Raw genomic sequence first — 72,089 nt, 5'->3', positions numbered from 1 at the left:
TCGAGCAGTTGAGTGACTCCCTCCATTTCCTGTGTCCCAGTCTCGAGCAGTTGAGTGACTGCTTCCTCTTCCTGTGTCCAAGTCTCGAGCAGTTGAGCGACTCCGTCCTGTTCCTGCGTCCCAGTCTCGAGTAGTTGAGTGACTCCCTCCTGTTCCTGTGTCCCAGGCTCGAGCAGTTGAATAACTGCTTCCTGTTCCTGTGTCCCAGTCTCGAGCAGTTGATTGTCTCCCTCCTGTTCCTGTGTCCCAGTCTCGAGCAGTTGAGTGACTGCTTCCTGTTCCTGTGTCCCAGTCTCGAACAGTTGAATGACTCCCACCTGTTCCTGTCTCCCAGTCTCGAGCATTTGAGTGACTCCCTCCTGTTCCGGTGTCCCAGTCTCGAGCAGTTGAATGACTCCCTCCTGTTCCTGTGTCCCAGTCTCGAGCAGTTGATTGACTCCCTCCTGTTCCTGTGTCCCAGTCTCGAGCAGTTGAGTGACTCCCTCCTGTTCCTGTGTCCCAGTCTCGAGCAGTTGATTGACTCCCTCCTGTTCCTGTGTCCCAGTCTCGAGCAGTTGAGTAACTGCTTCCTTTTCCTGTGTCCCAGTCTCGAACAGTTGAATGACTCCCACCTGTTCCTGTCTCCCAGTCTCGACCAGTTGAGTAACTCCCTCCTGTTCCTGTGTCCCAGTCTCGAGCATTTGAGTGACTCCCTCCTGTTCCTGTGTCCCAGTCTCGAGCATTTGAATGACTCACTCCTGTTCCTGTGTCCCAGTCTCGAGCAGTTGAGTGACTCCCTCCATTTCCTGTTTCCCAGTCTCGAGCAGTTGAGTGACTGCTTCCTCTTCCTGTGTCCAAGTCTCGAGCAGTTGAGCGACTCCGTCCTGTTCCTGTGTCCAAGTCTCGAGCAGAGAGTGACTCCCTCCTGTTCCTGCGTCCCAGTCTCGAGTAGTTGAGTGACTCCTTCCTGTTCCTGTGTCCCAGTCTCGAGCAGTTGAGTGACTGCTTCCTGTTCCTGTTCCTGTGTCCCAGTCTCGAGCAGTTGAGTGACAGCTTCCTGTTCCTGTGTCCCAGTCTCGAACAGTTGAATGACTCCCACCTGTTCCTGTCTCCCAGTCTCGAGCATTTGAGTGACTCCCTCCTGTTCCGGTGTCCCAGTCTCGAGCAGTTGAATGACTCCCTCCTGTTCCTGTGTCCCAGTCTCGAGCAGTTGAGTGATTCCCTCCTCTTCCTGTGTCCCAGTCTCGAGCAGTTGAGTGACTGCTTCCTCTTCCTATGTCCCAGTCTCGAGCAGTTGAGTGACTCCCTCCTGTTCTTGTGTCCCAGTCTCGAGCAGTTGAGTGACTGCTTCCTCTTCCTGTGTCCAAGTCTCGAGCTTTTGAGTGACTCCGCCCTGTTCCTGCGTCCCAGTCTCGAGTAGTTGAGTGACTCCCTCCTGTTCCTGTGTCCCAGTCTCGAGCAGTTGAATAACTGCTTCCTGTTCCTGTGTCCCAGTCTCGAGCAGTTGAGTGACTGCTTCCTGTTCCTGTGTCCCAGTATCGAGCAGTTGAGTGACTTCCTCCTGTTCCTGTTACCCAGTGTCGAGCAGTTGAGTGACTGCTTCCTGTTCCTGTGTCCCAGACTCGAGCAGTTGAGTGACTCCCTCCTGTTCCTGTGTCCCAGTGTCGAGCAGTTGAGTGGCTCCTTATTGTTCCTGTGTCCCTGTCTAGAGCAGTTGAGTGACTGCCTGCTGTTCCTGTGTCCCAGTCTCGAGCAGATGAATTACACCCTCCTGTTCCTTTGTCCCAGTCTCGAGCAGTTGAGTGACTGCCTCCTGTTCCTATGTCCCATTCTCGAGCAGTTGAGTGACTCCCTCCTGTTCCTGTGTCCCAGTCTCGAGCAGTTGAGTGACTGCTTCCTCTTCCTGTGTGCCAGTCTCGAGCAGTTGAGTGACTGCCTCCTGTTCCTGTGTCCCAGTCTCGAGCAGTTGAGTGACTGATTCCTGTCCCTGTGTCCCATCTCGAGCGTTTGAGTGACTCCCTCCTGTTCCTGTGTCCCAGTCTCGAACAGTTGAGTGACTGCTTCCTGTCCCTGTGTCCCATCTGGACCAATTGAGTGACACCCTCCTGTCCATGTGTCCCAGTCTTGAGCAACTTAGTGATGCCTCCTTATCCCAAGTTTGTGAAAATCGATGTACTCCTCCTGTTACTGACTAACAGGCTCCAATCTCACTGTTCTCACCTGCTGCTCTTGTGGAATGGAGTTGAGGGACTGAATGGCCTCTTGACATTCCTTACAGCTTCTCTTGACTAAAAGCCTTTCTCCTGTTTCTGTAAAACACCATCAAAATCTGAATGGTGTATTTTTGTATTTGGCTCTCAGTAATTGAGCAAACACACTGACTGACTGAATTCAGAACCTGAATAGCCTCTTCCTGTTCCTGTGTTTTACACTCAAGAGGCAACAGAGTCTTAGTGATGTACAGCACGGAAAAAGACGCTTCGATCCAGTCGTCCATTCTGACCAAATATCCTAAATTAGTCTCGTCCCCCTTGCCAGCACTTGGTCCATATCCCTCTAAACCCTTCCCATGCATGTACCCATTCAAATGCCTTTTAAATGGTGTAACTGGACCTGCCTCCACTACCTCTTTTGGGTGTTCAGTCCATAAACACAGCAGTCTCTCTTTGAAAGTGTTGTGCCTCATTTCCCTTTATATATCTTTCCCCTCTCACATGAAACCTTTGTCCTGTAATTTTTGACTCGCCTATCCTGGGGTAAAGACATTGACTGTTTACCTTATCTATGCCCGTCATGATTTTATAAACCTCTTTAAGGTCACCCCTCAGCCTTAACACGTGAAAATAGCCCCAGCCTATTCAAACTCTCCCTGTAGCTCAAACCCTCCAACACCTGCAACATTCTTTTAAATCTCTTCTGCACCCTTTCAAGTTTGACAACGTCTTTCCGACATCAGGGTGACCAGAATTAAAGGCAGTATTACAAAAGTGGCCAAACCCATGTCCTGGACAGGGGCAACATGTCTTGCAAACACATAGATTCAAAGCACGCACCAGTCAAGGGAAGATCACCCAGTGCCTTCTTCACTACGCTGTCTACCTGTGACAGCACTTTCGAGGAACTGAGAACCTGCACCACAAGGTGACACAGTAGCTCAGTATCTAGCATTGCTACCTCAAAGCACAGCGATCTGGGTTTACCTCCATCCTTGAATGACTGCCTGTATGGAGTTTGCACATTCTCCCTGTGTCTGCGTGCGTTTCTTCTGGGTGCCATGTTTTCCTGCCACAGTACAAAGATATACCGGCAAGTGTAGATTGACCCTGCTAAATTGCCCCAATACCCAGGGATGTGTAGGCGAGGTGGATTAGCCATGGGAAATGCAGGCTCAGAGGGACAGGGTAGGGGTTTCTCCAGTAGGATACTGTTTAGAGGGTCGGTGTGGCCTTGATGGGCCGAATAGCCTGTTTCCTCATGTAGGGATTCTATAATTTAAATTGAGTTCTCTTTGAGTGGCAACTTTCGACAGAACCCTACCTACATATCTTGCCTTGATATGTCTTGCCAAAATGCAACACCTCATATTTATCTAAATATAACTCCATCCCCATCCCTCAGCTCACCTAATCAACTTTCACTTTGTTCGGAGATATCATTTTTCACTGTCGACTACACCACCAAATTTGGAATTATCTACAAGCTTACTGACCATGCTTCATATACTCAAATGCAAATGATTTGTATAACTGACAAAAGGCAGTGGACTCACTGTTGACCTTTGCGGCACACCACTGGTCACAGGTCTCCAAGTTTAATGAACAAATATCCACTGTCACGCCCTGTCTCCAATATTCCAGAAAATGTTGGATCTAAATGGCGAGCTCTCCCTGGATCCCAGGCAGTCTGACCTTGCTAACCAGTCTACCATGTAGAATATTTTGGTTTTCTTACTGATTTCCATAAAGACAACATCCACTGTCCTGTCTTTCTCAATCGTCTTCATCACTTCCTCAAAAAATTCCACCGAGTCAGTGAGACGTGATCTCCAATGTACAAAGCTCTCTTGAGTCCTTGTCTTTCCAAATGCATACATATCCTTTCTCTCAAAAACCCCTCCAACAATTTTTTCACCATTGACGTCAGTCTCACCGATCTATATTTACCTGATTTTTCCTTCCTTTCTTAAATGATGACACTACGTTAGCAGCCCTCCAGTATTTTGGCACCTCCCCTGTGGAAATCAATGATACAAATATATCAGCAAAATGCAGAGAAATCTCTTTCCCAGCTTCCCACAAACGTCTGGGATACAACTGATCAGGTCCCAAGGATTTGTTCACCTTTATGTGTTTTAAAATGTCCAACACGTCCTTGTAATATAGACACTTTTCAAGACATCACTATACATTTCCTCATTTTCTCGCTCTTGTAACTCCCTCCACATTAAATACTGAGGAGAAATACTCGTTTCATATCCCTTCCCATCTCTTGTGTTTCCACATATAGGTAGCCTTACTGGTCTTTAAGGTGCCCTATTCCTCCCTAGTTAATCTTTTGCCATGAAAAGATTTGTAGAATTCCTTCGATACCTCGTTAACCTTATTTCTAAAGCCAACTCGTATTCACATTTTTCTAGCCCGATTTCCCCGGTGACTATACACTTGCTGCCCTAATCATCTGGGGATCCACTTGATTTCAGTTCTATTTAACTGACATATGCCTCCTTTCTTACCTTGCTCAGAGCATCAATATGTCTACCCATCCAGCACTCCCTGCACCCACTATCCTTGCCCCTCTCACTAATGGGAAAACGTTGGCTCTTGACTCTCTGAAACCAAGTTATGATGGCCTTGCATTTTCCAACCATCCCTTTACCTGCAAATCGAGTATTCCAATTAGCCTGTCACAGGGCACAACTAACACTTCCAAAATTAGCCTTGTTCAAAGTTAGAACTTTATTGTTTACATCAGGTCTTTCTTATTCCATAACTAGTTTAAACATAATAGTTATGCATAACAGACTTGAAATGTTAAATAAACACTTCCTGCTCCTTTGTAACAGGCTCGAAAGACTGCATGGGATCCTCCTGTCCCTTTATAACAGCCACAAGACATTAAATGACACAGCAACCCCTGGATTATAAGCAGCCAATAAACTGTACCTGTTGGAGGTCCATCCGTTCTAGTTACAGAAACAATGAACTCCAGGTGCCCTCTCAGTGACACCTCACACAGCTGCAGCGAAATCCTTTTTATTTTGAATGATTTTGTTGGCAAAATGTGCTAATATTCCAGAGGTCCACCTTTTCAAGTAGCAACAGGCTAATATTGGCTTAATGGCCTTCTCTTATCTCTCTGTAAGAGGCCCATAGGGACAGAATTGCTTCAGCCTGTTCCTCAGCAGCAGTCTCAGTGCTCTGTCTCAAGGTTATGAAAGGATTTGAAAACAGGGCATTAAAACCCGGCGTAGCCTCACACTGGTCAATAAGTATCATACTGTAGGTTAAGACATCTAGAAACTTGCCCATCCGATGTTTTCTTTTATGTAGCCGATCTGTTATTTTATAACTACTTTCTTTCATAAACAGAGTGGGACACATATAGACCCATGCAGTGTTCTGTTAATAATCTCGTATGCAAGGAAAAAGAAATAAAAATTGAAAGATTTATGGTCCATCTCTCAGCACCCTCATCCATTCCATTCAAAACCAGTAAATGTTCCCTTTTATAGTGATATGAAAAGTGATATATGGAACTGGTTAACTGATCCTATTTGTTCAGTTACTGTGATTAATGCCTGTCTCGATGGATACTAATTATCCCAATGGAGGGTTTCCATCTTTTAATGATAATTGGGTGCCGTTCAATGTGCTATTCCATAACATGAGCGGGAACCATCACCAACAGCACTGACAGGGATCAGCAGATCCAGAGAGTGGTGGAGGAGAGATCAGAATCTGAGAACATTAGATTAGAATGTACGAACAATGGAACAGAACCTGAGAACATCAGACTGGCATGTTCCAACAATGGAACAGAATCTGAGAACATTACACCGGAATGTGCCAACAATGGATCAGAATCTGAGAACATTAGACTGGAATAGTCCAACAATAGACAGGAGTTTATCCTATTATGTTTGGTGTCTTTCTGCATTTGATTGGTTGTCATTATCATGGCGGATCTATTACGCTCTTCGCATTATACATTTTTTTTATTACCCCTTCCTGGCTATCGTTGGTGTTCCTGGTAAGTGTCATTGTCCTTTTTTTTATCTATAAATTAGTTATGACTGTATTACTGTTCTTTCATATATTCTACACTTCTATCCCCTATTATTGTTCCTGTTGAAACTCTGAATCCAGATATTAACTCTACAGACCACTACTAACTACATCAATGAAAGTATTCAATTACTGCATCCCTCTGCTCTGGCAATGTTACTCATGGGTCTCTGTGTTGACCGACTCAGTTTCAGCAGATAACCGCATTATACAGTATCTTTGTCTTTGTTATTTAAATATTAAGAGCATGGAGGTCACTGTCTACTGTTCTGGTTACAAACTCCACTTCCTTCCAGTGTTTCCATCCCATCCCTGGCAAATGCTTGCAGCTGAAGCAGACGAGTCATAACTGTGGGCGATCCCTTTGACCATGAGCTGATTCCTGACACCATGTCCTGACCATTTCTAACTTGAAATACTCACCACTCCGCGATGTATCTCACTGACTTAGTCCATCTCCTGTTTGAACTTTGAGTTATAAAATATAGTCTTAATGAAGTTAATAATCTGCTGCTGACGCTTCTGGCTTCAAACCTGTTGAAGCAAATCTGATTCGAACACACACCAACCTCCCATCCATCTGTCATTCATGTGCACCCGGATATATATTGCTATTTTTATGGCATTGCCTTTATTTTAACATTTTCAAACACTTTATCTCATCTGTCCATGAAAATTCTCTCATTCTCTCTTTGTCGATTAAATAAAAGCCTGCCAGTTGTTCGTATTTAAAATAGTTTCCTCCATGTGCGTTCCTTCTCAAACATTAAGTTTCACATTCAACCACGCCAATCGGGCACGCGCACACACTCTCCCTCAGTCTCTGATGAACACACACACACACACGCGCAGATAGAGCAAACCTTCCCATTGTAGGCAGTCATCTGATGTGAGTATAGTTAGCATATGATAGTAAAGTTTGCAATGCTCTCCATACTGGGCGGATACTGCAGTTTACTGAGCAACACACTAGCATGGTCTGCACAGCCCTCGATGCTGGACTGTCATCTTGTCCCAGTTTATGTTGTTTGTGGTGTTCTGTCAAGCAGATTCAGAATTTGATTTAACAAACCATTTTAGCTGATCTGACAATGCCTGTAGTCAATGTTCTCATTCTTGTAATTTTAATCTCGAAGATCTCACTTCTCCAGTTAGTCCCACTGCCCTGTCTTTTTCCCCATATTTCCACAACCTCCTCCAAGTTAATTAACTGCCTGTTTCTGTCTTTAATGTGAATCTCTCAGTCCCTCTGTATCTTTCCCTGGCCTCGGGTTTTGGCTCCCCAGTGTATCGAGTGCTGGCATTGTGTAGCTCAGCAACAGTGAAATGGTGTGTGTCAGGCTGTTGTTCACTTCCCGGTATGTCCCATGTGATGGTCCATTGGCAGGTGTGTTTCAGAAGTTATGAGACACATCCTTGTAACTTGGTCTGTACCTATATTTGTCCCTCTCAGGTGACCTTGCGATCGGTAACACAATCAGTAACATTGAGTAAAGGACCAGGCATCTAAATTGTGTGACAATGCTGTCACTTTTTTTAAAAAAAAGGTTATTTTCTTTTTTTTAACAAGAGATCTTAAAGGCCAACTGCCGACTGAAAATGGCTCAAGTAAATAACTTACGAGACTTTTAGGGTTTTTAATAAATAGTAGTAACAATGGCCAGCTCACATAGACCAGGCTTTCTAGTTTTTTCCTTACAGCTGTAAGTCACCAGGTGCTTGCGTCCCAGAAGGGTTGGAAGCTTTAGTAAATTATCCCGAGCTGCTATTCTCTCTCAAGCTTCACTTGATGCTGTTTCCTCCTGGATTGGAGAACTGTATGTCTGAATGCTCCTTTTTACCATGGAGTGTGTTTAGGTGATGTTACTATATTGGAACAGTTCATTTGTAGAAGGTACTGTATCCATTATTTGGTTAAGGTTTCCAATAGTTAAGTTATTCTAAAATCCTCTTCATTTTCTATGGGTTTTCATTAGAGTGCTTAAATATATTGTGTTTTACTTAATGGTGATTGGTTTGACTAGTAGCATCACATCTGGAACATCCACTTCACATCTACCTTTAAAATAAGAAGAGGTTGGCATCCAAGCTATCGTCTTAAAATAGTTTGAGACAGTCAGGTTGGTCTATAGCAAACTGGGGACTTTTGTCTGGTTCGACATCGATAATACCAAATTTGGTTTAGAATTACACTCCCTACAGTCTGCAAACAGGCCATTCGACCCAACAAGTCCACACCGTACCGCCGAGGAGTAACCTCCCCAGACTCATTCCTCGACCCTATTATTACACATTTACCCCTAACCCACACATCCCTGAAAACTGCAAACAATTTAGCATGGCCAATTCACCTGACATGCACACTTTTGGATTGTGGGAGGAAACAAGCGAATCCAGAATAAGCTCATGCAGACACTGGAGATTACGCACCAGGAGGCTATTGGGTTCAAATGTCATATATGGTAGCTGTTAGGGTCTTTTGTTCCAGATGTTGAATTCGGTTAGTTTAAACAGTGTTTTGTGTATAAACATTCTTTCAGTCATTGAGAGTTTTCTAGGAGTGGAAGAAGTGAAGTTGGGAGTTTTACAAAAGGTGATGAAGGCAAAGCTGTAGGAATTGGCAGACAAGCTGGAGTTGGGGTTGTGTTTGTCTGTGAGAAAATGAGAGATAATTACAGCTATAGCTCAGCAATTACACTTGAAGGATCTGTCATCAGACTCTTTGGAAATGGCGAGAATTCAATTTCAAATGAGGCACCTTGAACATGAGAAGGAATTGAAACAGTTTGAATTATGATAAAGCGTGGTAATAAAAGAACAGAAAATGAAGAAGAAAGATTAAAACAAAGAAGAAAAGCAGAGAGATTTAACTTCAAAGGTTAATAATTAGAGAGGAAAGTGGACATAGAAGGCAGTGATGAAGGTAGACTGTAGGCTGGATGAGGAGGTTAGTGAGGATGAGCAACCCTATATTAGCCAAAGGCTTGATGGGGATCTGTTTAAATACATCCAGACATTATCTAAATGTGATGAGAATGATGGGGGAGCCTTTTTAATTTCATTTGAGAAAGTGGCTAGACAAATGCAGTGCCCAGTGAACATGTGGACTTATTTGATTCAAACAAAGCTGATAGGTATTTGCATTCCTATCAGACGTGGTGTCTGAGGAGGAGGAGGACGTAAAGAAAGCCATCTGAAGTGCATATGAGCTTGTGACAGAAGCCAACAGATAGTGTTTCAGGAATCTAAAATAGCATCCGTGGTTAAACGCACATTGAGTTTGAAAGAATCTAACAAATTAATTTTGAAAGGTGGTAAGAGCATTAAAAACGGAGCAAAGTTATGGCACTCTTAGAGAGATTCTTATTTTGGAGAAGTTCAACAATTCACTTCCTGTAGTTGTGAGAACTTGAGTGGAAGAGCAGAGTTACAATGGCAAACTTAGAAATTGTAATGGCTGATGATGATGATGATCGACTTCAGACATCAAAGCTTGGTTTCTGTGAGGGATTGAGAAGAATGTGCGAGACCTTCTTAAAATATATCCCTGTGAGAGTAAGGTTTACTGGCATACGCCAGGAGTAGCAGGTAAAGAGGTTACAGCATTAAGAGGTACAGAAGTATGTAATTCTTTTGTGCTGAGACATGAGGAGCTATGTCATTCAGAGGAAGTATTGGAGAGATAAGAAGTGCTCCATTATGTGTGGTTGGAGTGCCCAGTGGAAACATCAACACATTTATTCCACAATGGGGAAGGAGGCCTTCAGCTTGGCGTTGGCATTACAACATTTCAGCATTTAAATTGCGAATGACAAATCTTTATCAGTGATTGACAATCAGTGACCCCTTAAAGTTTTTTGGAGAAGTTTAGGGAGAAGAATACCAGTCTGTTTAGATTGAGCTTATTATTGCTGCCATTCAATTTGAAATTATACAGGTGATAGGATGAGAAAACCTAAGTTTTGACACGTTGTGGAGACTTGGATGAAGAAAGACAAAGGCACTCTATAGCCGGAGTAAAATGACTGAAATCGAATCGAGTTGGGAACATTTGTATACTCAGTGTCAATGTAATATATATATGCACCTCTTCCTCCGCTACATTGATGACTGCATTGGTGCCACCTCGTGCTCCCGTGAGGAGGTTGAGCAATTCATCAACTTCACCAACACAATCCACCCTGACCTTAAATTTACCTGGACCATCTCTGACACCTCCATCCCCTTCCTGGACCTCTCCATCTCCATTAACGATGACCGAATTGACGCCGACATTTTTTACAAACCCACCGACTCCCACAGCTACCCGGATTACACCTCTTCCCAAAAATGCCATCCGGTATTCCCAATTCCTCTGCCTCTGCCCTATCTGCTCCCAGGAGGACCAGTTCCACCACAGAACACACCAGATGGCCTTCTTCTTTGGAGACCGCAATTTCCGTTCCACGTGGTTAAAGATGCCCTCCAATGCATCTCGTCCAAATCCCGCATCTCTGCCCCCAGACCTCACCCCTCCAACCGTAACAAGGACAGAACGCCCCCGGTGCTCACCTGCCACCCTAGCAACCTTCGCATAAACCAAATTATCCGCCAACATTTCAGCCATCTCCCAACGGACCCCACCACCAGGGATATATTTCCCTCCCCACCCCTTTTCGCCTTCGGCAAAGACCATTCCCTCCGTGACTAACTGGTGATGTCCACGTCCTCCTACAACCCACCCTCCCATCCTGGCACCTTCCACTGCCACTGCAAGAATTGCAAAGCTTGCACCCACACCTCCTCCCTCACCTCCATCCAAGGCCCTAAAGGAGCCTTCGACATGCGGTCTCCTCTACATTGGGGAGTATGGACGTCTCCTAGCAGAGCACGTTAGGGAACATCTCTGGGACGCCCGCACCAATCAACCACACCGCCTGTGACCCAAAATTTCACCTCCCCCCCGCACTCTGCCGAGGACATGGAGGTCCTCGGCCTTCTTCACCGTCGGTCCCTCACCACCAGAAGCCTGGAGGAAGAACACCTCATCTTTCGCCTCAACCACAGGGCATCAATGTGGACTTGAAAAGTTTCCACATTTCCCCTTCCCCCACCTCACCCCAGTTCCAAACTTCCAGTTCAGCACTTTCCCCTGACTTGTCCTGACTGCCTATCTTCTTTTCCACCTATCCACTCCTCCCTCCTTCCGACCTATCACCTTCATCCCCTCCCCCACTCACCTATTGTACTCTATGCTACTTTCTCCCCACCCCCACCCCTCTCTCACTTATCTCTCCACCCTTCAGGCTCTCTGCCTGTATTCCTGATGAAGGGTTTTTGCCCGAAACGTCGACTTTACTGCTCCTCTGATGCTGCCTGAACTGCTGTGCTCTTCCAGCACCACTAATCCAGAATCTGGTTTCCAGCATCTGCAGTCATTGTTTTTACCTATATATGCATTTCCGTCTACAAATAGAGGACGATTAGGAGGTCTAAAATTAATCCATCTTTGTCCATTGATGGATGATTATATTAAAGGAGGAGTTGTGAGTACACTCTCACTGCAAAGAGGTTATTTTCTTTAAGGTTGTTTTTGAAGAGAGGTTATAAAGGCAGAGGTGCAGAACTGCTGTTTCAACACTGTTTAAGTAAATAACTGAGGAGGCCTTTAGGTTTAATTAAATGGTGGTAATAATGGAAGGGCAGTGGCCAGCTCTCACAGACCAGGTTTACTCGTTTGGGTTTTAGCTGCAGCATTCAGAAGCTGTTGGGGATCCCAGAAGGGTTGGGAGTGTCAATACATGATCCCCAGCTGCTTTTCTAGTTGAGATGTCTTGTTGATGTTGATTCCTCCTGGATTGGAAAACTGCATGTAAGAATCTGTATTTGAATATATCTTTGTGTCAAGTGTTGTATACCAAGAAAGTACGGTACCTATTGTTGTGTAAGGGTTCCAACATAAGCTATCCCAAAATGTTCTTTTCTTTGATTGGATTTTAATAGATTATAATATGTTGTGTTTAATGTCGAGTGGTTTGACAACATATCTGGAATGCACACTTCCCATCTATATTCAAAATAAGGAAAGCTTTGGGTCTAAGTGGCCTTCTTAAAATATTTTGCTGGGATCTGGTCTGGTCCACAACACTTGTAGCCGAGGGGTTTTTGATTGACTCCTGTTATTGAAAAGTTGGTGGAGGAGTTGGTTTGCTGGAGGTTGTGCTGTGAGCTGCCTCAGACATTCAGGGAGAGCTGAGGATTTGGTGACCGAACTCGGGATGGAGCATGGGGACAGTAGTTACAACATCTGGGTCTGGAATATGATCAACAAACGGAGCAGAGGCTGCAGAGAGGGGAAGCTCTGAAACCACGGAGTGAGTGTGTCTGGGGAAAGGGATCTGCTGTACCCACACCTGGTTTTCCAGGAACAGCTTCCCAAGCTCCACCTAACCTAGGATCAAAGTGTGAGGGGATCCTGATTGAACAAGGAGCTGGTCACAGAGCGGTGTCACCTCCTTCAACACGACCTGCAGCTTCATACCAGGGGGAGGACGGTGCTGCAAGTGGCTGTTAGGGTCACAGTTTCATTCAGCTTCTATGATTTGGAACTTTCCAGGCAGGACTAGGTGACATATCTATCATTTCCCAGTATCTCAACATCAGTGTTAACCCCATTCAGTGATGGCGGATATATATGGTGGATGAGAAGCATTGTTTCTCCCACAGCAGGGAGCTGCCGGGTGTATCCAGTGGTATAGTGGGATTCCCGATAGTGTACATTGCATCTGCAGAGTACCCATGTCAATGGGGAGAGGTAGAGGAACTGAAGGAGCTCTCTCTCTCTATTAATGTTACAGTGTGTCCATGCACAGTACATCATGTTGGTGAATACCCACTGTCCTGGCAGCAGTCACGGCCTCTTCATTCAGAAGCAGTCAGACATTCCCATCGTCATCGGGTCTCCACGTAGAAAGGAATAAATATATCTTGGATAAGAGACGTCCCCTCGATGCTCGTTTCAAAACATCATCCCTACCACCAATCAACCACGTCAAAGTATTCCAAGTGCACGGAGAGCAATAGGGTCGCAAGCAGTGTCTGGGAGCATACGATCAGGGATGTAGCAAAACCTTCCATGTCTGAACGGATCTGACTGAACCCTCCAGTACACAGTATCATTAAGTCCCGTAATCCCTGTCCATTTCAGTAGCATACTGCCTTCCATTATTCCTGTAAATGAAATGACAGGTTATATCATGTTAAATTCCACCTGCCAAACTATTATCTATTGCCTTTACCTCTCTGAATGTATTTGCAGACTCTCCACCTTCTCTTGATAATTTGATCTCTTGCTTACCACAGCGACATCACCAAACTCAGCATCTGTATATCTGTTCCATCCTCCTGATCATTGATATAGACTAAATAGTTGAGAACCCAGCGCTGGTCACTGTGTGACCTTACTGGTTGCATTCTGTCTAACTGATTGAGACTGATTTATCCTGAGTGCCTGCTTCCTGTATGATCCCCAATCCTCCTCCGTTCCTGGGCAACACAGTCAAAGAGTTGAATAAGAACAAGGAGAATCTGTGAGGAATCCAACCCCTCGATGAGGCTGATGTCAACGTGGCCTCTGTTCCACTTTCCTGCCATCTCTCCAACCTAAAACTCTAGTCTCTTGTTGTAGATTGCGACACATGAAAAAAATCCGCTCCACATCTCCGCATTCAATGACTTTTAGCATTTTACAGACCTCAGTGAGATCTCCTTCCATTCTTATAAACTCGAAAGTAAAGGCCTAAACTGGTCAATTTCTCTTCATAAGACAAACACTTCAAATATGGAATCAATCTAATGAAGCTCTTCTGAATTGCCTCCAATGGAAATACCTCATTCTGCAGGACACCCAAACTGTACTCCAGTTGCAGCCTCACTAATGCCTTGCATAGCTACACCAACACTCCCCACCTTTCTACTCTATCCTTTTATAAGTAAACACTGGCATTATGCTTGCAGTTCTCATTTCTTACAGTACCCGCAAGCAAGTTTTCTGTGATATGCAAGCAGACATCCAGATCCCTCTGCACCTAAGCACTTTGAAGTTTCTCCCCATTTAGATAATAATTTGTCTTTCTATTATACTGACCAACTTGAATAGCCCCATATTTATTCACTTTAATTTTCCTTGTCAAATGTTGCCCATTCTTCCAACCTATCCATATAGTTTTAAATCTCTTGCATCATCATTCCGAAGTAATTTCTTACCAATGTTAGTGTCATCTGAAAATGTGGCATTGCATTTTCTATCCCATCAACCGAGTGCAGTAATACCATCGATCGCAAATGCTTGAGGCATGAGTCCTGAAATCAATGACACCCCACAAATTGCATTTGCCAAAAGAAAATGACACATTTATTCCATCTGACTCAATTTTATTTGTTATCCAATCCTCAACCCAAGCTAATAAATTACTCCTAAACCCATGTTGTCTGATCTTACCACTTACTCTTTGGAGAAGCGACATATCCGATGCCTTCAGGAAGACCAGATATGTTCCATCTCCAGGATTCCCACGATTGTTTGTGACATCTTCAAATTGCTCAAGCAAACAATTCAGACACGGTTTAGCCTTCGTAAAACCATGTTGACTCTGATGGATTGTGGTTTAACGTTGCAAATGTCCTGAACAATGGACTCTAAGAATTTGCCTTAAATTACCATAATTTATTGTTACACTTTAGTCCCTAATGTATACCATTATTATAAGTTCTTCCCTTTCGAAAAGCTTTACGTTTTCTTTGAATCCCTGTTTAATGGGCACAAGACTTTAAGAGATATGCTCCAATTGCTGCGTAAGAGCCATGTGTCACTGAATGGACTCATCATCAAAATCGATGAGCTGACGTCTTTCTGGTGTTCCCATGTTATCGTCTCCAAGGCCAGAATGACCTCCTCCTGTTGATGCTTTAGAGGATTGGGAGATTATGGAATCTTCCCGTTGCTGTGTAACATTTTGAGGGGCTGATGGGTCTTCTCATAACAGGTGGAAATACTGAATGGTCTCCTCATGTATCCCGGAGATGGGACCGAGGGAGTGATTGGTCTTCTCCTGTTCCCATATAACAGACGCGTGTCTAAATTACCTCTTCCTTTCTCATGAAAGAAGTCTCAGATAGTTTCTATCATTATCCAATTCCCTTGCAATAGGCTCGGTGGGTCTGAATGGCCTCCTGTTATCCCAGTGTAACAATCTCCAGTCACTGTGTGACCTCTTCCAGTTCCTATGTTACAGACTGAAGGAGGCTGAATGGACTGCTCCTGTTGCTGTTTAACAGGATACTGGTGCAGCATGGCCTACTGTTATAGGCTAGAGGGGCTGATTGGCCTCCTTCTGTAAATGTATATCAGGCTCCAGGGGCTGAATAGCTTCGTCCTGTTTTGGTGTAACAGGGTCGAAGGCCTGAATATCATCCTGTTGTTCCTGTGTAACAGGCTGGAGAACGGAACGGATTCCTCCACTATCTGTGTAATTCACTTCACTCGTTGACTCCTTCTGTCATCTGTGTTCAAATAAGATCTTCTTTATTTTTTGTAAACTCCAATGGCTACTGAATAAACCTGATCATCCTTTCGTTATACGCCAGCACCTTCATTGCAGGAATCAGTTGAGGGAACCATCTCTGAGCTGCTTCCAATATAACAACACCGTTTCTTCATTGAAGAGGCTAGATCTGTACACACTACTCCAGATGTAATCTCCCTGTGCAGCAGCAGCACTTTCCCAGCCTGTTGTAAGGTTCCCACCCAGGTTAGAGCAGTCTCAGCTCTCTGGAGGAATACAGAGCATTGTCCTTCTCTACTCCACCGCATAACGGGAGATCTGGAGAAATTAAAGTTTGCGAAGATCATAAATGATGTGGCGAGATGATCTCTGCCATTAATCTCCCCAGAGCCCACATCGCTCAGATTCCACAAAATCTAGTAAGGTGAGGATTAAAAAAAACAGCAAGGAGGAGCAAACATTGATGGGAGTTATATATCAAAGTGAAAGCTGCAATACAAATGCTGGACTTGTTATAAAACAGGAAATGAGATATACACATTTGTGGGTACTGCAGTAATGATATATATTTAAATTATATCTAAACTGTGTTAACCCAATTAATGCTAATGCTGGGAAAAATGGATTTCATGACCACGTGTGAGATGGTTTACATGAACATTATGTTGAGCACTGAGCTCGAGATCAGGTGATTTAGGAATTGGTGTTGAGTGATCAGAAGAGCTAATTGAAAATTTTGCCGGAAAGGACATTTTGGGAACAGTGACCACAACGCATTGGTTTTCTTTTATGCTGTTTGAGTACACGACAGTTTTTGTTATATTTGAAATAATAAATCTGAGTCTTGCAAGCCATGAAGGTGTGAGGTGGAAGTGGGGACTACAGATGCTGGAGATCAGAGTCGAAGAGTGTGGTGCTGGAAAAGCACAGTCAGGCAGCATACTAAGAGCAGATAAATCGATATTTTGGGCATAAGCCTTTCATCAGGAATGAAGCTTATGGGCCAAGGGGGCTGAGGGATAAATGAGAAGAGGGTGAGGCAGTGGGGAGGTAGCTGGGATTGCGATAGGTAGATGAAGGTGGGGTTGAAAGTGATAGGTGATAAAGGGAGACAAAACGCCTCATCTACTGCATCCATTAAACCCATGTGGTCTTCTCTACATTGGCGAGGCAGGAGGTCAACTTGTAGATCATTTCAGAGAACATCTCTGGGACAGCCACATTGAACAACTCCATCGCCTTGTAGCTGAGCACTTTAACTCCCCTTCCCAATCTGCCAAGGACATGAGGGTCCTAGACCTGCTCCATCGCCAAATCCGAGCCACCAGAAGCCTGGAGGAAGAAAGCCTCCTCTTCTGCCTTGGGACCATCCAACCACGGAGGATCATAGTGGAAATCCCCATTTTCCCTAATCCCAGTTTATCCCACTCCAAACTTCCAAGTCAGCACCGCCCTTTTGATCGGCGCTATGTGTTCACCTTCCTTCCTATCAATCTGCCCCCCCTCCTCTCCGACTATCACTTTCAACCCCACCCTCACCTACCTATTAGATGAAAGGAGGCAGCTTAGAAAAATGCCAGGTGTTGCAGTAAGCCAGTGGATTCAGAGAAATGTAGGACCCAGCAAAGGATGACCAAGAAACTGAGAAGAAAAGCAAAAAGAGAAAAAGCGTGCAAGCGAAAGAAAAACATAAAGACTGCTAAAAAGCATCTATCAATGTATGAAAAAAATAAAAAAAAATCAAATGTGGTGCAGTTGGTGTGTGTTCAGGATAAGTTATTGCAGAGAACAGAGAAATTGCAGGGAAAAGAAACAGTTTCTTTGGTGTCTACCTTCATGGAAGAATGTCCAGAAATTCTTCCAGAAATACCAAGTGACCATGGGGCTTGTGTAAGTAAAATCTGAGATCATTCTTATCAGTGTTGGGATCTTCTTTGAAAAGAAAGCTGGATTGAGTATTTATAAATCTGACAGACCAGATGTACTTCATACATGTATTTCAGAGGAAGCAGCAATACACATGTTGATTGCATTGCGGACTGAATATTTTAATTAGAATCTGACCATAGGGGAGGTACCAGAGAACTGGAGCACTGCTAATACGATTCCACTTCACAGGAAGGGTGGGAGAAATAGACCAGGGAACTATAGAAGAGCGAGTATTAGATCACTGTTAAGGAAACTACTGGAGAAAATAGGGAAGGAGAAAATCGAACTCCAATCAGAGTCGCAAGGTTTGATCAGGGATAATCATCATGACTTTATCAGAAGGAAATCACATCTAATGGGTTTGATTGAATTAGTTTGAGGAGGTCGATTGTTTAGTTTTGTAGGAAGGTCTTTGACAAATTTCCACCTGGGACACTGACAAATAAAGTAAAATCTCACAATATGAAGGAAAACTTGACAAGTTGCAACGAAAACTATCTTAGTAGCAGGAGACAGAGGGCGGTGGGAGAAGGCTGTTTGTGTGACTGGAGACCAGTGTCCCCTGGTGTACTACAGGGATCAGAGGTGTATCCCTTATTGTTTGTGTTATTCATATATATATATACATATATATATATACATATAAGGAGGGGGCTAGGTGGACAGTGGGGAAGGTGTGATAAGTAAGTGCATGTTTGACATAACGATTGGCTGAGTGGTTAGCAGTGAGGAGGAATGCCTTAGGTTACCAGAAGATGCAGATAGAATGGTCAGATGGTCAGACCAATGGCAGATTGAATGTAACCCTGATAAATATGAGGTGATGCTCGTTGGGAGAAGGAACCAGGCAGGGGAGGACTCAATGAATGGCAGCACACTGGGAACCTCAGAGTGTGGTTCTCCACACATCATTGAATATGACTGGACAGGGTAATGGAATAGTTAAGAATTGGACCTTGGGTGTTGTGTTTCCTAATCAGGGTGTAGATTATAAGAGTAATACAGGGCTTTGGTTCGGCCAAAATGTAGTACTGTATGTAGCTCAGGGAGCCACATTCCAGGAAGGATGTGATTGTACTGGAGAGGGTGCAGAGGTGATTCACCAGGATGTTCCCTGGGATGGAGCATATCAGCTATGGAGAGAGGCTGGATAAGCTCGGGTTGTTTACTTTGGAGCAGAGAAAGCTGAGGAGTCAGTGATTCAGAAGGATAAGATTATAAGCGACACGGACAGGGTGGATAGACAGCAGCTGTTCCTTTTAGTCAGAGGGTCAAGAACAAAGGAGCACACTTTTAAAGTGAAACGTTTGAGTTTCAGAGATGATTTAGCTCGAGGATGTTGTGTTCTGGGATTACTTCTTGGGAGGGAAATAATCTCAGATAACCTCGCAATCATTAAAACGTACCTGGACGAGCACTTGGAAGTTTCATAACATTCCAGGCTATGGGCCTGCTGTAGGGAAATGGGACTAATATAGATGGTGCTGTACTTCTGTTGGCACAGAGTCTATGCTCCTGAGAGTGTATGTTGTGGAAGGTCAATTATTGAGCAGTTTAAGGTGGGAATTGATGAGTTTCTGAAGAGTATATTCACAAGGATTATAAGAGTGAACTGAAATAACTTGATAAATCATGTCAATGTGAAAAATATCAGCAACATGTACAGTTTCCTTACAGTTTTAAACCAGGGAATGGAGAATGGGGAACAGGGAAATGGCAGAGCTATGAAGCCACTACTTCAGTTCTGTCTTCACAGAACTTCCTAACAATACAAGGAAAACCAAGTCTGATGTGGGAAAATGATAGAGTACATGGAACATAGAACATAGTCAGGAAATTGTTTAGGATAAATTATTGGGGTTTAAAGTAATGGTCATAGACAACACTAACATAGATTTATGAAATGGGAGTTATGTTTGAGATACAGAATGGGAGACAAATGAAAGAGAAGCAATGTATGTTAAACATTTTGATTTTTAGAAAAATTTTGGTACAGCTCCAAGCCCAGTTTACAAAATCAAATCTGAGTGAATTGGGGCTAATATATGGACATGTTTCTAGAATGGGACATCTGGCAGGAAGCAATGAATAGAAATAAACAGACTCGTCAAGCAACAGCCTGACATTATCTGTATGGTATGATTCTGTAAGGTGTAAGTCCTTCCACATCTAGTCAAGAAACGTTGGGGTCAATTACACAATTCACTGGAGGAAGAGATTCCACAAATAACCCCCTCCTCCATGATGGAAGAGCCCAGCACTTTAGTGTATAAGCTAAGGCTGATTCATTCGTAACAATCCTCAGTCAGAAATACTAAGTGGATGATCCATTTCAGACTATGTCCCATACTCCCCATCACCTTCCCCAGAAATCTCCTGTCTCATCAGCAGGACGGATACAGCAGAAGTGGCAGCACATTGGGATACAGTTGGAATGGAATTGCTCGTGGAGTCCTCAACAATGACTCCGTAATCCATGAAGTCTCATGGCATTAGTTTACACATGGGAAAGGAAATCTCCTCCTGCTTACCATGTACCAGCCACTTTCAACTGATGAGTCAGTACTCCTCCATGCTGAACAATACTTGGAGGAAGCACTCAGGGTCGCACGGACGCAGGATGTACTCTGGGTGGGGGATTTCAATGTCCACCTCCAAGAGTATCTCAGCTACAGCATTACTGATCGAGCTGGCCTGGTACTAAAGGATTAGATTACTTACAGTGTGGAAACAGGCCCTTTGGCCCAACAAGTCCACACCGACCCGCCGAAGCGCAACCCACCCATACCCCTACATTTACCCCTTACCTAACACTACGGGCAATTTAGCATGGCCAATTCACCTGACCCGCACATCTTTGGACTGTGAGAGGAAACCGGAGCACCCGGAGGAAACCCACGCAGACACAGGGAGAACGTGCAAACTCCACACAGTCAGTCATCTGAGTCGGGAATTGAACCCGGGTCTCTGGCGCTGTGAGGCAGCAGTGCTAACCACTGTGCCACCGTGCCGCCCAAATATAACTGCTAGACTGACAAGTGGTGAAGGAACCATCAAGAGGAAAATACATACTGACCACAGCCTTGCTAATCTGCCAGTTGCAGAAGTATCTGTCCATGACAGTATCGTTAAGAGTGACCACCGCATAGTCATTGTGGAGACAAAGTCACACCTGTACATTGAGAATAACCTCCGTCATTTTGTGTGGTACTATCACGGTGCTAAATAGGACAGACTTCAAACAGATCTAGCAGCTCAAGTCTGGGTGTCCATAAGGTATTGTGAGTCAGCAATAGCAGCAGAATTGTGCAGCCACACAATCTCATGGCCTGGTGTATCCCCCTAACAACAATTACCATCAAGCCAAAGGATCAACCTTGGTTCAATGGATGTGCAGGATGGCAGGAGCAGCACTGGGCATACCTGGAAATGATGTGTCAGCCTGGTGAAGCCACCACACAGGACAACTTGTGCGCCAAATAGTATTAGCAGTGAGTGATAAACAGAGCTAAGTGATCCCACAGGCAAAGGATCAGATCTAAGTTCTGCAGTCCTTCCACACCTTGTCGAGAAACGTTGGGGACAATTAAACAATTCACTGGAGGAAGAGACTCCACAAATACCGCCTTCCTCCATGATGGAAGAGCCCAGCACTTCAGTGTATAAGATAAGGCTGATGCATTCGCAACAACCTTCAGTCAGAAGTGCTGAGGGGATGATCCATTTCAACCCCCTCCAGTGGTCCTCAGCAATTCAGTTACCAGTCATCAATCAATTTGATTCAGTCCACGCGATATCCAGAAATGGGTGGAGATACTGGATACTCCAAAGGGTACATACCCTGACAACATTCTGGCAATAGTACTGAAAACTTGTGCTCCATAACTTGCCACTCTCCTAGCCAAACTGTTTCAACACAGTTACAACAATGGCTTTCCCCGATTACATGAAAATTACCCCAAGTATCTCCTGTATATAAAAAGCAGAACAAATCTATTCGGGCCAATTACCACCCCATCAGTCTACTCTTGATCATCAGTAAAGTGGTGGAAGTTGTCAGTGCTTTTAAGCAGCAGTTGCTAAGCAATACCCTGTCAATGACGTCCAGTTTGGGCTCCCCCCCCCCCCCCCCCCCCACCCCCCCAACGGTCACTCAGCTCCTGATCTCATTACCTTAGTTCAAACGTGGACAAAAGAGCTGAATTACAGAGGTGGGGTGAGTGTGACAGCCCTTTAAATCAAGGCAGTCTTCGACCAAATGTGGTATCAAGGGGCCTTAGCAACACTGGGATCAATGGGTATTAGAGGCAAACTCCCCGCTGGTTAGAATCATACCTGACACGTAGGAAGATGGTCATGGTTGAAAAAGGTCAGTCAACTCAGCTCCATGTCTGTAGGAGTCCCTCGAGCAGTGACCGAAAACATCTTCAGGGCTGCTTCATCAATGACCTTCCCTCCATGTTAAGGTCAGAAGTGGGGATGTTCGCCAATGATTGTACAATGTTCTGCAACATTTGTGGCTCCTCAGATACTGAAGCAGTCCATGTTCAAACACGACCAGATATGGACAGTATCCAGGCTGGCAAGTGGCAAGTAATGTTCAGGCCTCACAAATGCCAGACCATGACCATCAACAATAAAATACAATCTAACCTGCCCCTTGGCATTCAATGGTGTTACTATCACTGAATCCCCCAGTATCAAAGTCCTGATGGGTAATCATTGCTCAGAAACTCACTGGACTCGCCACATAAACACAGTAACTACAAGAGCAGGTCAGAAGCTAGGAATACTGCGGCGAGTAACTCACATCCTGACTTCCAAAAGTCTGTCCATCATCTAAGTCAGAAGTGCGATAGAAGACTCCCAATTTGCCTGGATGAGTGCAGCCCCAACAACACTCAAGAATCTTTATACTATCAGGACAAAGCAGCCAGTTTGACTGTCCCTTCACCCACAATGCTCCACCATCAACCCTCAGCAGCAGCAGCAGCAGCAGCAGTGCTTCACTATCTACATGCTGCAATGAAATGATTCACCAAAGATCCTCAGAGACCATCTTTCCAACTCACGACCACGTCTATTTAGAAATATTCTAAATATTTTGATGGATCATTTTATTGATGGTGGAGTTGTGAGTATACTATCACTGTAAAAAGGTGATTTTCCCTTGGGTTATTTTTTGGGATTGTGAGTGGGTGAGGAGGTTGCAAAAAAGCACCAAGAAGACTAAGACAAGTGGAGTGAATGGGTAAATACGTGACAGATGGAGAACAATGTGGATAGAGATGGCGGTGTGCCCTTTGGTGGAAACGATAAATTGGCAGCCTACCATTTGAAAAGGATTGGTTGAAACATGTTGATCTACAAAGGGACTTATGTTCCGTTTTATTGTTTTCTTCTGCATAAACCTCTGAGGCCCCTGCAGCGCAGTGAGTTCTGTAACCAGATGTCAATACTCGGAATGGCATTGACACGCTGACCAGTGTATATCTAACCAGCAAGTGGGAGCTATAACACGGAAAAGGATCTGCATCTCCTTGTACACCAATCGCTGAAAGCAATATTGCAGAAACAGAAAGCAGTGAGGAAGATAAATGGTGTGTTGACCTTCATTTCAGGAGGATTTGAGTCGAGGAGTAAGAGTGTCTTACTGAAGCTGTACAGGGCCTTCGTGAGACCCCATCTCGAACATTGTGCAGCATTATGTGCAGTTTTGGTCTCCTCACCTAATAAACGACAAACCTGACATTGAGGGAGAGCAGTGAAGGATGACCAGGCTGGTCTCTGGGATGACAGGCTTGTTATGGGAACAGAGTTTGGGGCGACTGGGCCAGTATTCAATGGTGTTTAGGAAAATGAGTGGAGATCGCAGTGAAATATACAAAACTCTGACAGGGTGAGACAGATTGGAAGCAGACATGATTATTCCCCTGTCTGAGATGTCTAAATCAAGGGACCACAGTATTAGGTACAGGCAGGTCACACTGTATTGAGCTGAGAATAACTGGCTGCATTCAGACATTGGTGACCCTGGGGAATTCTCTCGCACCTGGAAACCAAGACACTGAATATAAGTAAGGATTTAGAGACAGTAAAGGGATGGTGGGAGAGCAGGAGTACGGAATGGAAACGAAGGACGGACCATCATTACATTGAATTGGGTAGCAAACTCGGTGGACCAAACGTACTACTGCATTTCCTATTTTATAGCTTCCCAAGGTTACTCACATTAACGGATATGTACATCATGTGGGGTAAGTGCATCGAGGAGATTTTTTACATGAAATAGAATGGGGGAGGCTCAATGTGTTGCATGACCTACTCCTTTTCCGCTGTTTCCGTGCAGTCTGTGGGAAAGCTCTGTAAATGTTGTCATAAGCTCTCAGATGTTAGGAAGGAGGTCTCTGCAGGGTCGACAGGACTGTGTTCCCATTCCCTTTTCCGACACTGATGCTGAGGCCGGATGTTCTGTCCGGTTTCATCCTTTCAGACCTCGGTGCAGTTTGATACAAGTGAGTGGTCTTGCTTGGCAGTTTCAGAGACCATTGAAATGTTTATCACATGTCAGGGTCTTTGGAGTCTGTTTTAGCCCAGCCCAGGAAATCACGGGAGATTCACTTCCTAAAAGTACATTGGAGAAGGAAATTCTGTTTACAATCGATATTGGCTTCAAGGTCACTGTTACTGACCCCAGGTTTTAGATCTCGATATTTTATTAATTGTTTTTAACTTCCAACCGCTGCCAGAGCATTATCCTGGTCTGGATTAGTAATCCAGTGATATTTCCACAACAGCACCATCTCCACATGGGGACCTGTCGAAAACCACACTGAGCAGGGTATTTCTATGCTGCTTGACAGTTCTGTCAAAAAGAACTCCCAACAATTTGACGGTCGTGATGGGAATGAGGGAGTGATAATTGGTCAGATTGTAATTATCCCCCTCTTAGGGGACTGGACACAGCTGAGTAATTTTCCACATTGCCAGGGAGATGTCAGAGTTGGAGCTGGAATGAAACAGCTTCCCCAGGGACACGGCTTGTTGTGTAGCACAAGTCTTCAGTCCTATTGCAGGAATGGGGTCAGGACCCATTGCCTTTGTCGTATCTACTGTGTTCAGCTGTTTCTTCATCTCACATGCAGCAAATCGAAATATTTGAAGACTGGCGTCTGTGATTTTGTGGGCATCATGATGACGGTGAAGTGTATCATCGACTCAACACTTCTGGCAGAGGATGGTGCAGATAGAACATCCTTCTCTTTTACACTGATGTGCAGGTCTGTTCCATTATTTAGGATGGGGATGTTTGTGGAGCCCTCTCCTCCAGTCATTTGTTTAATCGTCCATCACCATTTATAACGGAATGTGGCAGGACTACAGGGCTTCGTTCTGATCTGTTGGTCAAGTCAGGTAGCTTTAATGAGTTAGCATCAGGTTAAGGTTCATGTGATTCTGACTCTGACATGTTCACCCACACTCGTCACTGAGCCATAGATGGTGTTTATTGTAATGACAGACTGAGGTGTTATCCTGGCAAAAAGTTACAGGTTGTGTCTGAATGCAGGTCTGCTTCTCCTGCTGCTGTGGTCTACAGCACTACATGAATACACAGTTTCCAGCTGCAATATCTGCAATTCAATTCTGCTGTCTGTTCCCCAATTCTCACTGAGGCCATTCACCCATCAGTCCTGTACTCAGTGACCTCACCTGGTTTCTGATGTGGTAATACTTCAATTTCAAACTCTCATTCTGCTGAGGATCTCGCTCCCCAGGTCTTGCCTCCAATCTGACACATTCTGCAAAAGCATTTAACTGATGTTAATTCAAATGTTTAATTCACCTGAATCTTTTTCCTTGAGAAATGCCATCTTCTGTGTTTAAAGTGAATGTGTTTCCTCTGTTTCTCTCCCTGACAATGATTAAGAGCTCTGTAGTGTCAGTGATACCAGAGTTATGTAGTTTCAGAGCCAGTTAATTCTCTGGATTCCCAATCATCTTCACCACATTGTATGTTTTCACTTTTGGTTTGATGCCTTGTCACTCTTGGCTGCCTTGTCCTCCCATGAGTATGTTTCATCAGCTTGGGGTTGCATTTCTGGTATTATCTTCCGAATTATCCCCAGAAACTCCTGTTATTGCTGCTCCATGGTCTTTCCTGCTCAGCTCCCCTTCCAATTAACTTTGGCCAGCTCCTCCCGCCTGTCTTTGTAGTTACATTGCTTCATTATAACCACATTACATCTTGAAGAAAGCATTACGTATAAAATGAAAGAATGAGTTTTGAGAGATGGGCCACGAAGATTGGTGGATTTCTTAACTAGATACAAAGGGAGAACGAGAGAGAGGATATAGATATGGAGATGTGGAAAATGAGAAAACTATATTATCGAAAGAAGTAGATGTACTTTCCTCAATCTTTTGGCAATTCCTGTGTGCTGTGGTCCTTTGTACAGTGCACGTACAGCAGAGCAATATGTTCAAACGCTGGGTCAGATGCCATAACTTTCCTCTCCAATAATATGACAGACACTAGTTTTGGAAAGAACCCAACAGACCAATATATTTAATTCCTGGTAGAAAGGGGATTAACTGAAATAGGTTGGAAACCAGAAACAAGAATTTCTAACACTCATTCTGATAAAAATGAGAGACTAGAGTTGGGAATCCCAGAAAAGGGGGGACATTGAGAGAAAGGGAAGGTATCACTTCAGATGAGGATCAAATAATGTTTTAATGCTTAAAAAATTTTATTCATCATGTGCATCATTTTTTGTTAACTGTGTCTCAGTTGTTCATTCAGAATGCGTTATACACACATGAAGAGTGTTACTTCTCTGAACACACACTGATTAAACAGTGTATATAAAATCGTTTTTTTCTCCATTTCCGACTGTCCTGTTGTCGTGCTAGCAGGATACATGAACACCAACTGGCTACCAAAAGACACGACCCACTATCATTAGTTTCCATTCATTCAGAAAAAGAAGGACACCACGTTGACTGTGACAACACGCACTTCCTAGGACAAAGCCACGCACGAAAGTTCTTAGAAACATGACATTCTAGCGAGAAGTACATCAACAAACGCATCAATTTAGATCCTATCTACCTTGCCTTGAACAAAAAACTGGAAATGACATCATGCACCTTAAGAAACCAAGACCTAGAAATACAAAGACGAGACTTACCACCAGTGCGTCACCAGAAACTCTCACTAATGATATCACCTAGTCATGGTGACAAAACATCTGAAAACAAACCATCAAGCTCAGCGAGTTAAAATACATACTTATTAATTGTTCTTTTTCTCTTAATAGTGGAATTTGCGACTACTTTGTCACTCGTGTTTTAACAGATTACGAGGTGAGGTGAGCTTTTCTGGGTGTGTGGTTTTAATTAACGAGGAGTTCAACAGCGACATCATAACAGTTTGAGGGCTTGTCGTATAGGATTTAGACAGATTTGAACAGCTTTGGCGTACAAAAGGTCCCAGCAGATTCCATCACTTGGCAGTTAGTGACGTAGATCTTCAAATAAAACAGGTAAGAAAATTCATTTAATTTTGTTTCCTTGTGGTTGCTTTTAATATGACTAAAGACGTTCTGAGGTTTGAAGGTGGTTCCCAAATTTGCCAAGCAAGTGTAGAAAGACAAAGGAAGGGCATACTCCTAGAATTAACATGTAGATTAGAATTAGGTTTCACCAGGTACAAAAGGAAAGCTGTCATCATAATGGAGTTGGTCAAGCTCTTTGGTCTATCAGAGAAGCAGGAAACTGCAGTCGAGTTCGAGAAACTTAAATTGCAAATATGACAACTGGAGTTAGAAGATAAAGAAAGAAACAGAAAGAGAGAGAAGATAGAGAAAGAGAAACAGAGGAAAAAGGAAGAGAAGGAGAATTTGAAATTCAGAAGTTTGGAATTAGATAAGAAAGTTAAATTAGCAGGATAAAGATGAAGGGATAATGTAGGGATGTATACAACTATGTTAATACATTGCCATATTTCGGTGCGAAAAATGCCAAAACCACTTCTATTTCATTTGCAAAACTGGCTCGGCAGATGGCATGTCCCGTGAACCTGTAGCTAATGCTAGTTCAGACTAAGCTGGTGGGTACAGCTTGAAAGGTATGTGCCGTGCTGTCTCATGAGGGAGCAAGAGATTATGCAGATGCAAACAGGTTATTTTGAGTGCTTATGAATTCGTACAAGAAGAATATAGACAGCAGTTCAGAAATATAGAGACAGAACCAGGTCAGACTTATATTGAGTTTGAAAGAATTAAACACAGTCATTTTGATAGAAGGATGCAGGCTTTAAAAATGGATAAGACCTGTGAGGCTCGAAGGGAGGAGTTAAAAGACTCACTTCCAGAGATGGTAAGAATTCATGTGAATGAACAAAAAGTTCAAGAAGTGAGAAGCGTAGCAGAAAGGGTAGATGAGATGCTTTGGTGCATGAGATGAAATTTAGCTTCTGGGAGGATTTCATCTTGTGGGTGATAAAAATTGGGAGAAGGGGAGATCCTGCACTGCAAAACATAGAGAAAGGCACACTGGCAATAGTTTACCACAGATGAAAAAACAGGTCCAAGGGGTTGAAAGGAAGTGAAAGGCCTCAGTTGTTCTGACAATAATGTAGTGGAACACATAAAAATTACAGTGCCGATGGTTTAAGAAGGGCACTGTGAAAAGGTGTTTTCACTGCAGTAAGCTGGGACACACAGTGCTGGGCATTGAAGGAAGACACTTTGGGAAAAGATGTGGTAAAAGGGTTTAAGCCAATGGTATTAGTGAACCTGTTAAAGGAGACCCGAAATGGAGCTGAGGAGCTGCAGGAGAGTGCACTGCCCAGCCAGGGGCTGGGTATGGAGTCAGTGCCTGGTCTGTATAAAGAATTCGCCTTCGTAGATAAACCTCACTAAAGAAAAACGTTGTGTGGGGGGAGGACAAGTAGTTATAATTTTCCAAGATACGGGAGCTGCTCAGTCTCTAATAGTTGAGAAGTGAGGGGCCGAAAAGGCACAACAGATCAGGCAGCATTCGAAGAGCAGGACAATCGACACATCAGGCATAAACCCATCGTCCGGAATGTGGCGGGGGGAACAGGGGACTGAAAGAGAAATCGGAGGGTAGGAGCTGGGCTGGTGGGAGGGTCACTGGGAGGGTGATAGGAAGATATAGATGGGAATTATTGTGATATGTCGGAGGGGAGGGTGGAGTGGGTAGGTGGAAAGGAAGATGGACAGTTAGCACAGTTCAAGAGGGCAGAGCTAAAATCTGATTGAAGATTTGTAGCTCGGGTATCCGTTGTTGTGGTTCTGCTCGCCGAGCTGGAAGTTTTTGCTGCAAACGTTTCGTTCCCTGGCTAGGGAACATCATCAGTGCTGTTGGAGCCTCGTGTGAAGCGCTGCTTTGATGTTTCTTCCGGTATTTATATTGGCTTGTTCTTGCCGCTTCCGGGTGTCAGTTTCAGCTGCAGTGATTTGTATGTGGGGTCCAGGTCGATGTGTCTGTTGATGGACGTTCTTGCCGTTTCCGGGTGCCAGTTTCAGCTGTAGTGGTTTGTATATGGTGTCCAGGTCAATGTGTCTGTTAATGGAGTTTGTGGATGAATGCCATGCTTCTAGGAATTCTCTGGCTGTTCTCTGTCTGGCTTGTCCTATGATAGTGGTGTTTTCCCAGTCAAATTCATGTTGCTGGTTGTCTGAGTGTATGGCTACTAGAGATAGCTGGTCGTGTCGTTTTGTGGCTAGCTGATGTTCATGGATGCGGATTGTTAGCTGTCTTCCGGTTTGTCCTATATAGTGTTTTGTGCAGTCCTTGCATGGTATTTTGTAAACTACGTTAGTTTGGCTCATGCTGGGTATTGGGTCCTTTGTTCTAGTGAGTTTCACCAAAAACGGATACCCACGCAACTTTATCACCAGATGCCTAAGAGATAGACCGAGGAACGAGGACATGCCACAACCAAAAGGACTAGCCACTCTACCATACGTCAGGAGCGTCTCAGAACTGACAGCCAGACTACTGCGACCCTTAGGACTCATAACAGCACACAAGCCAACATCCACGCTCAGACAACAACTCACTAGAGGGAAAGGTGATGGACAGGTCATGGAGCTCCCCGGAACGTTCTGTCCCTGACATTCTATAACTGACATTCCCCGGAACGTTCTGTCCCTGACATTCTATAACTGACATTCCCCGGAACGTTCTGTCCCTGACATTCTATAACTGACATTCCCCGGAACGTTCTGTCCCTGACATTCTATAACTGACATTCCCCGGAACGTTCTGTCCCCGACATTCTATAACTGACATTCCCCGGAACGTTCTGTCCCTGACATTCTATAACTGACATTCCCCGGAACGTTCTGTCCCTGACGTTGTTTGTTTGTGAACGGCCGGACGTCAGTGAATTGAACAAACGATAAGATCCCGAGGGAAGAGATCCCGTTCCAGGGAGAAGGAGACACTGTTCCGAAGGCCCCTCGGGCAGTTAAAGGGGGGAATACGTTTTCCCTGGGTTTACATTTCTCCACGACACAGAATCGATCACAATTTAGACCAAAATACAGAAATTCCCAGACTCCGTTTGTCTTCAGGAAAGTGGGAGAGAATCCTTCAGGACAGCAACGTTCCCACCCTCCGTATTAGGAACTGGGAAGGAGTGACCTGTGTCTGCTCTCGAGTGATCGAGTATGTGGGAATGTTCTAGAAACCATCTGTCCTTATGGATGTGTCTCTGTGTGTTTGGGGAGGGAAGGTTTCTTGTGGTTTATGTCACAATTTTGTCAGTAATTCCGATCTTCCCATTTGTTATTCCAGCTCCAATGATTTTAATAAATCCCTGAATACAGGGACACATTTGAAAATCTCACTGGGTCCCCGATCACACGGGTCCCTTTGCCTCCAGGCTGATGGATAATGGGTTTGTTTTCCTTCCTCACAGTTAACGTAGTGACCATCTACGTCCTGCTTTATAAAGATTGTGGATTGTCTCCATGTGTCAGACGTTACCTGGGGGCCATGGCAGCGGCGGATCTCCTGGTCATTATCCTCGACCTGATCCTGAGACACATTCCCATTGTTTATGGGGAACAGTTTTATTTCCTGGAGTACTCCGTCCCCGTGTGTAATATCCACGCCGTCCTGCTTTATGCAGCCACTGACTGCTCTGTCTGGTTCACCGTCACTTTCACCTTTGATCGGTTTGTGGCCATTTGTTGCCAGAAGCTGAAAAGTAAATATTGCAGTGAGAAAACGGCGGCTGTGGTTCTGGGAGCAGTGACTGTGCTGAGCTGTTTAAAGAACATTTCCTGGTATTTTATGCTCACGGCTCGGTATTTGCTGGGGAACGCCCCCTGGTTTTGTGATGTAACAGACGCTGTTCAATCCTCCAGTGTCTGGGTCACAATCGAGTTCCTCCACCACATTCTAACCCCGGGTGTCCCATTTCTCCTGATTCTGCTGCTCAATGTTCTCACCGTCAGACACATTTTAGTGACCAGCAGAGCCCGCAGGAGACTCCGCGCTCACACCAATGGGGACGCTCAGTCTGACACAGAAATGAGAAACCGAAAAAAATCCATCATTTTACTGTTTGTGATCTCGGCCAATTTCATACTTTTATGGTCAACGTTAATGCTGTATTCTATATGGTACCGGATGGATTGGATTGTGGATACCCCTCTGTATCTCCATTACTTTGTGCGGGAATTGGGCTTCATGCTGCAGCTCCTCAGTTGCTGCACAAACACCGCGATTTATGCCGTGACCCAGACTAAGTTCAGGCAGCAGCTGAAGAATGTGCTGAAATATCCCTTCACCCAAATCCATCCATCCATCAAATTCCCTCATTAATCACACCATCCGGGATTTTCTCATTTCAGTTCAGTGTTTCAGCGATGGAGCAGCCTGTCGCTATGGTAACAGACTGAGGGGAGTGCTGGTTTGTCCATCCTTATCCCACAGGGGGGTTACAGGGAAACATTTCAATGTTTCTCACAACTCAGGGGCCAGTGAGAAAAGGCACCATCCCACTGACTGTATCCATCACTTCCATTTGTAACCAATAAAAATGCTGATGAAAGCGTGCCGAGCAGCAGAGGGACCGATGTTGTTGTGTGTCTTTGTGTTGGAGAAGCTGAGCTGGAGAGAGACAGACTCAGCCCCAAGTCCTGGTCCTCAGGGAAGGGGAGGGCACCGCGCCCTGAGCTCAGGAGCTGGGGTTAACTCCCTCTGTTACCCCCAACTCCAACCCAGCCTCCCCATTACCTCTTCCCTACTCTTTCTGCTCAATTCTCTCTCTCTCTCTCATCACCTCTCCTCTTCACACTCCCTCGTTTCCCCTCACACTCACAATCCCCCCAACCCCGGTTTCTCCACCTGCCCACATCTTCCCTATCCCCTCACCCTCACTCTCTCTGTCCTGTTGTCTCTGTCTCCCTCCAGCAGTTCCATCTCTACCCCATTTCCCCCTCCTCCTACCTCCCACATCTCCCCCCCACCCCACACGCAGCCTCACGACCAACCAACCCCACACCCCCCAGTCTCTGGGTCAGAGGGAGAGGGAAGGACCAGGGAGACAGAATGTGTCTGAGACAGGGGGAGGGAGGGAAGGAGGGAGAGAGATTCAGTCAGAGAGAAACGGAGGAAGGTGGGGAGAGAGAGAGAGAGAGACACTGATTGAGGGGGGTCAAGAGTGAGAGAAGGTGGAGGGAGAGTGAAGGAACGGGGGGAGAGAGAGGGGGCAAGGGAGAGATGGGTGAGATAGGGGAGGGCGAGAGATGGGACGGAGGGAGGGGAGGGAATGTCAAGAGGGAGGGAGAGGGCGAAAGAGGGGATGGGAGAGAGAGGAAGAGCGAGAGAGGTGAAGGAAAAGGGAGAGGGAGAGGGCGAGAGAGGGGAGGGAGGTAGGGGAGGGAGAGAGAGGGGAGAGGTTGAGAGAGGGGAGGATGAGACAGGGAAGTGAGGGAGGGGAGGGCAAGAGAGAGGAGCACGAGAGGGAGGGAGAGGGAGAGAGGGGAGGGGAGAGAGGGGAGGGGAGAGAGGGGGGAGGGCGAGAGACTGGAGTGCGAGAGAGGAGGAGGGCGAGAGAGAGGAGGGCGAGAGAGGAGATGGCGAGACAGGGGTGACCGAGTGAGGAGAGGGAAGGGAGGGGAGGGCGAGACGGGGGGAGGACGAGAAAGTAGGGAGGGTTAAGAGGGGAGGGCAAGAGGGAGGGAGCGGCCGAGAGATGGTAGGGATGGAGGGGAGGGCGACAGAAGGGTGAAGGTGAGAGAGAGGAGGACGAGAGAGGGGAGGAAATTGAGGACGAGAGAGGGGAGTGCGAGACAAGGGGGAGAGGTAGGGGAGGGCGAGAGAGGGGAGTGAGACAGGGGTGGGCGAGAGAGGAGAGAGAAGGGAGGAGGCTAGAGAGGAGGGCGAGTGAGGGGAAGGAGAGAGGGAGGGCGAGAAGGGGGAGGGAGGGAGTGGAGGGTGAGAGAGATGAGGGAGGGAGGGGAGGGTGAGAGGAAGAAAAAGGGTGAGAGAGGGGATGGGAAAGAGGGGAGCACGAGTGAGAGGGAGGGCAATAGAGGGGGAGGGCAAGAGATGGGGAGAGGGAGGGGAGGACGAGAGGGATGGAGAGTACGAGAGAAGTGAGGGAGGGTGGGAAGGGCGATAGAGGGGGAGAGGGAGGGAAGTGAGACAGAGGGAGAGGTTGAGAGAGGGGAGGACGAGGAGGGGGAACAGAGAAAAGGGGCCAGAGAGAAGGGGACACAGAGAGGGGGGGTCAGATAGAGGGGGGAAAGAGAGAGAGGGACAGGGAGAGGGGGCAGAGAGAAGGTGGACAGAGAGAGGGGGACAGAGAGAGGGGGACAGAGAGAGGGGAACAGAGAGAGGGGAACAGAGAGAGGGGGGACAGAGAGAGGGGGGACAGAGAGAGGGGGGACAGAGAGAGGGGGGACAGAGAGACGGGTACAGATGGAGGGGCACAGAGAAAGGGGGGAACAGAGAAAGGGGGGACAGAGAGAGGGGGACAGAGAGAGGGGGACAGAGAGGGGGGGACAGAGAGGGGGGGACAGAGTGTGGGGGACAGAGTGTGGGGGACAGAGTGTGGGGGACAGAGAAGAGGGTACAGAGAGAGGGGGATGGGGGGGACAAAGAGAGGGGAACAGAGAGAGAGGGGAGAGAGCGAGGGTGCACAGAGTGAGGGGGACAAAGAGACCGGACAGAGAAAGGGGAACAGAGAGAGGGGGGACAGAGAGAGGGGGGACAGAGAGAGGGGGGACAGAGAGAGGGGGGACAGAGAGAGGGGTACAGATGGAGGGGCACAGAGAAAGGGGGGCACAGAGAGAGGGGGGGGACAGAGAGAGGGGGGACAGAGAGAGGGGGGACAGAGAGGGGGGGACAGAGAGGGGGTGACAGAGAGGGGGGGACAGAGAGGGGGTGACAGAGATGGGGGGACAGAGAGAGGGGGACAGAGAGAGGGGGACAGAAAGAGGGGGACAGAAAGAGGGGGACAGAAAGAGGGGGACAGAGAGAGGGGGACAGAGAGAGGGAGGAGAGAGCGAGGGTGTACAGAGTGAGGGGAACAAAGAGACGGGACAGAGAGAGGGGGAGAGAGAGAAGGAAATAGAGTTAGGGGAACAGAGAGAGGGGGACAGAGAAGGGGGTACAGAGAGAGGGGGCCAGAGAGACGGGTACAGATGGAGGGAGACAGAGAGGGGGGGACAGAGAGAGGGGGACAGAGATACGGCAATAGAGTGAGGAGAACAGAGAAAAGGGGAAAGAGAGGGGGACAGAGAGGGGGGGGACAGAGGGGGGGGGACAGAGAGGGGGGGGACAGAGAGGGGGGGGACAGAGAGGGGGGACAGAGAGGGGGGGACAGAGAGGGGGGGACAGAGAGGGGGGACAGAGAGGGGGGGACAGAAAAGTGCGGGACAAGACAGTGGGGGACAGAGTGAGGGTGTTAGAGAGAGGGCGGAAAGAAAGAGGGGGGGACAGAGAGAGGGGAATAGAGAGAGTGGGGATAGAGAGAGGGCGATAAAGAGAAGGGGACAGAGAGACAGGAACAGAAAGACAAGGGACGGGGGGGGAATAGAGAGATGGGGACAGAGGGGGGGTACAAAAAAAGGGATACGGGGGGACAGAGAGAGAGGGTACAGAGAGACGGGGGGTCAGAGAGACGGGGGGACAGAGCGAGTGGGAACGGACGGAGGGGGGAACAGAGAGAGAGGGACAGAGAGAGGGGGACAGGGAGGGTGGACAGAGCGAGGGTGGGACCGAGAGAGGGGGGACAGAGAAGGGGGGTGACAGAGAGGGGATCACAGAGAGAGGAGGACAGACTTAGGGGGACAGAGAGACAGGGAGATGGGGGGGAACAGAGAGGTGGGGGACAGAGAGAGTGGGGGACAGAGAGAGTGGGGGACAGAGAGAGTGGGGGACAGAGAGGGGGAACAGAGAGTGGGGGCAGAGTGAGGGGGACAGAGAGGGGGGGACAGAGAGAGGGAAACAGAGAGAAGGGAACAGAGGGAAGGGCACAGTGAGAAGGAAAACAGAAAGATGGGGACAGAAAGAGAGGGACAGAGAGAGGAGGACAGACTTAGGGGGGCAGAGAGACGTGGGGATGGGGGAAGAGAGGTGGGGGACAGAGAGAGTGGGGGAGAGAGAGAGAGGGGGACAGAGAGAGGGGGACACAGAGAGATGGACAGAAAGAGGGGACAGAGAAAGGAGGAACAGAGAGAGGGGGGACAGAGAGAGGGGGGACAGAGAGAGGGGGGACAGAGAGAGGGGGGACAGAGAGAGGGGGACAGAGAGAAGGGGACAGAGAGAGGGGGGACAGAGAGAGGGGGGACAGAGAGAGGGGGGACAGAGAGAAGGGGGACAGAGAGAGGGGGGACAGAGAGAAGGGGGACAGAGAGAGAGGAAAAAAGAGAGTGGGGACAGAGAGAGGGAACTGGGGGGACAGAGAGAAGGGAACAGTGAAAAGGGGGCAGAGAGAGGGAAAAAAGAAAGAGGGGAACAGAGAGAGGGGGCACGGGGGGACAGAGAGAGTCAGACAGAAAGATGGGGGACAGAGAGAGAGGAGGGACAGAGAGAGGGGGACAGAGAGAGGGGGGACAGAGAGAGGGGGACAGAGAGAGGGGGACAGAGAGAGGGGGGACAGAGAGAGGGGGGACAGAGAGAGGGGGGACAGAGAGAGGGGGACACAGAGAGGAGGGACAGAGAGAGGAGGGACAGAGAGAGGAGGGACAGAGAGATGGAAACAGAAAGTGGGGGACAGAGAGAGGGGGTACAGAGAGAGGGTGGACAAAGGGGGGGACAGAGAGACATGGGGACAGAGAAAGTGGGACACAGAGAGGGGAATAGAGAGCGTGGGGACAGAGAGAGTCGGACAGAGAGACGGGGGACAGAGCGAGTGGGGACAGAGAGAGAGGGGGGACAGAGAGAGGGGGGACAGAGAGAGGGGGGACAGAGAGAGGGGAGACAGAGAGAGGGGGGACAGAGAGGGGGGGAACAGAGAGGGGGGGAACAGAGAGGGGGGGGACAGAGAGAGGGGGAACAGGCAGAGGGGGAACAGAGAGGGTGCGGACAGAGAGAGAGGGGGACAGAGTGAGGGAGACAGAGAGAGGATGGACAGATAGAGGGGAGACAGAGAGAGAGGGATAAAGAGAGGGGAGTCAGAGAGTTGTGGCAGAGAGAGGGGAACAGAGAGAACACGACTGAGAGATGGGGAGAGAGAGAGAGGGGGACAGAGAACGACTGAGAGATGGGAAGAGAGAGAGGGGGACAGAGGGAGGGGCACAGACAGAAGAGGACTGAGAGATGGGGACAGAGATGGGGTCAGAGGGAGGGGGGCAGAGAGAGGGAAACAGAGAGAAGGGGACAGAGAGAGGGGGGACAGAGAGAGGGGGACAGAGAGAGGGGTACAGAGAGAGGGAAACAGAGAGAAGGGGACAGAGAGAGGGGGGACAGAGAGAGGGGGGACAGAGAGAGGGGTACAGAGAGAGGGAAACAGAGAGAAGGGGACAGAGAGAGGGGGGACAGAGAGAGGGGGACAGAGAAAGCGGGGACAGAGAGAGGGAAACAGAGAGAAGGGGACAGAGAGAAGGGGACAGTGAGAAGGGGACAGAGAGAGGGGGGACAGAGTGAGGGGGGACAGAGTGAGGGGGGACAGAGTGAGGGGGGACAAAGAAAGGGGGGGACAGAGAGAGGGGGTCAGAGAGAGGGGGACAGAGGGAGGGGGACAGAGGGAGGGGGACAGACAGACGGAGGGATTGGAGGGGGACAGAGAGGTGGGGCACAGAGAGAGTGGGGACAGAGTGTGGGTGACAAAGAGAGTGGAACAGAGTGAGGTTGACAGAGAAAGGGGGGAAGCGAGATTGGGGGACAGAGTGAGGGGGACAGAGAGAGGGGTGACAAATAGAGGGGGATAAAGAGACGGGACAGAGAGAGGGGATCGAGAGAGGAGGGATAGAGAGAGGGGGACAGAGAGAGGGGGACAGAGAGAGGGGAACAGAGAGAGAGGAACAGAGAGAGTTGGGACAGAGAGAGGGGGGTCAGAGAGTTGTGGGCCAAGAGAGGGCAACAAAGGGAAGAGGACTGAGAGATGGGGGAGAGAGAGGAGGGGACAGAGAAAGGGGCCAGAGAGAGGGGCACAGACAGAAGAAGAATGAGAGATGGGGACAGAGAGAGGGGGTACAGAGGGAGGGGGACAGAGAGAAGGGGACAGAGAGAGAGAGAGAGAGAGAGACAGAGAGAGCGGAACAGAGAAAGAGGGACAGAGACAGTGCGACAGAGAGAGGGGGGACAGAGAGAGTGGGGTCAGAAAGAGGGGGGACAGAGAAAGCAGGGACAGAGAGAGGGAAACAGAAAGAGGGGGACAGAGAGAGGAGGACAGACTTAGGAGGACAGAGAGACGTGGGGACTGAGGGAGGGACAGAGAGGTGGAACAGAGAGAAAGGGAGAGAGAGAGAGGGAGACAGAGAGAAGAGGACAAAGAGAGGGGGGACAGAATGAGGGGGACAGAGAGAGGGGGGACAGGGAGATGGGGACAGAGAGAGGGGTGTCAGAGAGCGGGGCGAACAGAGAGAGGGGGGAACAGAGAGAAGGGGACGGAGAGAAGGGGACGGAGAGAGGTTGTAAACTGAGAGAGAGGGGGACAGAGAGAGGGGGGACAGAGCGAGGGGGACAGAGAGAGGATGGACAGATAGAGGGGAGACAGAGAGAGAGGGATAAAGAGAGGGGAGTCACAGAGTTGTGGCAGAGAGAGGGGAACAGAGAGAACACGACTGAGAGATGGGGAGAGAGAGAGGGGGAGAGAGACAGGGGGGACAGAGACAGGGGGGAGAGAGACAGGGGGGAGAGAGACAGGGGGGACAGAGACAGGGGGGACAGAGACAGGGGGGACAGAGACAGGGGGGACAGAGAGAGAGGGGGACAGAAAGAGGGGTACAGAGAAAGCGGGGACAGAGAGAGGGAAACAGAGAGAAGGGAACAGAGGGAAGGGGACAGTGAGAAGGGGAAGAGCGAGTGGGGACAGAGAGATGGGGGACAGAGAGATGGGGGACAGAGTGAGGGTAACAAAGAAAGGGGGGAACAGAGAGAGGGTGACAGAGAGAGGGGGGAACCGAGAGAGGGGGACAGAGAGAGGGGGACAGAGAGAGGGGGACAGAGAGAGGGGGGACAGAGAGAGGGGGGACAGAGCGAGGGGGACAGAGAGAGGATGGACAGATAGAGGGGAGACAGAGAGAGAGGGATAAAGAGAGGGGAGTCACAGAGTTGTGGCAGAGAGAGGGGAACAGAGAGAACACGACTGAGAGATGGGGAGAGAGAGAGGGGGAGAGAGACAGGGGGGACAGAGACAGGGGGGAGAGAGACAGGGGGGAGAGAGACAGGGGGGACAGAGACAGGGGGGACAGAGACAGGGGGGACAGAGACAGGGGGGACAGAGAGAGAGGGGGACAGAAAGAGGGGTACAGAGAAAGCGGGGACAGAGAGAGGGAAACAGAGAGAAGGGAACAGAGGGAAGGGGACAGTGAGAAGGGGAAGAGCGAGTGGGGACAGAGAGATGGGGGACAGAGAGATGGGGGACAGAGTGAGGGTAACAAAGAAAGGGGGGAACAGAGAGAGGGTGACAGAGAGAGGGGGGAACCGAGAGAGGGGGACAGAGAGAGGGGGACAGAGAGAGGGGGACAGAGAGAGGGGGGACAGAGAGAGGGGGGACAGAGCGAGGGGGACAGAGCGAGGGGGACAGAGCGAGGGGGACAGAGCGAGGGGGGACAGAGCGAGAGTGGGACCGAGAGAGGGGGGACAGAGAGGGGGATGACAGAGAGAGGTGGACGGACTTAGGGGGACAGACAGACTGGGGGATTGGTGGGGGATAGAGAGGTGGGGTACAGAGAGAGTGGGGACAAAGTGTGGGTGACAAAGAGAGTGGAACAGAGTGAGGGTGACAGAGAGAGAGGAGAAGAGAGATTGGGGGGACAGAGTGAGGGGACAGAGAGAGGGGTGACAAATAGAGGGGGTAAAGTGACGGGACAGAGAGAGGGGATCGAGAGAGGAGGGACAGAGACAGCGGGACAGAGAGAGTTGGGACAGAGAGAGGGGGACAGAGAGAGGGGGGATAAAGAGAGGGTGGTCAGAGAGTTGTGGGCAGAGAGAGGGGAACAAAGAGAAGAGGACTGAGAGATGGGGAGAGAGGGCGGGGGTGACAGAGAAACGGGCCAGAGAGAGGGGCACAGACAGAAGAGGACTGAGAGACGGGGACAGAGATAGGGGGAACAGAGGGAGGGGGACAGAGAGAAGGGGACAGAGAGAGAGAGACAGAGAGAGCGGAACAGAGAAAGGGGGACAGAGACAGTGCGACAGAGGGGGGGACAGAGAGAGGGGGGACAGAGAGAGGGGGGACAGAGAGAGGGGGGACAGAGAGAAGGGGGACAGAGAGAAGGGGACAGAGAGAAGGGGACAGAGAGATGGAAACAGAGAGAGCGGGACAGAGACACGAGCGACAGAGAGAGGCGGACAGCGATAGTTGGGACAGAGGGAGGGGGACAGAGGGAGGGGGACAGAGGGAGGGGGGCAGAGGGAGGGGGGCAGAGGGAGGGGGGCAGGGAGAGGGGGGCAGGGAGAGGGGGGACACGGAGAGGGGGGACACGGAGAGGGGGGACACGGAGAGGGGGACAGGGAGAGGGGGACAGGGAGAGGGGGACAGGGAGAGGGGGACAGAGAGAGGGGGGTACAGAGAGAGGGGGACACAGAGAGAGGGGGACAGAGTGAGGGGCGACAGAGACAGGGGGACATAGAGAGGGGACAGAGCAAAGGAGTACAGAATATTGGGGACAGGGAGGGTGGACAGAGTGAGGGTGGGGCAGAGAGACGTGGGGACAGAGGGGGGAACAGAGAGGTGGGGGACAGATTGCGTGGGGGACAGATTGCGTTGGGGACAGATTGCGTGGGGGACAGATTGCGTGGGGGACCGAGGGAGAATGGACAAAAAGAGGGGACAGAGAGGGGGGACAGAGAGACATGGGGACAGAGAGGGGGGACAGAGCGAGGGTGGGACAGAGATAGAGGGGGCAGAGAGAGGGGGTGACAGAGAGAGGATGACAGAGAGAGGAGAAGAGAGATTGGGGGGACAGAGGGGGACAGAGAGAGGGGGGGACAAATAGAGGGGGGTAAAGAGACGGGACAGAGAGAGGGGATCGAGAGAGGAGGGACAGAGAGAGGAGGACAGAGAGAGAGCGGAACAGAGAAAGGGGGACAGAGACAGTGCGACAGAGAGGGGGGGGACAGAGAGGGGGGGACAGAGAGGGGGGACAGAGAGGGGGGGGACAGAGAGGGGGGGGACAGAGAGAGGGGGGACAGAGAGAGGGGGACAGAGAGAGGGGGGACAGAGAGAGAGGGGGACAGAGAGACGGGGGACAGAGCAAGTGGGGACAGAGCAAGTGGGGACAGAGCAAGTGGGGACAGAGAGAGGGGGAAACAGAGAGACGGGGGAAATAGAGAGATGGGGGAACAGAGAGACGGGGTCAGAGAGAGGAGAACAGAGAGAAGAGGCGGACAGAGAGAGAGGGGGACAGAGTGAGGGTGACAGAGAGGGGATGGACAGATAGAGGGGAGACTGAGAGAGAGGGATAAAGAGAGGGGAGTCAGAGAGTTGTGGCAGAGAGAGGGGAACAGAGAGAACACGACTGAGAGATGGGGAGAGAGAGAGAGGGGGACAGAGAACGACTGAGAGATGGGAAGAGAGAGAGGGGGGACAGAGGGAGGGGCACAGACAGAAGAGGACTGAGAGATGGGGACAGAGATGGGGTCAGAGGGAGGGCTGCAGAGAGAGGGCGACGGAGAGCGGGGGGACGGAGAGCGGGGGGACGGAGAGCGGGGGGACGGAGAGCGGGGGACGGAGAGCGGGGGGACAGAGAGCGGGGGGACAGAGAGCGGGTACAGAGAGACGGCGACAGAGTGAGGGCGGACAGAGAGAAGGAGAAAGAGAGAAGGGGAAAGAGAGAGGGGAAGAGAGTGGGGGCGACAGAGAGAGGGGGACATAGAGAGGGGACAGAGCGAAGGGGGACAGAATATTGGGGGACAGGGAGGGTGGACAGAGTGAGGGTGGGGCAGAGAAAGGGGGCAGAGAGAGGGTGGACAGAGAGAGGTGGACAGACTTAGGGGGCCAGAGAGACGTGGGGACAGAGGGGGGACAGAGAGGAGGGGGACAGAGAGGTGCAGGACAGAGTGAGTGAGGGACAGAGTGAGTGAGGGACAGAGTGAGGGGGGACAGAGTGAGGGGGGACAGAGTGAGGGGGGACAGAGTGAGGGGACAGTGAGGGGGGACAGAGAGAGAGGAGGGACAGAGAGAGGAGGACAGACTTAGGGGGACAGAGAGACGTGGGGACTTATAGCGGGAGAGAGAGGTGGGGACAGAGAGAGGAGGAACAGAGAGAGGGGGACAGAGAGGGGGATAGAGAGGAGGGGACAAAGAGAGGGGGAACAGAGAGCAGGGGGACGGAGAGAGGGGGAACTGAGTGAGATGGGAACAGAGAGAGGGGGGACAGAAAGAAGGGGAAAGAGAGAGAGAAGGGACAGAGAGAGGGGGACAGAGAGAAGGGGGACAGTGAGGGGGGGACAGAAGAGAGGGGGACAGGGAGTGTGGACAGAGCGAGGGTGGGACTGAGAGAGTAGGGGACAGAGAGGGGGGTGACAGAGAGAGGAGAACAGACTGAGAGGGACAGAGAGACGTGGGGCCGGGGTGGACAGAGAGGTGGGGGACAGAGAGAGTTGGGAAAAAGTAAGGGTGACAGAGACAGGGGAAAAGAGAGCGAGGGGACAGAGTGGGGGCGAACAGAGAGAGGGGGGACACAGAGAGGGGCGTGACAGAGAGAGGAGAACAGACTGAGGGGGACAGAGAGATGTGGGGCCGGGGTGGACAGAGAGGTGGGGGACAGAGAGAGGGGGGCCAGAGGGAGGGGGGCCAGAGGGAGGGGGGCCAGAGGGAGGGGGGCCAGAGTGAAGAGGACAGACTTAGGGGGACAGAGAGACGTGGGGACGGGAGCGGCAGAGAGGTGAGGGACAGAGAGAGTGGGGGACAGAGTGAGGGGGGACAGAGTGAGGGGGGACAGAGTGAGGGGGGACAGAGAGAGGGGGTCAGAAAGAATGGGAAATAGAGAGAGAAGGGACAGAGAGAGGGGGACAGAGAGAGGGGGACAGAGAGAGGGGGACAGAGTGAGGGTGACAAAGAGAGGGGAACAGAGAGCGGGGGGACAGAGAGAGGGTGGACAGAGTGAGATGGGAACAGAGAGAGGGGGGACAGAAAGAGGGGGGACAGAGAGAGAGAGGAGGGACAGAGAGAGGGGGACAGAGAGGGGGGACAGAGAGAGAGAGGAGGGACAGAGAGAGGGGGACAGAGAGGGGGGGACAGAGAGAGAGGGGGGACAGAGAGAGAGGGACCAGTGCGAGGGGGAAAGAAGACAGGGGGACAGGGAGGGTGGACAGAGCGAGGGTGGGACAGAGAGAGGGGGCAGTGAGGGGGGCAGTGTGGGGGTGTGACAGAGAGAAGAGGACAGACTTAGGGGGACAGAGAGACGTGGGGACGGGAGGGGAAGAGGTGAGGGACAGGGAGAGTGGGAGACAGAGTGAGGGGTACAGAGGGGGTGGGACAGAAGACGGGGGACAGGGAGGGTGGACAGAGCGAGGGTGGGACTGAGAGACGAGGGGACAGAGAGGGGGGTGACAGAGAGAGGAGAACAGACTTAGAGGGACAGAGAGACGTGGGGCCAGGGTGGACAGAGAGGGGGACAGAGAGAGTTGGGAAAAAGTGAGGGTGACAGAGACAGTGGAAAAGAGAGCGAGGGGACAGAGTGAGGGGGACAGAGATAGGGGGGACAGAGTGAGGGGGACAGAGAGAGGGGGGACACAGAGAGGGGCGTGACAGAGAGAGGAGAACAGACTTAGGGGGACAGAGAGACGTGGGGCCGGAGTTGACAGAGAGGTGGGGGACAGAGAGACTGGGGGTAGCAGAGTGAGGGTGACAAAGAGAGGGGGGACAGAGTTGTGGGTAGAGAGAGGGGAACAGAGAGAAGAGGACTAAAAGATGGGTAGAGACAGAGGGGGACAGAGAAAGGGGGACAGAGAGAGGGGGCAGATAGAGGGGGACAGTGAGGGGTGTGACAGAGAGAGGAGGACAGACTTAGGGGGACAGAGAGACGTGGGGACGGGGGCGGCAGAGAGGTGAGGGACAGAGAGAGTGGGGGACAGAGTGAGGGTGACAAAGAGAGGGGAACAGAGAGCGGGGGGACAGAGAGAGGGGGGACAGAGAGAGGGGTGACAGAGAGAGGGGGGTCAGAGTGAGATGGGAACAGAGAGAGGGGGGACAGAAAGAATGGGAAATAGAGAGAGAAGGGACAGAGAGAGGGGGCAGAGGAGGCGACAGAGAGAGGGGGACAGAGAGAGGGGGGACAGAGAGATTGGGGACAGAGAGAGGGGAACAGAGAGAGGGGAACAGAGAGTGGGGGGACAGAGAGTGGGGGGACAGAGAGTGGGGGGACAGAGAGTGGGGGACAGAGAGAAGTGAACAGAGAGGAGGGGACAGAGAGAGGGGGGACAGAGAGAGGGGGAAAGAACGAGGGAGACAGAGAAAGCGGGGATAGAGAGAGGGGAACAGAGAGAAGTGGACAGTGACAAGGTGACAGAGAGAGGGAACAGAAGGAGGGGGACAGGGAGAGGGTGACAGAGAGAGGAGGACAGACTTGGGGGGACAGAGAGACGTGGGGACTTAGAGCGGGAGAGAGAGGTGGGGGACAGAGAGAGGAGGAACAGAGAGAGGGGGACAGAGAGGGGGATAGAGAGGAGGGGACAAAGAGAGGGGGAACAGAGTGAGGGGGACAGATAGAGGGGAAACAGAGAGAGGGGGACAGAGAGGGTTACAGAGAGGGGGAGACAGAGAAAGGGGGGACGGGGGGTCAGAGAGAGTGGGGACAGAGAGAGTGGGGACAGAGAGAGTGGGGACAGAGAGAGGGCGGACAGAGAGAGGGCGGACAGAGAGAGGGCGGACAGAGAGAGGGCGGACAGGGAGAGGGCGGACAGGGAGAGGGCGGACAGGGAGAGGGCGGACAGGGAGAGGGCGGACAGAGAGAGGGCGGACAGAGAGAGGGCGGACGTAGAGAAGGGGATAGAGAGAAGGGGAAAGAGAGAGGGGAAGAGAGAGAGGACGGACAAAGAGAGGGCGGACAGAGAGAAGGGGATAGAGAGAAGGGGAAAGAGAGAGGGGAAGAGAGAAGGGGGGACAGAGAGAGGGGGGACAAAGAGAGGGGGGACATAGAGAGGGGGGACATAGAGAGGGGACAGAGCGAAGGGGGACAGAATATTGGGGGACAGGGAGGGTGGACAGAGTGAGGGTGGGGCAGAGAAAGGGGGCAGAGAGAGAGGGTGGACAGAGAGAGGTGGACAGACTTAGGGGGCCAGAGAGACGTGGGGACAGAGGGGGGACAGAGAGGAGGGGGACAGAGAGGTGCAGGACAGAGAGAGTGGGGGACAGACTGAGGGGGGACAGAGTGAGGGGGGACAAAAAGAGGGGACAGTGAGGGGGGACAGAGAGACATGGGGACAGAGAGGGGGGACAGAGCGAGGGTGGGACAGAGATAGAGGGGGCAGAGAGAGGGGGTGACAGAGAGAGGATGATAGACTTATGGGGACAGAGAGACATGTGGACGGTGGGCAGAGTGGTGGGGGACAGAGAGAGGGGGACAGAGAGGGGGGACATAAAGAGGGGGACAGAGAGAGAGGGGGACAGAGAGGGGGGGACAGAGAGAGAGGGGGACAGGGGGGGAGACAGAGAGAGGCAGGACAGAGAGAGAGGAACAGAGAGAGGAGAACAGTGAAAAGGGGACAGAGGGAGGGAAATAGAAAGAGGGGGAGAGAGAGATGGGGGACAGAGAGTGTGGGATAGAGGGAGAGGAACAGAGAGGGGGGATAGAGGGAGGGGGACAGAGACAGGGGTCAGAGAGGAGAACAGGGGGGGGGACAGAGAGGGGTGGACAGAGAGACGGGGGAAAGAGCGAGTGGGGACAGAGCGGGGGAAGCAGGGAGAGGGGAACAGAGAGAGAGGAGGGACAGAGAGAGGGGGACCAGTGCGAGGGGGAAAGAAGACAGGGGGACACGGAGGGTGGACAGAGCAAGGGTGGGACAGAGAGAGGGGGCAGAGAGAGGGGGACAGTGAGGGGGTGTGACAGAGAGAGGAGGACAGACTTAGAGGGACAGAGAGATGTGGGGACGGGGTGGACAGAGAGGTGGGGTACAGAGTGAGGGGAACAGAGGGGGTGACAGAGCGACGTGGGACAGAAGACAGGGGGACAGGGAGGGTGGACAGAGCAAGGGTGGGACTGAGAGAGGAGGGGACAGAGAGGGGGATGACAGAGAGAGGAGAACAGACTTAGAGGGACAGAGAGACGTGGGGCCGGGGTGGACAGAGAGGTGGGGGACAGAGAGAGTGGGGGACAGAGTGAGGGTGACAAAGAGAGGGGAACAGAGAGCGGGGGGACAGAGAGAGGGGGGTCCGAGTGAGATGGGAACAGAGAGAGGGGGGACAGAAAGAATGGGAAATAGAGAGAGAAGAGACAGAGAGAGGGGGACAGAGGGGGGACAGAGAGAGTGGGGACAGAGAGGGGGGGACAGAGAGAGGGGGACGGGGGGGACAGAACGAGGGGGGACAGAAGACAGGGGGGCAGAGAGAGGGGGACAGAGGGGGGGATAGAGAGAGTGGTGACAGAGAGAGGGGGGACAGAAGACAGGGGGACAGGGAGGGTGGACGGAAAGTGCCACCTCAATATCTCAGACAGTGCTCCCTCAGCACCTCAGATAGTTCTCCCCCAGTACATCAGAATGTGCTTCCTCAATATCTCAGATAGTTCTCCCTCAGTACCTTAGAAAGTGTTCCCACAATACCTCAGAAAGTGCTACTCAATTCCTCATTACATCTGAAATTACTTCCTCAGTACATCAGAAAGTGACCCCTCAGTACATCAAAAGGTGCTCTCTTAATACCTCAGACAGTGCGACCTCAATACCTCAGAAAGTGCTCCCTCAGTACCTCAGAAAGTGCCCTCTCTGCACCTCAGACAGTGCTCCCTCAATACCTCAAATATTTCTCCTTCAGTACCTCACAAAGTACTCCCTTAGTAACTCAGATAGTTCTCCCTCAGTACCTCAGAAAGTGCTCCCTCCATTCCTCAGATATTTACCCTCAGTGCCTCAGATGGTGCGCCCTCAGTACCTCAGAAATTGTTCCTTCAATATTTCAGAAAGTTCACCCACTATACCTCAGATAGTGCTCCAACAATACCTCAGATAATGCTCCCTCAGTACCTCTGAAAATGTTCCCTCAATATCTCAGATTGTGCTTCCTCAATACCTCAGAAAGAGTTCCCTCAGTACCTCTGAAAATGTTCCCTCAATACCTCAGATAGTGCTCCCTCAATACCTCAAAAATGCTGTCTTAATTCATCAGAAAGTGATCCCTCTATACCTCAGATTGTGCTCCCACAGTACCTCAGAAAGTGATCCCTCTATACCTCAGATTGTGCTCCCTCAGTATCTCAGAAAGTGTTCCCTCAATACCCCAGAAACTGCCTCCTCAATACCTCAGATGTTTCTCCATCAGTACCTCAGGTAGTTCTCCCTCAATACCTCAAATAGTTCTCCCTCAGTACCTCAGAAATTGCTCCCTCAGTACCTTAGATAGTTCTCCCTCAGTACCTCAGAAAGTGCTCCCTCACTACCTCAGGCAGTGCTCCCTCAATACCTCAGAAAGTTCTCCCTCAGTACTCCAGAATGTGTTCCCTCAGTACCTCAGAAAGTGTTCGCTCAAAATCTCAGAACGTGCTACCTCAATTCCTCAGTACATCTGAAATTTCTCCCTCAGTACATCAGAAAGTTACCCCTCAGTACCTCAAAAGGTGCTCTCTTAATACCTCAGACAGTGCGACCTCAATACCTCAGATGGCTCTCCCTCAGTACCTCAGGTAGTTCTCCCACAATACCTCAAATATTTCTCCCTCAGTACCTCAGATAGTTCTCCCTCAGTACCTCAGAAAGTGCTCCCTCAGTACCTCAGAAAATGCTCCCTCAATATCTCAGATAGTTCACTCTCAATACCTCAGAAAGCTCTCCCTCAATTCCTCAGAATGTGCTCCCTCTATACTTCTGAAAGTTCTCCCTCTATACATCAGAAAGTAATCCCTCAATACCTCAGAAAGTTCTTCCTCAGTTCCTCAGATAGTGCTCCCTCAATACCTCTGCAATTGCTCTCTCAATATTTCAGATAGTTGTCCCACTATACCTCAGATAATGCTCCCTCAATTCCTCAGAAAGTGCTCCCTCAGTACATCAGAAAGAGCTCCCACAATACCTCAGATAGTTCTCCCTCAATACCTCAGAAAGTGATTCCTCAATACCTCAGAAAGTGTTCCCTCAGTACCTCAGACAGTGCTCCCTCAATATTTCAGGAAGTTCACCCACTATACCTCAGATAATGCTCCCTCAATTCCTCAGATAGTGCTCCCGCAGTACATCAGAAAATGCTCCCTCAATATCTCAGATAATGCTCCCTCAATTCCTCAGATAGTGCTCCCTCAATATCTCAGAATGTGCTGCCTCAGTTCCTCAGAAAGTGTTCCCTCAATACCTCAGAAAGTGCTCCCTCAATAACTCAGAAACTGCTCCCTCATAAACACAGACAGTGTCCCCCAATAACCTCAGAAAGCGCTCTCTCAGTACATCAGAAAGTGCTTCCTCAGTACCTCAGATAGTTCTCCCTCAATACCTCAAATAGTTCGCCCTAAGTACCTCAGATAGTGCACCCTCAGTACCTCAGAAAGTGCTCCCTCTGTACCGCAGAAAGAGCTCCCTCAATACCCCAGAAACTGCCTCCTCAATACCTCAGATGGCTCTCCCTCAGCACCTCAGGTAGTTCTCTCTCAGTACCTCAAATATTTCACCCTCAATACCTCACAAAGTGCTCCCTTAGTACCTCAGATAGTTCTCCCTCAAACCCTCAAATAGTTCTCCCTCAGTACCTCAGATAATGCTCCCACAATTCCCCAGATAGTGCTCCCTCAGTACGTCAGAAAGTGCCCCCTCAATACCTCAGAAAGTGATTCCTCAGGACCTCAGATGGTGCTCCCTCAGGATCTCAGAAAGTTCACACACTATACCTCAGATAATGCTCCCTCACTTCCTCAGATTGTTCTCCCGCGGTTCATCAGAAAATGCTCCCTCAATATCTCAGATAATGCTCCCACGATTCCTCAGATAGCGCTCTCTCAATACCTCAGAAATTGTTCCCTCAGTTCCTCAGAAAGTGTTCCCTCAATACCTCAGGTAGTGCTCCCTCAATACCTCAGATAGTGTTCCCTCAATACCTCAGACAGTGCTCCCTCAGTACCTCAGAAAGTGCTAACTGAGTACATCAGAAAGTGCTCCCTCAGTACATCAGAAAGTGCTCCCTCAATACCTCAAGAATGCTGCCTCAGTTCCTCAGAAAGTGCTCCCTCAATACCTCAGATAGTGCAACCTCAGTACCTCAGAAAGTTCTCCCTCAATACCCCAGAAACTGCTTCCTCAATACCTCAGATGGCTATCCCTCAGTACCTCAGGTAGTTCTCCCTCAATACCTCAAATATTTCTCCCTCAGTACCTCACAAAGTGCTCCCTTAGTACCTCAGAAAGTGCTCCTCAATACCACAGAAACTGCCTCCGCAAAACCTCAGATGGCTCTCCCTCAGTACCTCAGATAGTGCTCCCTCAGTACCTCAGAAAGCGTCGCTCAGTACCTCAGATGGTTTTTCCTCAATACCTCTGAAAATTCTCCCTCAATATCTCAGATAATGCTCCATTAATTCCACAGTAGTGCTCCCACAAGACCTCAGAAAGTGCTCCTTCAGTACCTCAGATAATGCTCCCTCCGTACCTCAGAAAGTGCTCCTCAATACCTCAGAAAGTGTTCCCTCAATACCTCAGAAAGTGTTCCCTCAGTACCTCAGAAAGTGTTCCCTCAGTACCTCAGATAGTGCTCCCCTAGTACCTCAAAAATGCTGCCTCAATTCCTCTGAAAGTGCTCCCTCAATAACTCAGATAGTGCTCCCTCAGTATCTCAGAAAGTGCTCCCTCAATACCTCAGAAAGTGTTCCCTCAGTACCTCAGATAGTTCTCCCTCAGTACCTCAGAAAGTGCTCCCTCAATACCTCAGAAAGTTCTCCATCAGTACTCCAGAATGTGTTCCCTCAGTACCTCAGAAAGTGTTCGCTCAATCTCAGAAAGTGCTACCTCAATTCCTCAGTACATCTGAAAGTGCCCCCTCTGTACCTCAGATAGTTCTCCCTTAGTACCTCAGAAATTTCTCCCTCAATACCTCGGAAAGTGTTCCCTCAGTACCTCAGAAAGTGCTACTTCAAATCCTCAGTACATCTGAAATTGCTCCCTCAGTACATCAGAAAGTGATCCCTCAGTATCTCAAAAGCTGCTCTCTTAATACCTCAGACAGTGCTACCTCAATACCTCAGAAAGTGTTCCCTCAGTACCTCAGATAGTGCTCTCTCAGCACCTCAGGTAGTTCTCCCTCAATACCTCAGATGGCTCTCCCTCAGTACCTCAGGTAGTTCTCCCTCAATACCTCAAATGTTTCTCCCTCAGTACCTCACAAAGTGCTCCCTTTATACCTCAAATACTTCTCCATCAGTACCTCAGAAAGGGCTTCCTCAATTCCTCAGTACACCTGAAATTGCTCCCTCAGTACCTCAGAAAGTGCCCCCTCGGTATCTCAAAAAGTGCGCATTTAATACCACAGACAGTGCTACCTCAATACCTCATAAAGTGCTCTCTCAGTACCACAGGTAGTGCTCGCTTACTACCTCAGAAAGTGCTCCCTCAATCCCTCAAAAAGTGCTGCCTCAGTACCTCAGACATTGATCCCTCAATACCTCAGAAGGTGTTCTCTTAATATCTAAAAAAGTGCTCCGTCTATATCTCAGAAAGTGCTCCCTCAATCCTTCAGAAAGTCTCCCTCTGTATCTCAGAAAATGCTCCCTCAATACCTCAAGAAGTGCTCCCTCAGTACCCCAGAAACTGCCTCCTCAATACCTCAGATGGCTCTCCATCAGTACCTGAGGTATTTCTCCCTCAATACCTCAAATAAGTCTCCCTCAGTACCTCACAATGTACTCCCTCAATACCTCAGATAGTTCTCCCTCAATACCTCAGAAAGTGCTCCCGCAATACCTCAGATAGGTCTCCCTCAATACCTCAGATAGGTCTCCCTCAATACTTCAAATAGTTCTCCCTCAATACCTCAGAAAGTGCTCCCACAGAACATCAGATAGTGCTCCCTCAGTACCTCAAATACTGCTCCCTCAGTACCTCAAATACTGCTCCCTCAGTACCTCAAATACTGCTCCCTCAGTACTTCAGATAGTTCTCCCTCAGTACCTCTGATCATGCTCCCTCAATTCCTCAGATAGTGCTCCCTCAATACCTCAAAAATGCTGCCTCAGTTCCTCAGAAAGTGCTCCCTCATGACCTCAGAAAGTGCTACCACAATACATCAGAAAATGCTCCCGCAATACCTCAGATAGTGCGCCCTCAGTACCTCAGAAAGTGCTCCCTCAATACCTCAGAAAGTGCCCCATCAATCCCTCTGACACTGCTCCCTCAGTACCTCAAAAAGTGCTCCCTCCGTACCTCAGAAAGAGCTCCCACAGTACCTCAGAAAATGTTCCCTGAATACCAGAGAAAGTGCTCCCTCAGTATCTCAAAAAGTGCTCCCACAATACCTTAGATAGTGATCCCTCAATACCTCAGAAAGTGCTCCCTCAATACCACAGATAATGCTCCCTCAATTCCCCAGATAGTTCTCCCTCAGTACCTCAGAAAGTGCCCCCTCGGTATCTCAAAAAGTGCTCTCTTAATACCACAGACAGTGCTACCTCAATATCTCATAAAGTGCTCTCTCGGTACCACAGATAGTGCTCCCTCAGTACCTCAGATAGTGCTCCCTCAGTACATCAGATAGTGCTCCCTCAGTACATCAGAAAGTGCTCCCTCAGTACATCAGAAAGTGCTCCCTCAGTACCTCAGATAATGCTCCCTCAATACCTCAGACAGTGCTCCCTCAATACCTCAGACAGTGCTCCTCAATACCTCAGACAGTGCTCCCTCAGTACCTCAGAAAATGCTCACGCAATATCTCAAAAAGTGTTCCCTCAATACGTCAGAAAGTGCTCCCTCTGTACCTCAGAAAGTGCTCCCTCTGTACCTCAGAAAGTGCTCTCTCGGTACCACAGATAGTGCTCCCTCAGTACCTCAGATAGTGCTCCCTCAGTACCTCAGATAGTGCTCCCTCAGTACATCAGATAGTGCTCCCTCAGTACATCAGAAAGTGCTCCCTCAGTACATCAGAAAGTGCTCCCTCAGTACCTCAGATAATGCTCCCTCAATACCTCAGACAGTGCTCCCTCAATACCTCAGACAGTGCTCCCTCAATACCTCAGACAGTGCTCCCTCAGTACCTCAGAAAATGCTCACGCAATATCTCAAAAAGTGTTCCCTCAATACGTCAGAAAGTGCTCCCTCTGTACCTCAGAAAGTGCTCCCTCTGTACCTCAGAAAGTGCTCCCTCTGTACCTCAAAGTGCTCCCTCAGTACCTCAGAAAGTGCTCCCTCAGTACCTCAGGTAGTTCTCCCTCAATACCTCAAATAGTTCTCCCTCAGTACCTGACAATGTGCTCCCTCAATACCACAGATAGTTCTCCCTCAGTACCTCAAATAGTTCTCCCTCAGTAACTCAGAAAGTGCTCCCTCAGTACCTCAGAATGTACTCCCTCAATACCTCAGAAAGTGCCCCCTCAATACCTCAGACAGTGCTCCCTCAGTACCTCATAAAGTGCTCCCTCAGTACCTCATAAAGTGCTCCCTCAGTACATCAGAAAGTGCTCCCTCAATACCTCAGATAGTTCTCCCTCAGTACCTCAGGTATTTCTCCCTCAATACCTCAGACCGTGCTCCCTCAGTACGTCAGAAAGTGCTTCCTCATAACCTCAGATAGTGTCCCTAATAACCTCAAAAAGCGCTCTCTCAGTAACTCAGAAAGTGCTTCCTCATTACCTCAGAAAGTGCTACCACAATACCTCAGAAAGTGCTCCGTGAATACCTCAGAAAGTGCCACCTCAATACCTCAAAGTGCTCCCTCAGCACCTCAGATCGTTCTCCCGCAGTACCTCAGAAAGTGTTCCCTCAATACCTCAGAAAATGCTCACTCAATATCTCAAATAGTTCTCCCTCAATACATGTTAAAGTGCTCCCTCAATACGACTGAAAATGATCCCACAATACCTCAGAAAGTCCTACCTCAGATAGTGCTCCCACAATACCTCAGATAGTGATCCCTCTGTACCTCAGACAGTGCTCTCGCATTACCACAAAAATGCTCCCTCAAAACCTCAGAAAGTGTTCCTCAGTTCCTCAGAAAGTGCTCCCTCAGTACCTCAGAAAGTGCTCCCTCAGTACTTCAGATAACGCTCCCTCAATTCCCCAGATAGGTCTCCCTCAGTACCCCAGAAACCGCCTCCTCAATATCTCTCATGGCTCTCCCTCACTACCTCAGATAGTTCTCCCTCAGTAACTCAGAAAGTGCTCCCTGAATACCTCAGAACGTACCACCTCAATACCTCTGACAGCGCTCCCTCAGTACCTCAGATAGTTCTCTCTCAGTCCCTCAGATAGTACTCCCTCAATACCTCAGAAAGTGCCCCCTCAATACCTCAGACAGTGCTCCCTCAGTACCTCAGAAAGTGCTCCCTCAGTACCTCAGAAAGTGCTCCCTCAGTACCTCAGAAAGTGCTCCCTCTGTACCTCAGAAAGTGTTCCCTCAATACCTCAGGATGTGCTCCCTCAATACCTCAGATACTTCTCCCTCAATACCTCAGAAAGTGCTCCCTCAATATCTCAGATAGTTCTCCATCAATACCTGTTAATGTGCTCCCTCAATACTTCTGAAAGTGATCACTCAATACCTCAGATAGTGCTCCCACAATTACTCAGGTAGTGATCCCTCATTACCTCAGAATGTGCTCTCTCAGTACTCAGAAATGCTCCCTCAAAACCTCAAAGTTTTCCTCAGTTCCTCAGAAAGTGCTCCCTCAGTACCTCAGATGGTTCTCCCTCAGTATCTCAGAAGGTTCTCCCTCAATACCTGAAATAGTTCTCCCACAATAACTCAAATAATACTCCCTCAGTACCTCAGAAAGTTCTCGCTCAATACCTCAGACAGTGCCCCCACAATTCCTCAGTACACCTGAAATTGCTCCCTCAGTAACTCAGTAAGTGCCCCCTCAGTACCTCAAAAAGTGCTCTCTTAATATCTCAGACAGTGCTACCTCATTACCTCATAAAGTGCTCTCTCGGTACTTCAGATAGTGCTCCCTCAATACCTCAGATAGTGCTCAATCAATATCTTAGAAAGTGTTCCCTCAGTAACTCAGAATGTACTCCCTCAGTACCCCACAAACTGCCCCCTAAATAGCTCAGATGGCTCTCGCTCAGTACCTCAGGTAGTTCTCCCTCAATACCCCAAATAGTTCTCCCTCAGTACCTCAGAAAGTGCTTCCTCAATTTCTCAGTACCTCAGAAAGTAACCCCTCAGTACCTCAAAAAGTGCTCTCTTAATACCACAGACAGTGCTACCTCAATACCTCATAAAGTGCTCTCTCAGTACCACATATAGTGCTCCCTCACTACCTCAGAAAGAGCTCCCTCAATATCTCAGAAAGTGCTCACTCAGTACCTCCGAAAGTGCTCCCTATTACCTCAGAAAGTGCTCCCTCAATCCCTCAGAAAGTGCTGCCTCAGTACCTCAGACAATGATCCCTCAATACCTCAGAAAGTGCTCTCTCAATATCTAAAATGGTGCTCCCTCTATATCTCAGAAAGTGCTCCCTCAATCCCTCAGTAAGTGCTCCCTCTGTATCTCAGAAAATGCTCCCTCTATACCTCAAAAAGTGCTCCCTCAGTACCCCAGAAAATGCTGCCTCAATACCTCAAATAGTTCTCCCTCAGTACCTCACAAAGTGCTCCCTCAAGACCTCAGATAGTTCTCCCTCAATACCTCAAATAGTTCTCCCTCAGTACCTCAGAAAGTGATCCCTCAATACCTCAGAAAATGCTCCCTCAATATCTCAGGAAGTGTTCCCTCAGTACCTCAGAAAGTGGTCTCTCAGCACCTCAGAAATACCCCCCTCAGTATCCCAGAAACCACCTTCTCAATACCTCAGATGGCTCTCCCTCAGTACCTCAGGTAGTTCTCCCTCAGTACCTCAGAAAGTGCTCCCTGAATACCTCAGAACGTACCACCTCAATACCTCTGACAGTGCTCCCTCAGTACCTCAGATAGTTCTCCCTCAGTACCTCAGATAGTACTCCCTCAATACCACAGAAAGTGCTCCCTCAGTACCTCAGAAAGTGCTCCTTCAGTACATCAGAAAACCCCCACAATACATCAGAAAGTGCTCCCTCAATACCTCAAAATTTAGCCTCATTTCCTCAGAAAGTGCTCCCTCTAAACCTGAGATAGTGCTCCCTCAGTACCTCAGAAAGTGCTAACTCAGTACATCAGAAAGTGCTACCTCAGTACATCAGAAAGTGCTCCCTCAGTACCTCAGAATGTGCTCCCTGAATGCCTCAGAACGTACCATCTCAATACCTCTGACAGCGCTCCCTCAGTACCTCAGATAATTCTCCCTCAATCCCTCAGATAGTACTCCCTCAATATCTCAGAAAATGCTCACTCAGTACCTCAGAAAGTGCTCCCTCAATACCTCAGATAGTTCTCCCTCAATACCTCAGAAAATGATCACTCAATATCTCAGAGTGTTCTCCCTCAATACCTGTTAAAGTGCTCCCTCAATACGTCTGAAAGTGATCCCTCAATACCTCAGAAAGTCCTACCTCAGTACCTCAGATAGTGCTCCAACAATTACTCAGATATTGATCCCTCAGTACCTCAGAATGTGCTCTCTCAGTACTCAGAAATGCTCCCTCAAAACCTCAGAAAGTGTTCCTCAGTTCCTCAGAAAGTTCTCCCGCAGTACCTCAGAAAGTTCTCCCTCAGTACCTCAAATAGTTCTCCCTCAGTACCTCAGAAAGTTTTCGCTCAATACCTCAGAAAGTACCCCCACAATTCCTCAGTACACCTGAAATTGATCCCTCAGTAACTCAGTAAGTGCCCCCTCAGTACCTCAAAAAGTGCTCTCTTAATACTTCAGACAGTGTTCCCTCAGTACCTCAGAAAGTGCTCCCTCAGTACCCCACAAACTGCCCCCTAAATAGCTCAGATGGCTCTCGCTCAGTACCTCAGGTAGTTCTCCCTCAATACCTTAAATAGTTCTCCCTCAGTACCTCACAAAGTGCTCCCTTTATGCCTCAGTACCTCAGAAAGTGCCCCCTCAGTATCTCAAAAAGTGCTCTCTTAATACCACAGACAGTGCTACCTCAATACCTCATAAGTGCTCTCTCAGTACCACAGGTAGTGCTCGCTTACTACCTCAGAAAGTGCTCCCTCAATCCCTCAAAAAGTGCTGCCTCAGTACCTCAGACAATGATCCCTCAATACCTCAGAAAGTGTTCTCTCAATATCTAAAAAAGTGCTCCGTCTATATCTCAGAAAGTGCTCCCTCAATCCTTCAGAAAGTCTCCCTCTGTATCTCAGAAAATGCTCCCTCAATACCTCAAGAAGTGCTCCCTCAGTACCCCAGAAACTGCCTCCTCAATACCTCAGATGGCTCTCCATCAGTACCTGAGGTAGTTCTCCCTCATTACCTCAAATAATTCTCCCTCAGTACCTAAGAAAGTGCTCCCTCAATACTTCAGATAGCTCTCCCTCAGTACCTAAGAAAGTGCTCCCTCAATACCTCAGATAGGTCCCCCTCAATAACTCAAATAGTTCTCCCTCAGTACCGCAGAGTGTGCTCCCTCAGTACATCAGGAAGTGATCCCACAGAACATCAGATAGTGCTTCCTCAGTACCTCAAATACTGCTCCCTCAGTACTTCAGATAGTTCTCCCTCAGTACCTCTGATCATGCTCCCTCAATACCTCAAAAATGCTGCCTCAGTTCCTCAGAAAGTGCTCCCTCATGACCTCAGACAGTGCTCCCCCAATAACCTCAGAATGTGCTCCCTCATGACCTCAGAAAGTGCTACCACAATACATCAGAAAATGCTCACGCAATACCTCAGATAGTGCGCCCTCAGTACCTCAGAAAGTGCTCCCTCAATACCTCAGAAAGTGCCCCATCAATCCCTCTGACACTGCTCCCTCAGTACCTCAAAAAGTGCTCCCTCCGTACCTCAGAAAGAGCTCCCACAGTACCTCAGAAAATGTTCCCTGAATACCAGAGAAAGTGCTCCCTCAGTATCTCAAAAAGTGCTCCCACAATACCTTAGATAGTGATTCCTCAGTACCGCAAAAAGTGCTCGCTCAATACCTCAGAAAGTGCTCCCTCAACACCTCAGATGGTTCTCCCTCAACACCTCAGATGGTTCTCCCTCAGTATCTCAGACAGTTCTCCATCAATACCTCAGATTGTTCTCCCCCGGTACGTCAGATAGTGCTCTCTCAATACTCAGAAAGTGCTCCCCCAGTACCCCAGAATGTGCTCCTTCAGTTCCTCAGAAAGTGCTCCCTCAATACCACAGATAATGCTCCCTCAATTCCCCAGATAGTTCTCCCTCAGAACCTCAGGAAGTGCTTCCTCAATTCCTCAGTACAGCTGAAATTGCTCCCTCAGTACCTCAGAAAGTGCCCCCTCGGTATCTCAAAAAGTGCTCTCTTAATACCACAGACAGTGCTACCTCAATACCTCATAAAGTGCTTTCTCGGTATCTCAGATAGTGCTCCCTCAGTGCCTCAGATAGTTCTCCCTCAATACCTTAGATAGTGCTCCCTCAGTACCTCAGACAGTGTCCCCTCAATACCTCAGACAGTGCTCCCTCAATACCTCAGACAGTGTCCCCTCAATACCTCAGACAGTGTCCCCTCAATACCTCAGACAGTGCTCCCTCAATACCTCAGACAGTGCTCCCTCAATACCTCAGATAGTGCTCCCTCAATACCTCAGGCAGTATCCCCTCAATACCTCAGACAGTGCTCCCTCAGTACCTCAGAAAATGCTCCGGCAATATCTCAGAAAGTGTTCCCTCAATACGTAAGAAAGCGCTCCCTCAATACCTCAGAAAGTGCTCCCTCAGTACCTCACAAAGTGCTCCCTCAATACCTCAGATAGTTCTCCCACAAAACCTCAGATAGTTCTCCCTCAGTACCTCAGGTATTTCTCCCTCAAGACCTCAGACAGTGTTCACTCAATACCTCAGACCGTGCTCCCTCAGTACCTCAGAAAGTGCTCTCTCAATACCTCAGAAAGTGCTCCCTCATTACCTCAGATTATGCTCCCTCAATTCCACTGCTAGTTCTCCCTCAGTACCTCAGAAAGTGCTCCCTAAATACCTCATGTAGTGCTCCCTCAATACCTCAGATAGTGCTCCATCAATACCTCAGACAGTGCTCCCACTGTACCTCAGAAAGTGCTCGCTCAGTACGTCAGAAAGTGCTCCCTCAGTACATCAGAAAGTGCTCCCTCATAACCTCAGATAGTGTCCCCCAATAACCTCAAAAAGTGCTCGCTCAGTAACTCAGAAAGTGCTTCCTCATTACTTCAGAAAGTGCTACCACAATACCTCAGATAGTGCTCCCCCAATACCACAGAAAGTACTCCCTCAGAACCTCAGATAGTTCTCCCTAAGTACCTCAGAAAGTGCTCCATGAATACCTCAGAAAGTGCCACCTCAATACCTCATACAGTGCTCGCTCAGCACCTCGGATCGTTCTCCCGCAGTACCTCAGAAAGTGCTCCCTCAGTACCTCAGAAAGTGTTCCCTCAATACCTCAGAAAATGCTCACTCAATATCTCACATAGATCTACCTCAATACATGTTAAAGTGCTCCCTCAATACGACTGAAAATGATCCAACAACACCTCAGAAGGTCCTACCTCAGATAGTGCTCCCACAATACCTCAGATAGTGATCCCTCTGTACCTCAGAAAGTGCACACGCAGTACCTCAGAAATGCTCCCTCAAAACCTCAGAAAGTGTTCCTCAGTTCCTCAGAAAGTGCTCCCTCAGTACCTCAGAAAGTGCTCCCTCAGTACTTCAGATAATGCTCCCTCAATTCTCCAGATAGTTCTCCCTCAGTACCTCAGAAAGTGCTCCCTCAGTACCTCAGCCTGTGCTCTCTCAGTACTCAGAAATGCTCCCTCAAAACCTCAGAAAGTGTTCCTCAATTCCTCAGAAAGTGCTCCCTCAGTACTTCAGATAGTTCTCCCTCAATACCTCAAATATTCTCTGACAATAGCTTAGAGAGTGCTCTCTCAGTACCTCAGAAAGTGCTCCCTCAATACCTCAGAAAGTGCCCCCTCAATACCTCAGACAGTGCTCCCTCCATACCTCAGACAGTGCTCCCTCCATACCTCAGAAAGTGCTCCCTCAGTACCTCAGATAATGCTTCCTCAATTCCCCAGATAGTTCTCCCTCAGTACCTCAGAAAGTGTTCCCCCGTACCTCAGAAAATGTTCCCTCAATAACTCAGAAAGTGCAACCTCAATTCCTCAGCACATCTGAAATTGCTCCCTCAGTACCTCAGTAAGTGCCCCTCAGTACCTCAAAAAGTGCTCTCTTAATACCTCAGACACTGCTACCTCATTACCTCATAAAGTGCTCTCTCGGCACTTCAGATAGTGCTCCCTCAGTATCTCAGAAAGTGTTCCCTCAGTACCTCAGAAAGTGTTCCCTCAGTACCTCAGAAAGTGCTCCCTCAGTACCCCAGAAACTGCCTCCTCAATACCTCAGATGGCTCTTGCTCAGTACCCCAGGTAGTTCTCCCTCAATACCTCAAATAGTTCTCCCTCAGAACCTCACAAAGTGCTCCCTTAGTACCTCAGATAGTTCCCCCTCAATACCTCAAATACTTCTCCCTCAGTAACTCAGAAAGTACTCCCGTAATTCCTCAGAAAGTGTCCCCTCAATACCTCAGAGAATGCTCCCCCAATACCTCATAAAGTGCTCCCTCAGTACCTCAGAAAGTGCTCCAACAGTATATCAGAAAGTTCTTCCTCAGTATCTCAGAAAGTGCTCCCACAATTCCTCAGATAGTTCTCCCTCAGTACCTCAGATATTTCTCCCTCAGTACCTCAGAAAGTGCTCCCTGAATACCTCAGATAATGCTCCCTCGGTACCTCAGATAGTACTCCCTCAGTACATCAGAAAGTGCTCCCTCAGTACCTCAGATAATGCTCCCACAATTCCCCAGATAATTCTCCCTCAGTACCTCAGATAATGCTCCCACAATTCCCCAGATAGTTCTCCCTCTGTACCTCAGAAAGTGCTCCCACAATACATCAGAAAGTGCTCCCTCAGTACCTCAGAAATTGCTCCCTCAGTACCTAAGAAAGTGCTCCCTCAGTACCTCAGAAACTGCTACCTCAGTACCTCAGATAGTTCTCCCTCAATACCTCAAATAGTTCTCCCTCAGTACCTCAGAAAGTGTTCCTGAATACCTCAGAACGTACCACCTCAATACCTCTGATAGCGCTCCCTCTGTACCTTCTATAGTTCTCCCTCAGTCCCTCAGATAGTACTCCCTCAATACCTCATAAAGTGCTCTCAGAATACCTCAGGGAGTGCTCCCTCATTTCCTCAGAAAGTGCTCCCTCAGTACATCAGAATAGCTCCCACAATACATCAGAAAGTGCTCCCTCAGTACCTCAGAAATTGCTCCCTCAGTACCTAAGAAAGTGCTCCCTCAGTACCTCAGAAACTGCTACCTCAGTACCTCAGATAGTTCTCCCTCAATACCTCAAATAGTTCTCCCTCAGTACCTCAGAAAGTGTTCCCTGAATACCTCAGAACGTACCACCTCAATACCTCTGATAGCGCTCCCTCTGTACCTTCTATAGTTCTCCCTCAGTCCCTCAGATAGTACTCCCTCAATACCTCATAAAGTGCTCTCAGAATACCTCAGGGAGTGCTCCCTCATTTCCTCAGAAAGTGCTCCCTCAGTACATCAGAATAGCTCCCACAATACATCAGAAAGTGCTCCCTCAATACCTCAGATAGTGCTCCCTCAATACCTCAGATAGTTCTCCCTCAATACCTCAGAGAGTGCTCCCTCAATACCTCAGAAAATGCTCACTCAATATCTCAGATAGATCTCCCTCAGTACCTGTTAAAGTGCTCCATTAATACGTCTGAAAGTACTCCCTCAATACGTCTGAAAGTGATCCCTCAACACCACAGATAGTGCTCCCACAATTACTCAGGTAGTGATCCCACAGTACCTCAGAATGTGCTCTCTCAGTACTCAGAAATGCTCCCTCAAAACCTCAGAAAGTGTTCCTCAGTTCCTCAGAAAGTGCTCCCTCAGTAGCTCAGATAGTTCTCCCTCAATACCTCAAATAGTTCTCCCACAATACCTCAAATAATACTTCCTCCGTACCTCAGAAAGTGCTCGCTCAATACCTCAGAAAGTGACCACTCAATACCTCAGACAGTGCTCCCTCAGTAACTCAGATAATGCTCCCTCAATTCCCCAGATAGTTCTCCCTCAGTACCTCAGAAAGTGCTCCCTCAATACCTCAGAAAGATTTCCCTCAGTACCTCAGAAAGTGTTCCCTCAGTACCTCAGAAAATGTTCCCTCAGTACCTCAGAAAGTGCAACCTCAATTCCTCAGGACATCGGAAATTGCTCCCTCAGTACTTCAGTAAGTGTCCCCTCAGTACCTCAAAAAGTGCTCTCTTAATACCTCAGACAGTGCTACCTCATTACCTCATAAAGTGCTCTCCTTACTTCAGATAGTGCTCCCTCAGTACCTCAGAAAGTGTTCCCACAGTACCTCAGAAAGTGCTCCCTCAATACCCCAGAAACTGCCTCCTCAATACCTCAGATGGCTCTCGCTCAGTACCCCAGGTAGTTATCCCTCAATACCTCAAATAGTTCTCCCTCAGTACCTCACAAAGTGCTCCCTTAGTGCACCAGATAGTTCTCCCTCAATACCTCAAACAGTTCTCCCTCAGTACCTGACAAAGTGCTCTCTCAATACCTTAGATAGTTCTCCCTCAATACCTCAAATAGTTCTCCGTCAGTAACTCAGACAGTGCACCCTCAGTACCTCAGAAAATGCTCCCTCAATACCTCAGAAAATGCCCCCTCAATACCTCAGACAGTGCTCCATCAGTACCTCATAAAGTGCTCCCTCAGTATCTCAGAAAGTGCTCTCTCAGTATATCAGAAAGTGCTTCCTCAATACATCAGAAAGTGCTCCCTCAGTACCTCAGATAGTTCTCCCTCAATACCTCAGATAGTTCACCCTCAAAATCTCAGATAGTTCTCCCTCAGTACCTCAGGTATTTCTCCCTCAATACCTCAGACAGTGTTCACTCAATAACTCAGACAGTGCTCCCTCAGTACCTCATAATGTGCTCCCTCAGTATCTCAGAACGTGCTCCCTCAGTACCTCAGAAAGTGCTCCCTCAATACCTCAAGAATGCTGCCTCAGTTCCTCAGAAAGTGCTCCCTCAATACCTCAGATAGTGCAACCTCAGTACCTCAGAAAGTGCTCCCTCAATACCCCAGAAACTGCCTCCTCAATACCTCAGATGGCTATCCCTCAGTACCTCAGGTAGTTCTCCCTCAATACCTCAAATATTTCTCCCTCAGTACCTCACAAAGTGCTCCCTCAATACCTCAGATAGTTCTCCCTCAAAACCTCAGGTAGTTCTCCCTCAGTACCTCAGGTATTTCTTCCTCAATACCTCAGGCAGTGTTCACTCAATACCTCAGACCGTGCTCCCTCAGTACCTCAGAAAGTGCACTCTCAATACCTCAGAAAGTGCTCCCTCAATACCTCAGATTATGCTCCCTCAATTCCCCTGCTAGTTCTCCCACAGTACCTCAGAAAGTGCTCCCTAAATACCTCAAGTAGTGCTCCCTCAATAACTCAGAAAGTGCTCGCTCAGTACCTCAGAAAGTGCTCCCTCAATACTTCAAGAATGCTGCGTCAGTTCCTCAGAAAGTGCTCCTTCATAACCTCAGATAGTGTCCCCAATAACCTCAGAAAGCGCTCTCTCAGTAACTCAGAAAGTGCTTCCTCATTACCTCAGAAAGTGCTACCACAATACCTCAGATAGTGCTCCCTCAGAACCTCAGATAGATCTCCCTAAGTACCTCAGAAAGTGCTCCGTGAATACCTCAGAAAGTGCCAACTCAATACATCAGAAAGTGCTCCCTCAGCACCTCATAAAGTGCTCCCTCAGCACCTCATAAAGTGCTCCCTCAGCACCTCATAAAGTGCTCCCTCAATACCTCAGAAAATGCTCACTCAATATCTCAGATAGTTCTCCCTCAATACATGTTAAAGTGCTCCCTCAAAAAGTCTGAAAGTTCTCCCACAATACCTCAGAAAGTGATACCTCAACACCTCAGAAAGTCCTACCTCAGATAGTGCTCCCACAATACCTCAGATAGTGATCCCTCTGTACCTCAGAAAGTGCCCCCTCAGTACCTCAGAAAGTGCTCCCTCAGTACCTCAGATAGTTCTCCTCAATACCTCAAATAGTTCTCCCTCAGTACCTAAGAAAGTGTTCCCTGAATACCTCAGAACGTACGACCTCAATACCTCTGATAGCGCTCCCACAGTACCTTCTATAATTCTCCCTCAGTCCCTCAGATAGTACTCCCTCAATACCTCATAAAGTGCTCCCTGAATACCTCAGAAAGTGCTCCCTCAGTACCTCAGAAAGTGCTCCCTCAGTACATCAGAATAGCTCCCACAATACCTCAGAAAGTGCTCCCTGAATACCTCAGATAATGCTCCCCCAGTACCTCATAAAGTGCTCCATCAGTACCTCAGAAAGTGCTTCCACAGTACCTCAGAATGTGCTCCCACCGTACCTCAGATTGTTCTCCCTCAGTACCTCAGAAAGTGCTCCCTGAATACCTCAGATAATGCTCCCTTGGTACCTCAGAATGTGCTCCCTCAGTACCTCAGAAAGTGCTCCCACAGTACCTCAGATAATTTACCCTCAATTCCCCAGATAGTTCTCCCGCAGTACCTCTGAAAGTGCTCCCTCAATACCTCAGAAAATGCCCCTCAATAACTCAGACGGTGCTCCCTCAGTACCTCAGATAGCTCTCCCTCAGTACCGAAGAAAGTGCTCCCTCAGTACCTCAGATAGTTCTCCCTCAATACCTCTGAATAGCTCCCACAATACATCAGAAAGTGCTCCCTCAATACCTCAGATCGTTCTCCCTCAATACCACAGAAAATGCTCACTCACTATCTCAGATAGTTCTCTCACAATACCTGTTAAAGTGCTGCATTCATACGTCTGAAAGTGCTCCCTCAATACGTCTGAAAGTGATCCCTCAATACCTCAGAAAGTCCTACCTCAGTACCTCAGATAGTGCTCCCACAATTACTCAGATAGTGATCCCTCAGTACGTCAGCCTGTGCTCTCTCAGTACTCAGAAATGCTCCCTCAAAACCTCAGAAAGTGTTCCTCAGTTCCTCAGAAAGTGCTCCCTCAGTACCTCAGATGGTTCTCCCTCAGTACCTCAGATAGTTCTCCCTCAGTACCTCAGATAGTTCTCCCTCAGTACCTCAGATAGTTCTCCCTCAATACCACAAATAGTTCTCCCTCAATACCTCAAATAGTACTCCCTCAATACCTCAAATAGTACTCCCTCAATACCTCAGAAAGTGCTCGCTCAATACCTCAGACAGTGCCCCTCAATACCTCAGACAGTGCTCCCTCCATACCTCAGAAAGTGCTCCCTCAGTACCTCAGATAATGCTCCCTCAATTCCCCAGATAGTTCTCCCTCAGTACCTCAGAAATTGCTCCATCAATACCTCAGAAGATTTCCCTCAGTACCTCAGAAAGTGCTCCCTCAGTACCTCAGAATCTGCTCCCTCAATATCTCAGATTATGCTCCCTCAATTCCCCTGATAGTTGTCCCTCAGTACCTCAGAAAGTGCTCCCTAAATACCTCAGAAAGTGCTCCCTCAATACCTGTTAAAGTGCTGCATTAATACGTCTGAAAGTGCTCCCTCAATACTTCTGAAAGTGATCTCTCAATACCTCAGAAAGTCCTAGCTCAGTACTTCAGATAGTGCTCCCACAATTACTCAGATAGTGATCCCTCATTACCTCAGCCTGTGCTCTCTCAGTACTCAGAAATGCTCCCTCAAAACCTCAGAAAGTGTTCCTCAATTCCTCAGAAAGTGCTCCCTCAGTACCTCAGATGGTTCTCCCTCAGTACCTCATAGTTCTCCCTCAATACCTCAAATAGTTCTCCTCAATACCTCAAATAGTACTCCCTCAGCAGCTCAGAAATTGCTCGCTCAATACCTCAGACAGTGCCCCTCAATACCTCAGACAGTGCTCCCTCCATACCTGAGAAAGTGCTCCCTCAGTACCTCAGATAATGCTCCCTCAATTCCCAGATAGTTCTCCCTCAGTACCTCCGAAAGTGCTCCCTCAGTGCCACAGAAACTGCCTCCTCAGTACCTCAGATGGCTCTCCCTTAGTACCTGATGTAGTTCTCCCTCAATACCTCAAATAGTTCTCCCGTAGTATCTCACAAAGTGCTCCCTCAATACCTCAGATATTTCTCCCTCAATACCTCAGATAGTTCTCCCTCAGTACCTCATAAAGTGCTCCAACAGTACATTAGGTAGTGCTCCCTCAGTACATCAGATAGTGCTCCCTCAGTACCTCCAAAATGCTGCCTCAGTACCTCAGAAAGTGCTCCCACAATACCTCAGATCGTGTTCCCTCAATACCTCAGACAGTGCTCCCTCAGTTACTCAGAACGTGCTCCCTCAATACCTCAGACAGTGCTCCCACTGTACCTCAGAAAGTGCTCCCTCAGTACATCAGAAAGTGCTCCCTCAGTACATCAGAAAGTGCTCCCTCAGTACATCAGAAAGTGCTCCCTCAGTACATCAGAAACAGCTCCCACAGTACCTCAGAAAATACTCCCTGAATACCAGAGAATGTGCTCCCTCAGTATCTCAAAAAGTGCTCCCACAATACCTTAGATAGTGATTCCTCAGTACCGCAAAAAGTGCTCGCTCAATACCTCAGAAAATGCTCCCTCAATACCTCAGAAAGTGCTCCCTCAACACCTCAGATGATTCTCCCTCAGTACCTCAGATAGTTCTCCATCAATACCTCAAACAGTTCTCCCTCAGTACCTCAGAAAGTGCTCCCTCAATACCAGATAGTTCTCCCTCAGTACCTCAGAAAGTGCCCCTCAATACCTCAGATAATTCTCCCTCAGTACCCCAGAATGTGCTCCCTCATTTCCTCAGAAAGTGCTTCCTCAATTCCTCAGTACATCTCAAATTGCTCCCTCAGTACCTCAGAAAGTGCCCCCTCGGTATCTCAAAAAGTGCTCTCTTAATACCACAGACACTGCTACCTCAATACCACATAAAGTGCTCTCTCAGTACCACAGATAGTGCTCCCTCACTACATCAGAATGGGCTCCCCCAATATCTCAGAAAGTGCTCACACAGTACCTACGAAAGTGCTCCCTTACTACCTCAGAAAGAGCTCCCTCAGTACCTCAGAAAGTGCTGCCTCAGTACCTCAGATAATGCTCCCTCAATATCTCAGAAAGTGCTCCCACAGTATCTCAGAAAGTGTTCCCTCAATCCCTCAGAAAGTGCTCCCTCTGTGCCTCAGAAAATGCTCCCTCTGTGCCTCAGAAACTGCCTCCTCAATACCTCAGATGGCTCTCCCTCAGTACCTCAGGTAGTTCTCCCTCAATACCTCAAATAGTTCTTCCTCAGTATCTGACAAAGTGCTCCCTTAGTACCTCAGATAGTTCTCACTCAGTACCTCAGAAAGTGCTCCCTTAATACCTCAGAAAGTGATCCCTCAGTACCTCATAAAGCGCTCCCTCAGTACCTCAGAAAGTGCTCACTCAGTACATCAGAAAGTGCTCACTCAGTACATCAGAAAGTGCTCACTCAGTACATCAGATAGTTCTCCCTCAATACCTCAGATGGTTCTCCCTCAGTACCTCAGATTGTTCTCCCTCAAAGGCTCAAATAGTTCTCCCTTAGTACCTCACGAAGTGCTCCCTCAATACCTCAGACACTCCTCCCTCAGTACCTCATAAAGTACTCCCTCAGTACATCAGAAAGTGCTCTCTCAATACCTCAGATAGTGCTCCCTCAATACCTCAGATCGTTCTCCCTCAATACATGTTAAAGTGCTCCCTCAATATGTCTGAAAGTGCTCCCTCGATACCTCAGAAAGTGATACCTCAATACCTCCGAAAGTCCTACCTCAGATAGTGCTCCCACAATACCTCAGATAGTGATCCCTCAGTACCTCAGACAGTGCTCTCTCAGTACCTCAGCAATGCTCCCTCAAAACCAACAGAAAGTGTTCATTACCTCAGAAAGTGCTCCCTCAGTACCTCAGAAAATGCTCCCTGAATACATCAGAAAGTGCCCGCTCAATACCTCAGAAAGTGCTCCCTCAGTACCTCAGAAAGTGCTCCCTCAATTCGCCAGATATTTCTCCCTCAGTACCTCAGAAAGTGTTCCCTCAGTACCTCAGAAAGTGTTTTTTCAATACTTCAGATAATGCAGCCTCTATTCCCCAGATAGTTCTTCCTCAGTACCTCAAAAAGTGCTCCCTCAATACCTCAGAAAGTGTTCCCTCAGTAACTCAGCAAGTGTTCCCTCAATACCCCAGAAAGTGCTAAATCAATTCCTCAGTACATCTGAAATTGCTCCCTCAGTACCTCATACATGCCCCCTCAGTACCTTAAAAAGTGCTCTCTTAATACCTCAGACAGTGCTACCTCATTACCTCATAAAGTGCTCTCTCAGTACTTCAGAAAGTGTTCCCTCATACCTCAGAAAGTGCTCCCTCAGTACCCCAGAAACTGCCTCCTCAATACCGCAGATGGCTCTCTCTCAGTACCTCAGTTAGTTCTCCCTCAAAACCTCAAATAGTTCTCCCTCAGTACCTCACAAAGTGCTTCCTTAGTACCTCAGGTAGTTCTCCATCAATACCTCAAAAAGGTCTCCCTCCATACCTCACAAAATGCTCCCTCAATACCTCAGAAAGTGCCCTCTCAATACCTCAGAAAGTGTTCCCTCAATACTTCAGAAAGTGATACCTCAATTCCTCAGTACATCTGAAATTGTTCCCTCAGTACCTCATTAAGTGCCCCCTCAATACCTCAAAAAGTGCTCTCTTAATACCTCAGACAGTGCTCCCTCATTATCTCAAAGTGCTCTCTCGGTACTTCAGATAGTGCTCCCTCAGTATCTCAGAAAGTGCTCACTCAGTACCTCAGAAAGTGTTACCTCAATACCTCAGAAACTGCCTCCTCAATATCTCAGATGGCTCTCCCTCAGTACCTCAGGTAGTTCTCCATCAATACCTCAAATAGTTCTCCCTCAGTACCTCACAAAGTGCTCCCTCAAAACCTCAGAAAGTGCTCCCTCAAAACCTCAGAAAGTGCTCCCTCAATATTTCAGATCGTTCTCTCTCTATACCTCAGATAGTGCTCCTTCAATACCTCAGAAAGTGCTCCCTCAATATCTCCGAAAGTGCTCCCTCAATACTTCAGATAGTTCTCCTTCAATTCCTCAGATAGTGCTTCCTGAATACCTCAGATAGTGCTCCCTCAATACTTCAGATCGTTCTCCCTCAATACCTCAGAAAATGCTCTCTCAGTACCACAGAATGTGCTCCCTCAATACCTCAGATCATGCTCCCTCAATTCCCCAGATCGTTCTCCCGCAGTACCTCAGAAAATGCTCCTCAATACCTCAGAAAGTGTTCCCTCAATATGTCAGAAAGTGCTACCTCAATTCCTCTGAAAGTGCTCCCTCAGTACCCCAGAAACTGCCTCCTCAATATCTCAGATGGCTCTCCCTCAGTTCATCAGGTAGTTCTCCCTCAATACCTCAAATAGTTCTCCCTTAGTACCTCACGAAGTGCTCCCTCAATACCTCATAATGTGCCCCCTCAATACCTCAGACAGTCCTCCCTCAGTACCTCATAAAGTACTCCCTCAGTACATCAGAAAGTGCTCCCTCAATACCTCAGATAGTTCTCCCTCAATACCTCAGATCGTTCTCCCTCAGTACCTCAGAAAGTGCTCCCTCAATACCTCAGAAAGTGCTCCCTCAGTACCTCAGACAGTGCTATCTCAATCCCTCAGATGGTGCTCCCTCAATATTTCAGATAGTTCTCCCTCAGTACCTCAGAAAGTGCCACCTCAATACCTCAGAAATTGCTTTATAAATATTTCAGATAATTCTCCCTCTATGCCTCAGATAGTGCTCCTTCAATACCTCAGATAGTGCTCCCTCAAAAGCTCCGAAAGTGCTCCCTCAATACTTCAGATAGTTCTCCCTCAATATCTCAGATAATGCTCCCTCAATTCCCCTGACAGTTTTTTTTAGATTAGATTAGATTAGACTTACAGTGTGGAAACAGGCCCTTCGGCCCAACAAGTCCACACCGACCCGCCGAAGCGCAACCCACCCATACCCCTACATTACCCCTTACCTAACACTACGGGCAATTTAGCATGGCCAATTCACCTGACCCGCACATCTTTGGACTGTGGGAGGAAACCGGAGCCCCCGGAGGAAACCCACGCAGACACGGGGAGAACGTGCAAACTCCACACAGTCAGTCGCCTGAGTCGGGAATTGAACCCGGGTCTTCAGGCGCTGTGAGGCAGCAGTGCTAACCACTGTGCCACCGTGCCGCCCACAGTACCTCAGAAAGTGCCCCCTCAGTACCTCAGATAGTTCTCCCTCAATACCTCAGAAAGTGCTCCCTCAATTCCTCAGATATTTGCCCCGCAGTACCTCGGATAGTTCTCCCTCAGTACCTCAGAAAATGCTCCCTCAATAACTCAAAGTGTTCCCTCTGTAACTCAGAAAGTATTCCCTCAATACCTCAGGAATTGCGACCTCAATTCCTCAGTACATATGAAATTGCTCCCTCTGTACCTCAGACAGTGCTACCTCAATACCTCATATAGTACTTCCTCAGTGCCTCAGAAAGTGCTCTCTCAGCACCTCAGAAAGTGCTCGCTCAGTACCCCAGAAACTGCCTCAATTCCTCAGATGGCTCTCGCTCAGTACCCCAAATAGTTCTAACTCAGTACCTCACAAAGTGCTCCCTTAGTTCCTCAGATAGTTCTCCCTCAATACCTCAAATAGTTCTCCCTCAGTACCTCACAAAGTGCTCCTTTAGTACCACTGATAGTTCTCCCTCAGTAACTCAAATAGTTCACCCTCAGTACCTCAGAAAGTGCTCCCTCAATTCCTCAGATAGTTCTCCCCCAGAACCTCATAAAGTGCACCTTCAGGACCTCAGAAAGTGATCCCTCAGTACCTCAAAAGGTGGTCTCTTAATACCTCAGACAGTGCTACCTCAATACCTCATAAAGTGCTATCTCAATACCTCAGAAAATGCTCCCTCAATATCTCAGATAGTTCAAACTCAATACCTCATAAAGTGCTCCCGCAATACGTCAGATCGTATTCCCTCAATGCCTCAAATACTTCTCCCTCAGTACCTCAGAAAGTGCTCCCTCAGTACATCAGAAAGTGACCCTCAATACCTCAGACAGCGCTCCCTCAGTAACTCAGAAAGTGCTCCCTCAGTACCTCAGAAAGTGCCCCCTCAGTACCTCAGGTAGTTCTCCCTCAATACCTCAGAAAGTGCTAACTCAATACCTCAGAAAATGCTCCCTCAATATCTCAGATAGTTCAAACTCAATACCTCATAAAGTGCTCCCGCAATACGTCAGATTGTATTCCCTCAATACCTCAAATACTTCTCCTTCAGTACCACAGAAAGTGCTAACTCAGTACATCAGAAAGTGCTCCCTCAGTACATCAAATAGTGCTCCCTCAATACCTCAAAGATGCTGCCTCAGTTCTTCAGAAAGTGCTCCCTCATAACCTCAGACAGTGTTCCCCAATAACCTTAGAAAGTGCTCACTCAGTACCTCATAAAGTGCTCCCACAATACCTCAGATAGTGCTCCCTCAATACCTCAGAACGTGCTCCCTCAATACCTCAGAAAATGCTCCCTCAATATCTCAGATAGTTCAAACTCAATACCTCAGAAAGTGCTCCCGCAATACGTCAGATTGTATTCCCTCAATACCTCAAATACTTCTCCCTCAGTACCTCAGAAAGTGCTACCACAGGACATCAGAAAGTGCCCCCTCAGTACCTCAGATATTTCTCCCTCAATACCTCAGAAAGTTCTCCCTCAGTACCTCAGAAAATGCTCCCTCAATATCTCTGACAATGCTCTCTCAATACATCAGAAAATGCTCTCTCAGTACCTCAGAATGTGCTCCCTCAATACCTCAGATAATGCTCCCTCAATTCCCCAGATAGTTCTCCCACAGTACCACAGAATGTGCTACCTCAATTCCTCTGAAAGTGCTCCCTCAGTACCCCAGAAACTGCATCCTCAATATCTCAGATGGCTCTCCCTCAGAACCTCAGGTAGTTCTCCCTCAATACCTCAAATAGTTCTCCCTCAGTTCCTCAGAAAGTGTTCCCTCAATTCCTCATAAAGTACTTCCTCATTGCCTCAGAAAGTGCTCTCTCAGCACATCAGAAAGAGCTCCCTCAATACCCCAGAAACTGCCTCCTCAATACCTCAGATGGATCTCCCTCAGTACCTCAGGTAGTTCGCCTTCAATGCCTCAAATAGTTCTCCCTCAGTACCTCACAAAGTGCTCCTTTAGTACCTCAGATAGTTCTCCCTCAAAACCTCAAATAGTTCTCTCTCAGCACCTCAGGAAGTGCTCCCTCAATTCCTCAGATCGTTCTCCCTCAGTACCTCAGATAGTTCTCCCTCAGTACCTCATAAAGTGCTCCCTCAGTACCTCAGAAAGTGATCCCTCAGTACCTCAAAAGTTGCTCTCTTAATACCTCAGACAGTGCTACCTCAATACCTCATAAAATGCTCTCTTGGTACCTCAGATAGTTCATCCTCAATACCTCATAAAGTGCTCCGGCAATACCTCAGATCGTATTCCCTCAATACCTCAAATACTTCTCCCTCAGTACCTCAGAAAGTGCTAACTCAGTACATCAGATAGTGCTCCATCAATACCCCAAGAATGCTGCCTCAGTTCCTCAGAAAGTGCTCCCTCTATACCTCAGATAGTGCTCCCTCAATAACTCAGAAGTGCTCCCTCATAACCTCAGACAGTGTTCCCCAAAAACCTCAGAATGCGCTCTCTCAGTACCTCAGAAAGTGCTCCCTCAATACCTCAGAAAATGCTCCCTCAATATCTCAGATAGTTCAACCTCAATACCTCATAAAGTACTCCCGCGATACATCAGATCGTATTCCCTCAATCCCTCAAATACTTCTCCCTCAGTACCTCAGAAAGTGCTAACTCAGTACATCAGAAAGTGCCCCTCAATACCTCAGACAGCGCTCCCTCAGTAACTCAGAAAGTGCTCCCACACTACCTCAGAAAGTGCCCCCTCAGTACCTCAGATATTTCTCCCTCAATACACTCAAAGTGCTCCTTCAATCCCTCAGATAGTTCTCCTCAATACCTCAGATCGTTCTCCCTCAGTACCGCAGAAAATGCTCCCTCAATGCCTCTGACAGTGCTCCCTCAATACCTCAGAAAATGCTCTCTCAGTACCACAGAAAGTGCTCCCTCAATACCTCAGATAATGCTCC

At 48.5% G+C, this 72,089-nt stretch overlaps 1 long non-coding RNA gene across 1 annotated transcript; it reads right to left on the bottom strand.

Moving 5' to 3' along the window:
* Window positions 1-14,674: 14,674 nt before the first annotated feature.
* Window positions 14,675-31,130, bottom strand: LOC132811995 (uncharacterized). Its single transcript, XR_009643440.1, has 3 exons — window positions 31,075-31,130; window positions 30,758-30,973; window positions 14,675-16,123 (listed from the first exon to the last, which is right to left on the bottom strand). It is a non-coding gene; the product is annotated as an uncharacterized LOC132811995 (long non-coding RNA).
* Between the last annotated feature and the right edge of the window lie 40,959 nt (window positions 31,131-72,089).

Source organism: Hemiscyllium ocellatum, unplaced genomic scaffold (assembly GCF_020745735.1).
Source record: "Hemiscyllium ocellatum isolate sHemOce1 unplaced genomic scaffold, sHemOce1.pat.X.cur. scaffold_249_pat_ctg1, whole genome shotgun sequence".
NCBI classification, from domain to species: Eukaryota; Metazoa; Chordata; class Chondrichthyes; order Orectolobiformes; family Hemiscylliidae; genus Hemiscyllium; species Hemiscyllium ocellatum.
This window is presented reverse-complemented; position numbering and strand designations above follow the sequence as displayed.